This window comes from Marmota marmota, unplaced genomic scaffold (genome assembly GCF_001458135.2).
Source record: "Marmota marmota marmota unplaced genomic scaffold, marMar, whole genome shotgun sequence".
In the NCBI taxonomy this organism is placed as follows: domain Eukaryota; kingdom Metazoa; phylum Chordata; class Mammalia; order Rodentia; family Sciuridae; genus Marmota; species Marmota marmota.
Window position 1 is genome coordinate 1,389,701 of NW_026000140.1, and position 59,648 is coordinate 1,449,348.

Genomic DNA, 59,648 nt, shown 5'->3' on the forward strand with positions numbered 1-59,648 from the left:
AGAGAGAGAGAGAGAGAGAAAAAAAAAAAAAAAAAGTGGGAGGGGGAGGGGGGAGGATGGGAAAGGCAGCGGAGCACAACAGACACTAGTATGGCAATTTGTAAATCAATGGATGTGTAACTGCTGTGATTCTGCAATCTATGTGTGGGGTGAAGGTGGGAGTTCATAACCCACTTGAATCAAAGTGTCGAATATGATATGTCAAGAAATTTGTAATGTTTTGAACAACCCACAATAAAAAATTAAAAAATAAAAAAAAAATTAAAAAAAATTAAAAAAAAATAAACAAATAATCATGGATATAAAAGAGAAGAAGGTATGGAATTCTATAGCAGGGGATCCTAATGTCATCTAGAGGTCAGAGAAGGTCTCTCTGGGACAAATATGTGGACTAAGACCTGAAGGGTGAGTAGATGTTTTCTGGAAAGTATGGAAATATTCCATGCAGACAGGAAAATGCATAAGGAGTTGTGCCATTGAGAGAGATTTTGGCATATTTTGCAACTGGAGAGTAAAGTGGGGGGGAGGAGAGAGAGAGAGAGAGAGGTAGGTTTGGGTGAGTGCAGAGACTTAAATAAATTTTGGCAAGATAAAATACTTCATTGGAAGTGAGAAGTATTTCTCTGAAATTGCATCACAGGAACAGGAATTGACTGATGCACAAAAGTAGAGGGTTGGGGTCTGAGGGTTAAGTTCTCCTTCTAGTGTGGTTGGAGGGTAAAGTGAAGAGGAAGCAATTTGGAAACCAATAGAATATAGAAGCAAGTGAGATAACCCAGGTGGGATGTGTAAATAAAGGAGAGAAGTCCTAAAACAGAACTTGGAAAAACTGATATTCAGTTGACCAACACTGAAAGAGGTGCCAAGAAGACTGAGGAGAATCTAGGAAGTGAGAAGAAAAACCAGTAAATTATGGTATCACAAAAATGAAAGGAAGAGAATCTTTCAGGTCTTTTTGCTTTGACACAAAATTTAAGGTAGTGCTGAAAACTCGGTAATAAATAGCACTTACTGCAATATTTTAAAAAGCCAAAGTTAATGCCCAAAACCCATGAAGAACAAAGTATCAAAATTTTAAGTGAAGATGGGATTGGAATTCTTGAAATTTTTTTTGCCTAAACCTCCAATACGGCCAACAAGACATTATCACACTGTATATTTAGAAGTTTGATAATAATGTTCATATAGAAAACAAACAAATAATAGTGTTAAATGTGGCTGAGAGGTTTGGGGATATAGCTAAGCTGGAAGAGTGTTTGGCTTGCATATGCAAAGCCCTGGGTTTAATCCCAAGCATCACAAAAACAAAAAAATAATGTGGCCGAGAAGTCAACTCAAGATGAGGGCTGAAATGAGTCCACTGGATTTAGGAATAAGCAACTCTCTTTGGGTCTTTTCTTTACTTGATTGTAATAAATCAATAGTTATCTTATTGATTCTGCAAACATAATTATTACTTCCAAAAAAACAAGTCTTTTTCTTACTTAGAAGATTGAATAAAAACAAATAATTTAAATGTTCTGAATAAAAACATTTTTATTTTTTCAAAATTTTAATTGTGACAAAATACACATAACATAAAATTTGCCATATTTACCTTTTTTAACTCTACAGTTCAATTATATTAAATATATTTTGCATTATTTTTAATTTGTTCTGTTTAGATATATATGACAGTACAAAATATTTTGACATGTTATACATACATAAAGTATGATTTTTTTCTAATTAGGATCCCATTCTTGCAGTTGTACATGATGTGGAGTTTCACTGGTCTTGAATTCATGTATGAACTTAGGAAAGTTTGTCCGATTAGATTTTGTATTATTGTGCAGGGATCACCACCATCCATCTCAGAATTCTTTTCATCTTAGAAAATAGAAAGTCTATTTAAGAGTCATTTTTGATATGAAATCTATTTTGTTTTATAATACTATAGCCACTCTGCTGTCTTTTGGTTACTGTTTGCATGGAAAATTCTTTTTTATCCTTTAACTTTGCTCACCGGATCTGAAGTGAGTGTTTGGTAGAGAGCACGTGGCTGGATCATATGTTTTTATCCATTCAGTCATATTTAAAGGACTTACTAATAATTTTGCTATTTGTTTTCTACATATACTATGGCTTTTTTGTTCTTAATTTCTGTTTACTGCCATTTTGGAGTAAAACGTTTAGTTCTCTTCTCATTTCCTTTTGTGTATATTGTATAGCTACTTTCTTTATGGTTATCACAGGAATTACTTTTAACATATAAAAACTATAACACTTGAATTTATAGTGCCTTAAATTTAATAGCATACAAATACTATTTCTTATAGCTCATTTCTACCCTTTCTACTTACTGATGTCACAAAAATTATATATTTTAAACTATGTGTCCAAAAACACAAACTGATGACTGTTTTTAAAAGATGATTTTTTTTCTTTCTTAAATTATGTAGAACACAAAATGTATTGTAATTAAAGTTACAATAATACTAGCTTTTACAGCAGCCAAGCATTTAACCTTTATGGTGATCTCTATTTCTTCATGTGGCTTTGAGTTACTGTCAAATGTCTTTTTCAACCTGAATGTCTCCCTTAAACATTTCTCGCAGGGAAGTTCTAGTGGTAACAAATACCTTAGTTTTAATTTCAAAATGTTTTAATTTCTCCCTCATTTTTGGAAGACAGTTTTATCACATGTAGGATTCTTGGTTAACAGTTTTTTTCTTTAAGTACTTAAAATATATTGTTCCACTGCCTTCTAGTCTTCAAAATATCTGATGAGAAATATGATGCTAATCTTATTGAGGATTCCTTATATGTGATGAGTCGCTTCTCTCTTTTGTTGCTCTCAAGAGACTTTGTTTCTTTTTCTTTTGATTATAATGTGTCTCAGTGTGAGTCTCTTGGAAGTTCATTGTACTTGAAATTTGTTGAGCTATTTGAATGTTTATATTCAATTATTTCATCAGATTTGGGAATTTTCAGCCATTATTTCTTCACATGTTATGTCTGTTCCCTTTTCTCTCTTCCCCTTTTGGAACTCCTATAATGTAGATGTTGGTCAGCTTGATGATGTTCTACAGGATCATTAGGTTCTGTTCACTTTTCTTTAGTCATCCTTATTTCTGCTTAGACTTGATCATTTCAATTGTCCTATTTTCATCTTTATTGATTTTTTTCTTCCTGCTCAAATCTGTCTTTAAATCCCTTGTGTAAATTTTTCATTTTAGTTATTTTACTTTCAGTTCCAAGATTTCCTTTGGGTATCTTAAGTTTTCTATCTCTTTATTGATATTTCCATTTTGTTCATACATTATTTTCTTGACTTTATCCATGTCTTCCTTTAAGCATCATTAAGTTGGTTTTGTGCCTCAGTAGGGATCTGTTCAGGGCCTGGTAACTGCTACACCAGTGTTTTCTCACTGAGATATATCCATATTTTCCAACACAGTTTAAAAAATATCTTTGTCTAATAGACCTACCATCAGATTTTTCTTGGGGCCAACTTTTCTTGGTTTACCTTTTTTCTTTTAGTGGACGATACTTTTCTATTTCTTTGTATGCCTTGAATTTATATGGTCAAGATCTGGATATCTTAATTAATAATGATTCTCCCTGTGTTCAGAGTGGCCTGTTCTTTGCTTGATTTTGTTTTGGATTGCTGTAGGCTGTTAAGAATCAGCCCGAGGTGTAAACTTGAGGTTTTTCAAGATCTTTTCTAAACCTACATTTTCTCCAGGAATGCATGATGACATTCTAATTTTCTCTATCAATACAGTTCTAGTCTAATGTCTGGCTCCCAAAAAATGAAAAAGAGAAAAAAATGAATGGGGAAAAATGCATCAGTCCTTTATATTCCTTGGGAATCTCTCTAGCCAGAAGGGGAGAGGCTTAAAACAAGGGGAGGAGATACAACAACAATGGCTACTGTCTCTTAGTTGCACCCCTGAGACCCGAAGCAGAAATCAGTAATCAGAGTACAGAGCCCTGATATTTTGAGGACAGGGCACTTTGCCTACCCTGGTTCCCACAAGCTGTGCATAAGCTGCTCCAGAAATACACTGTACAGCTCTCTGCTCCAGGATAGTGGTAGGAGGAGAATAGGAGGAGTTGAAATTGACCAGAATAAATTGTAATTTATTATCCACGCCTTCCCTTGGATATTGTGACCTTCAGTAGACTAGAGTTCCAAAATAATTACATCAGACACATTATTCTAGTGTAATCAACCATTTTCCCAGAATCCTCTCCCACCAAATATATATTTTTAACCTCATGTCACCTTTCATATTAATGTTAAGGCAAATTGAAATAATTTCTTAATTTTAAGAATTTATTTTTAGAGGTTCTCTGGGTGGATCTTTGTTCTTACTTAAGTTCATGGGTCAGTCATATATGAGGGTCAGAAATATAGGCTACAAAGTCAGGTAACTAGGTATGATTGCTAAGCAAATCCATGAAAGAAGTCAGTTGGTGTTTTGATCACAGGTCTTTGTATGTATTTAGGGAGGCACTAGATTCTTTTTGAATAATTTGCTTCCTGATGGGAAATTTGAAGTACTATATATAATTTAATTCTATGTACAATAAAACCCTCAGGTTCCTCTCTATCTAATAAAAATGTTTATCTACATTTCTCTTTATGTGCTCTATTGCCCTGGATTCAGCTTATACCTGAATTAAAAAGGCCAGATCCTTTTCCTCTTAGATGGTTGGAAAGTTCAGAAGTTTGGAAGTGACTTGTCATGTCCCAGCCACCTGTCCAAAATCTAGGAATTCCAGCTTTACCTCTTAGTGTCAAAAAGTTAACTATATTTACAGGGTTAAAAAAATCATTTATATTTCACAAACTCAACCTCAGGCCCTAGGATGACCAGACATCCTAGATTTACTCAGACTGTCCAGGATTTAGCTCTAAAAATCCTCTGTCCTGGAAAATTCATCAGTACTGAGAAAACCTTGATAACTAGTCACCCTATTTGGCCTAGAAACATTTCCTGCTCTCCTTTATTAAAGCCACCTGATTCTTCGAGGTATGAAGATAGCAGGCAACTTTGCTAATTTTGCATGTTCATTACTGCTACATTTCTTAACATTTATGGACTGCTGGGGTTTTGAGCAAGAAGGAAGTTGAAAGATCTTGCACTACAACATCTCATTTTACAGATGAATAAAATCTCAATTGCATTGGCAAGATTAAGCCATCTTCGTTCCACTCTGGCTGCTGTGGTCCCAGATTTCTGTAATGTCTTCAAATATCTCCTTTCCCACTAATTAAAAACAAACCATTATGTTGGAACATCAGCTACAGTAACAGGAAAAAGTAGCAGTCAGTTAGTTTTAAATTGTCCAATAATCTTTTTCTAACGCCTCTATTTGTGTCATAGGCATTTTTACTTCCCTGGTGTCTAAAGTTCAATGTCTCTCATGGATTACTCATATTATCTGAGTGTGAAAATAAATATGGTCAGGTTAATTAGCATCAATTTTAATAAGATCCCAAAGTAATTTTACACCATGCTTCCTGGGGAAAAAAAGAAATTAAACTTAATAACTGGGATGATGGCATCTAAAACAGAAACTCTGCATGAAAGAAAGAAAATAAACATAGTAAAGGAAGGAAGATATTGGGTGTATTATATATGATTTATAGATAAGGCTTTCTTTTCAGAATTGTTGCAATAGGGCTTTGTAATTTTGCTTGCAGAGGAAGTCAGAGTCTTGGTTCCCCAAACCAGACCAACTTTGAGGGCTTGTTGAAACATCAAATACCTGGCTCCTATACTTGCTCATTTCTGATTCAGTAGATCAGGGCTAGAACCTGGGGAATATGTATTTTTAATAAGTTTCAAAGACTATTTAGATGCATTTGGCCAATGAAATTATGTCTAGGAACCATTTAACTAGGCTATTTGAAAGCCTTCCATATTTTTCATTAAGGAAAAAATATATAGTGATCATTTCTCAGACTTTTTTGAGACGGCAGGTATCATGGATCATCCTTCAAAAAGGGGAAAATTGAAAGCAGAGTCATATTTTAATGTAAAAATGTAAGAAGTGAGAATCTTAAAAAATTTTTTTAGTAATATAAATATATCAAAATGGCTTCTACTGTAATTTATAAGTTTGGAGCATATGTTATTATAATTAGGATTCCAGTCTTGTGGATATACATGATGGGGAGATTCACTATGGTGTTTTCATATACATACATAGGAAAATTATGTCAGATTCATTTCACTGTCTTTTCTACTCCTATGCCCCCTCACTTCCCTCCTTTCCCTTTTGTCTACTCCACTGAACTTCTATTCTTTCCCTTCCCACCCCCTTGTAGTAGGTTAGCATTCACATTTCAGAGAGAATATTTTACCTTTGGTTTTTTGAGATTGGCTTATTTCTCTTAGTATGATAATCTCCAGTTTTATCCATTTACCACTGAATGTCATAAAGTCATTCTTATTTATGGCTGAGTAATATTCCATTGTGTATATATACATCATAATTTCTTTATCCATTCATCTGTTGATGGACATCTGGGTTGATTCCATAGCTTAGCTATTGTGAATTTTGCTGCTATAAACATTGATGTGGTTGTGTCACTGTAATATGCTGATTTTAATTCCGTTGGGTATAGACTGAGGAGTGGAATAGCTGGGTCAATGGTGGTTCCATTCCTATTTTTTTGAGGAATCTTCATACTGGTTTCCAGAGTGGTTGCACTAATTTGCAGAACCACCAACAATGTACGAATATACCCTTTTCCCCACATCCTCACTAACATTTATTGTTACTTGTATTTTTGATAATTGCCATTCTGGTTGGAGTGAGGTGAAATCTCAGTGTAGTTTTAATTTGCATTTCTTTAATTGCTAGAGATGTTGAATATTTTTTCATATATTCATTGATAATTTATATTTCTTCTTCTGTGAAGTGCCTGCTCTGTTCCTTTGCCCCTTTATTTGTTTTTTGTTATTTGTTTTTTTGGTTGTTAAGCTAGCTTATCTGAGATGCGGGAAGCAAAGATTTCTCCCATTCTGTAGGTTTTTTCATCACATTCTTGATTGTTTTCTTTGCTGTGAATCTTTTTAGTTTGATATTACCCCGTTTATTGATTTTTGATTTTACTTATTGAGCTTTAGGAGTCTTGTTAAGGAAGTTGATTCCTAAACTGACATGTTGGAGTGTTGGGGCCTACACTTTCTTCTGGGAGCTGCAGGGTTTCTGATCTTCTTGGAGTTGAGTTTTGTGCAGGGTGGGAAATAGAGATTAAATTTCATTTTAGTACATATGGATTTCCAGTTTTCCCAGAACCATTTGTTGAAGAAATGATCTTTTTGTCCAATGTATGTTTTTGGTGCCTTTGTCTAGTATGAGATAACTGTATTTGTTTGGATTAGTCTCTGTATCTTCTATTCTATTCCTTTGGTGAGAAGTGAGAATCTTTACACTGCACTTATTTATTTATTTATTTATTTATTTTTTGTAGTTTTAGATGGACACAATGCCTTTATTTTATTTGTTTATTTTTATGTGGTACTGAGGATCAAACCCAGTGCCTCATGCATGCTAGGCAAGTGCTCTGCTGCTGAGTCCCGGCCCTACCCACCCTGCATTTTTACCTCTAAGAATACTTTAAGATCCTGAAACTAGACCTGCTATAAAGTATGAGGATGTAATCCATCAGAGGGCATATATTCGGCACTGTGTACAACGATTTGTACATTTTGCGCTTGACCATAATAAAGAGAGAGTAGAGATAACTCCTACAAACTTCCCAGAGTCCAGCATTTTTCAGCCTTGTCTGTCTTGTGCTATAGAGATTGTCCCATCAAAGTCATGTGGAGAAATAATGGCTGGAATCTTTAATTCACTCTCTGTTATGGAAGTACTTCTTCTTAAGTGTATGTTTACATGGCCAGGTGCATATACCCACATACCCTGAAAAGTCCTCTGGGAAACTAACACCGGGCCCAAAGTTCTTAATTAGCAGAGTAGATTCCCCAGCTCTGTCAGCTAATGATGGAGCAGAAGATGTGCTTGGTAATTAATTGGGTGAACTGTAAAACTGGAATCCTGACCACTTGTGGTCACTAATGATCCCAGGGTACATTCCTTATGGCAGGTGGAGTTCTGGACAAATTCCAACTCTAATAATTAAATTACATTCTGCCCAGCTTCCTTGTACACATTCAATTGGACTCTGTTCCCTTTCTGTCCTTAATTGTAGTGGACTTGTATATTAGTAGAGAAACCCTGAATGCCTGCAGAATACTAACAGACTAGTATTACAGGTTAGCGATCAAGAAGCACATTTTTGGGGGCTGGGATTGTGGCTCAGCGGTAGAGCGCTTGCCTAGCACGGGCGGGACCTGGGTTGGATCCTCAGCACCACATAAAAATAAAGGCATTGTGTTGTGTCCATCTCCACCTAAAAAATAAATATTTTTTTAAAAAAAGAAGCACATTTTTGTCTAAAGGGGGGAATTGTTGAATTGGTATCTAAAGACATGGTACCACTCCTGAAAAATTAAACCTATTAAACATTTCAGGATATAATAGGTCATAACCTATTAGCTTTTAGAGGCCATTTTTTGCCTGTTCCTTTTACAGAAGATGTTGTTCTATAAATCAAATAATTAATAGACATATTTTATTAACAGACCAAGTCCGCATGTTTAACAACAACAAAAAAATCACAAAACTAAAATGATACCAGTCACTAGAAGTAGAGATAAGAACACTGAGATAAACTGAGAATCAATTGATGATTTGAAATTTGTTGATGCTGAATTTGTCCTCATGTGTTTCATTAAAAATAATTAGTCTGCTTCTAATCTATTATGTTTTTCCAAAGTGAGGAAGTTTGGAAGGCAATGTGTTTTCTTTTGACAGTCATGTTTTGTTGTTGTTGCCAGTTGATTTTACAAATAAAAATGCTTTTTTCTTTTTTAAGTAAATTTTATTATATATATAACATATATAATATAATAAATATAAAAATAATATATATCTCCATCATAAGGTACACATATAGTGAAATGATTACTGTACTGGAATAAATTAACAATCTCATATAGTTATCCACCCCCGCCATAAGAAGAGCAGCTATAATCTCCTCATTTCATAAAAATCCAGAATAAACCAGACTATTTTTAAAAAAATAATTTTTTAGTTGTAGATAGATGCATTACCTTTATTTTATTTATTTATTTTTATGTGATGCTGAGGATCAAACCCAGTGCCCCACATATGCTAGGCAAGTACTCTACCACCAAGCCACAACCCCAGCCCTGAACTACACTATTTTTAAAGATATCTTTTTTATCTTTTATTTGTTCTTTTTAGATATACATGACAGAAGAGGGTATTTTGACATATATACATGGAGTGTAACTTATTGTAATTAGGATCCCACTTTTGCCTTGTATGTGATGTGGAGTTTCACTGGTGATATATTCATATTTGAACATAAAAAATATGAAATGCTTCATGAATTTGTGTGTCATTCTTGTGCAGGGGCCATGCTAATCTTCTCTGTATCATTCCAATTATAGTATATGTGCTGCTGAAGCAAGCTCCAGAATGAACCACACTATTAATTATAGTCCCATATTTACACATTAGACTTTTTGACTTATTTTGATCTACTTTGTTCCTTTTGATCTAAATCTCCCCTAACCCTCTCCCTAACACTAATTCTGTTAACTAGTGTTTTATTATCTATCTCCATATATTCAACTTTAAAAAAAGATTTCATTTATAAGTGTGATAACTTTCTTTCTATGTCTGGCTTCGTTCACTTAGCATAATGTCCTCCAGATCCATCCAATGTCATGGAAATGGCAGGATTTCTTCCTTTAAAAAAAAAAGATGAATAATAATCTCTCTCTCTCTCTCTCTCTCACACACACACACACACACACACACACACACACACATTCTCCCCCCCACCCTCCAATTTCTTTACCCATTTATCCATTGTGAATAATACTGCAATGAATTTGGAAGTACAGATGTCTTCAGTAAGTGGCGATTTCATTTCAATTGGATATGTACCTAGAAAGGGGATTGCTATTGTATGGTAATTCTCTTTCTAATTTCTTCAGGAGTCTCCATACGGTTTTCCACAATGGCTGTACCAATCCATATTACCACCAACACTGTACAAGGATTCCCTTTTCTCTACATCCTCACTAACATTTGTTATCTCTTGTCTTTTTGATAGTAGCCACTCTAACAGGTATGAGGTGGTAACTCATTGTGGTTTTGATTTGTGTCTCTCTGATGATAGGTACTGGTGAAGACCTTTTCATGTACCATAGGTCCATTTTTATGACATTTTTGGAGAAATGTCTGTTTAGTTCCTTTGCCTATTTTTAAATCAGGTTATATGTTTTCTTGCTCTTGAGTTGCATGAGTTCTTTATAAATCTTGGGCATTAATCTCTGATATGTAATGTGGAAATACTTTTTCCCAGTGTGCAGGTTGCCTTTTCATTTTGTCTATAGTTTCCTTTGCTGTGCAAAAGCTTTTGAGTTTGGAGTAGTCTCATTTATTTTTATTTTCTTTTGTAGTTTGAGCTTTTGGTTTTATAGAAAAGAAATCATTGCCAAAGTCAATGTCAAGGAAAAGCAATAAATTTAGCCAACAAGGTGAAAGATCTCTACACTGAAAACTGTAGAACATTGATGAAAGAAATTAAATAAGAAAAAAGACATAAATGGAAAAAGTATTCATATTTATGGATCAGAAGAATTAATATTATTTAGATGTTCATGCCACTTTAAATAATATATAAATTCAATGCAATCCCTATCAAAATCCCAATGGAAATTTTCACAGAAATAGATTAGCAATCTTAATTTGTATGGAGCCACAAAAGATCCCAACAGCCAAAGAAATTCTGATGAGAAAAACAAAAACAAATTTTGTCACTTCTTGACTTAAAATTATATTACAAACCTATAGCAATCGAAACAGTATCGTACTAGCATAAAAACAGGCACACAGACCAGTGGAACAGAACAGAGAGCCAGATGTAAATCCAAATATATATGGTTAACAAATTTTCCACAAGGGTGCCAAAACAGTGGGAACAATTCCTTCAATAAATTATAATGGGAAACTGGATTTCCTCATAGGAAAAAAACACTATACACAAAAAATTAACTTAAAATGGATTTAAACCCTAAATATAAAACTTGAAACCCATAAAACTCTAACAGAAAAAAATCTTTTTAAACAAACAAGAAAGCAGTGACTTGTATATTTACTGAAAAGAGTACTATTATGTGATGAACAACCTCCCTTATTATTTAGCAGGTTGTCCATTTCAGGGAATCAAAATTCTCTCAAAAATATTTTAAACATATGAATGAAATATTATATTCTCATTGCTGATTCCATTTAATATGTACTTAATGTACACTCTGTTATTGGGCCAAAAAAGCCCTTTATTTGGAATACTGAGTAACTCATACATATTCAGAAAAGCAAAATGTACTTCCCAGTTTACGTGGTTTGTCAACATGTTTGAGAATAAATCCAGTTGGAGATGGTTTTTGTTTGCTTTTGTTTGCTTTTGTTTCTGTTGTTAAACTAATTTTTGTTTTAGATAATATACCTAGCTCAAAATTTTCCAACCTTTAAAACAAAAATAAATCAACACACACTCACTACCTCCCCATGCTTAAATTTGAGAATTTTGTAATCATTTTCTGTGCATCTTCTCTCTGAACCACAGTAAATATTGCTTTATTATACTAGATTAATGAAGGAAAAAAGAGATCGGAATCAGAAAGTAGACAACAGCTGGTTTTCATTGTAAGGAAAGTGGTTTTATTACCTGGGTTAATGTGAAAAAATTTTTTGAAACTAAATTAAGAATGCTTATGAAAATGTTCTAAGTATAAATGTATTCCTGTAATGGAAAGAGATAAATTTTTAGCCTTAGAAGGTCTTTAAATAGGGAAGTTCTCAGAAATATGACTTGTAAATGATTTCCTGTGCTTGAAACAAAATATCTGTAGTAGGGATTATTTGTTTGTTTTAATGGAACTTAAAAATGCATACAGAAAGGGGGGAAAAAGGAAGAAATAATATATCAGATTATGCTATTTCTGTTAGCTTTTGTGGAACTGGGAAATTGAAACGAGGGATACTCTACCCCTGAGACAGGGTTTCCAAATAGCTGAGGCTATCTTTAAACTTTCGATCCTCCTGCCTCTGCTTTCCTAGTAGCTAAGATTACAGGAGTTCTGTGCTGTTTCTTTTAAAGGTTTAAAATGGCTTAATGGAACTCTGTGTGTGTGTGTGTGTGTGTGTGTAATTCTGTAGTTTAAAATGTTTTCTAATTTTCATTATTATTTCTTCTTTGACTCATGTGAAATTCAGAAGTTTATTTCTTAATTTTAAAATATATTTTCTAGTTATCTTTTTATTATTAATTCCAGCCTAAATTGTGTTTGGATATCATATACTGTATTTCTTTTCCTTTAGTGGTTTCCCTAGAAATTGCAACATGAATAATTTATCAAGGTCTAAAGTAAGTTGGTACCTTTATCTCTTTCTTGGACAACATAAGGTCCTTAGGTACCTTAACCTTGTTACTTCGCTCCTGTCTTACATCATATTGTTGTCATGAATTAATTAATTACAGAATATTACCATTATTGTTATTATAAAGATAATGTTTATTTCGTTTTATCTGCATACTTAACCCTTAATTTTACTCTGCATTTGTTTCCACTTTAGCATTTTATCTGGGAATACTTTCCTTTTGACCAAAACATATCTTTTAGAATGTTTTTTACTGAAAATCTATTTGTGATGAAGTATATTTATTATTGCTCATGTGAAAAGATCTTTATTTGTCTTTGTGAAACATTACTGAAACATTACATCTTTATTTGTCTTTGTGAAACATTGTACCATTCTAATTGTCAAATATTTTCTTTGGCATACTAAAGATATTATTTCATGAGGCTGTGGATGTAGCTCAGTGGTAGAGCATCTTGCCTGGCATGCATGAAGCCCTGGGTTTGATCCCCAGCACTACAAGAAGAAAATATTATTCCATAAATTCCGATTTCTTTTCATTTAAAAAGTGCTGATCACTTTTTAATCACACTGTAACTACACAGGACTTCAGAGGAAGGAGATAGGAGAAGGCTTTACAGACCAATTAGGATTTGATTTTGTTACAAAAGGATAGGCAAGGTATGTTTGGAAGAGCAGACAAAGAGTGAATTTCAGAGAAGTGGAATGATGTGTCAAAAATAATTGTAGAGCACAGAGGATTTTGAGGTTAGTGAAACCATTCTGTATGATACAATAATGGTAGATACATATCATTATACATTCATCTAAACCCATGGAAAGTACACCACCAAGAGTGAACCCTAATGTAAGCTTTGGGTGACAAGTGGTGTGCGAGTGTGGTTTGATTGAAACAAAGGTATCACTCTGACATGAAATGTTGGTAGTGAGGAAGACCATGTATATGTAGTGGCAGGAGGTATATAAGAGCTTCTATACTTTCTGCTCTAAAAATAGTCTATCAAAGAAAAAGTATGCACAAACTTTTATATATCACAGTGTTACTATTATAGAAGTTAGCTATTATCCTATTATTCATTTGTAGTTAATTTCCTTTTTTTCTATACAGCGGGTTGAACCCAGGATCTCATGTATGCTAGGTAAGTGCTCTACCACTGAGCTACATTCCCAATCCTTTTAATTTTATTTTGAGATAGGGTCTCTTTTTTTTTTTTTGTGGGGTGGGGGGTACCAGGGATTGAACTCAGGGGCACTCGACCACTGAGCCACATCCCCAGCCCTATTTTGTATTTTATTTAGAGACAGGGTCTCACTGAGTTACTTAGCACCTCTCTTTTGCTGAGGCTGGCTTTGAACTTATGATCCTCCTGTCTCAGCCTCCTGAGCCACTGGGATTACAGGTGTGTGCCACCGCACCCAGCCAAATTACCTAGGTTGGCCTTGAATTTGGATCCTCATATCTCAGCCTCTGAATAGCTGGGATGAGAGATGTGTGCCACTGCTCTGGACATAATTTCCCTTTTATCTCTGCATGCTTTTACAATATTTTGTTGTGGTTGTAGTTGGGAGTTCTGCAGTTTCATCAGGATGAATATCAGTTTGAATTTCATATTATTCTGTTCGAGACTTGTTTGGCTTTAATCTGAGGATTAATATCTTTCATCAATTCTAGGAAGTATTGCTTCTTTAATATTGTGAAACATTCTCACTTCATTTTCCGTTTCTTAAACTTAATAGCAGGTTTAGTATTTTCATCTTTACATTCCTCAATAATTTCTTATAATTTTACTGTCAGCTTTATCTAATCTGCTTTTAAATGGATCCATTGAGTTTTAAAAATATATTTTTAGAAGTTCTGCTTGTTTCTTTTAAAACATTGTACCACTTGCTTTTTATGTTTTCCTCTTCTGCTGATGTTTGCAAGCTGTTTTTCTGTGTCTTTAAGCATAGTAAGCCAATTTTTAAAATCGTGTCTGATTATATTGGAAATTTTTGAACTCTTCTCATGCTTATTGTCTTTACTATTTTCCTTTCATGAAGTTTTTCTTTTATTATTTCTTTTTGTTATAGATTGTTGATATCTTAAAATTTTATTTATGGAGATATAAATTAAGACATAAGATTAAAGTGCCGCCCCAAAAGAAGTTTTGCATAGCTTCTGTCAGGCAGCAGCAAATTCTAGGCTGGGATCACCTTAACCATGTTATGGATATTTTCGCTCAAGGTTTCCTTCTTCCACCTGGGTGATCACATTTCACTCTGGTCTGAAGTTGTAGTCCTTTGGACTTCAGGTTACTGAGAAGTATTTTTCCTATTAGAATCTCCACAGTGCGTGGACTGTTGGATTTGACATTATTTTTTATCAAATGCCATCAGAGCAATACTGCTCCAGAGTTGGCTTGCTTTCAGGTCTGTTTGCTTTTGATTTTGTTCTGGTAATTGCTTAATATCTTGTGATTTGGGTGTGTGTGTGCGGGGGGTGGGGGTGGGGATGGGGTGGGGTGGGGTGGGGGGTACTGGGATTAAACCCAGAGGTACTCTATCACTGATCTAATCTGAAAGAACGATCAAGGCTTGCCTTTGGAGAAAATGCCCATTTATTGAGGAACAGCTCTGCATATTTATAGAGCTGGGGGTGGCTTGACAGTTATGACAGTTTAATGGTTGAACGGTTTGACAGTTGGCTGGGGTGCTTTCTGATTGGTGGGTAAGGATCATGGGAGCCAGCAGGGCTCACCATTGGACGGCTCTTCTTGGGGGATGGGGAAGTTAGTCTTTGGAGCCCAGGTGACTCCCAACATAATCCCCATCCCTTTTATTTGTTTTTTGAGATAGGGTCTTGCTAAATTGCTGAGGCTGGCCTTGAATTTGTGATCCTCTTGCCTCAGCCTCCCAAGTCACTGGGATTACAAGCATGAGCCACAATACCTGCCTCTTGTGATCTTTGTGATATTGGTTTAAAGAAAATTGAATCAAAAATTGATCTTGAAATTTCAGTTATTTCCAGACAGGATGGTCTGAAAAACTTTGTGGTGTGTGTGTGTGTGTGTGTGTGTGTGTGTGCGCGCGCGCGCATGTGTGCCATTGTTGGGTACTAGAAAGATTTCAACAAAATTCTGGAATCAGAAATTAGATAGAATGGTGATAACTGGTAGAACTATATGATCAAATTCTAACACTGACAATTTCAGTTCTAACAATTTCAGAATTGTGGAATTTTGATTTGCTTCCACAGAACTTCATAAAAGCTTCATGTTCAGAGATGTAAAAAGACAAAACAAAATAAAACAAACAAACAAAGAAAGAAACAAAAAAAAAAAAAAAAAAGAAGAGGTGGAAGTGAGATATTGGGACTAAAAGAGACTGATGGTTTCATCACACTTTGCCCCAAGTGCCTACCCCCAGGTGGCAGATAGGTTTCTTCTCTGAAGAAACTAAACTGTTCAAGATGTCCATATGCTGGCCTTGAAGTTTCCCCAGGTGATTTCTCTGGTCATCTTCTTGTCTGCCTACCACAAAGTAAAATTCATTGATTAAAACACTGTTCCTGAACACAGGGCTTTCAATCATTTTTTACACGTGTGTGCCTCATACTACTTTGAACAAGTAACTAAAGAGCAGGAAAGAAGCTGGATGTAGTAGTGCATGCCTATAATCCCAGCCACTTGGGAGGATGAGGCAGGAGGATGGCAAGTTCGAGGCCAGCCTCAGCAACTTAGAGAGGCTCTAAGCAGCACAGGGAGACTCTGTCCACAAAAGAAAAAAAGAAGAAAAAAAAAAAAAAGAACTGGGGATGTAACTCAGTGGTAAAGCACCCTTGGGTTCAATTTCCAGTATTCACCCCTGTACACCCCTCAGAAAACAGAGACAAGAGAATAAGCTTAAGAAAGAAGATTGGGATACAAAAAAACTAAAGAAGAATCATTAGTGCCATCGTCTAGAATGAAATTAATCAAAATTTCAGTAAGATGCCTGAGGAGTCTGGGAAGGAGTTATTTTTTTCCATATCTTATAAAACATTCTATAGTATTTCTGATACAATGGAGCTTTTAGAAATGAAATGAGAATTAGCTGGTGCCGTGGCATACACATGTAATCTCAGCTACTCAGCAGCCTGAAGCAGACAGGAGAATTGCAAATTTAAGACCAGACTGGGCAACTCAGACTCTGTCTCAAAAAATAAAAAGGCATGTAGCTTAATAGTAAAGCACCCCTGGGTTCAATCACCTAGTCCCACAACAACAACAAAGGAGAATTATTATGGCAAAGATTCTGCAGAAGAAAAGAAAGAAAGAAACCCTAAGAAGAGCAAACATTTATCCAAGAAAAATTGTTATTAGGCTCCTCAGTGGACAACATTTATACGTTCATGTCATGCAAATATTGCTTATTAACTTAATAAAAATAATTATATAACCAGTGTTGTACTGATAAATGTTAATAGCTCTCAAAGTGCACATATTTACATACATACATTTATTATAAATTTTACTTCTGTGAAGGTATATAACCCACAATTTAGAGATAATAATAATAAAATACACAAAAATTTTTATTGTAAATTCCATATAGTAATCAATTCTCACATAATACTTTTACTGATTTTTCCTGAATTCTTGAACTCCAAGACAAGCAAGAGCTGTAATTGACAAATGATAATACATCTGATGTGAATGTTAGTTGAATTTGCATTTACCTCAACAAATAATAAAAAGTGAAACAATGAAGACGTGTCAAACCTTCATTCATTCACCAATGATGTGAACAAATTCTTTGTTGAAATGAATATTTTTTGAATAAGTGGAAAAATATTCCCTCACTTTTTATCTTATTCATAATTGAATGGGCACAGACATGACACACTTTCAAGTTTGATGTATCTAAATTATTAATATTTTTTCTATTTTTCTGATTTGAATGCCTTTACATCCACAGAACCATAAATCAAGCTCCGATTTGTGGTATTTGCTGATTTCTGTGGTGAAATAGTACTCTTGTTGATATTGAGCTACCAATCTGATGTCACTGAACACAGAATTGGGAAGATATGAATGAGAATACCATACCGCATTTCTGCCATGCAGGTAGAATAAACTTAAAGAACCTCAGGAGCCTGGATAATAGTACAATTCAGTAATATAATTAGGAAATGTAAATTTTGAATATCTATTGCCCTTCCTCTATACAGTCTATTGTGTTGTAAGTTTGTGCAAATTTTTATAATGACCATGTTTAACAACTGATAACTTGCAAAATTCCTGAAACCATTGACTCTTGCAATCTGGCAGGAGCTGACTCTATCCTAGAGTCTGGTAGAGCTCTGTCTGATAGGTTGGAGGAAACTAGGTTGGCAGTGATATGAAACAGATGAATCTTCATTTCTCATAGCATAATGTGAAGATATAATGATTAAAGATGTTAAATGAAAAAAGTAACAGCTTTTCTAAAGATTTTTGTGTAATCACTAAATTACTTAATGATTATAGGGAGAAAAATGGGAGGCTGAGTAGTTGTAGGGAGCAGGACAGAGCTTAAATGTTAAAAAAGTTGTTTAATAATATATGAATTTTAAATTCTGTGAGATGGTTTTATTTCTCATATTTTCCTGTTTTATTCACTGCTCAGGTGTTTTGAGGAGTATGATCTAGTTCACCAAAGACTCTGCATGAAATCACTCTATGCATCTAAGTTTTTAAATAACCTTTTGGATATTAAAGAATTTAGTATTTTTTGATTGAAAGCATCACTTGGTATAAATGTAAGATGTTTCTACTTTGAGCATTTAGTTTGCTGCTGCCTTCTGGCGGTCACTGAACTCTTACAGTTTAAGCTATTGGTGGCTCACTAGGATTTTAATTAGGCAGATGAATCCCATATGTTTATGTGCACTGCTTTAATTTTTCTAGAATGTTTATTTGGGTAGTTATGGCACTTTAGCACCCTGTTTACCCAGGGGACACACAAACAGTCTGGTAATTTGTTATGTGATGTTATCGAAGGACACATACCATATCAAATATTCTAGTCCTACACTTTTAAAACCTAAGTGATAAATGAATGCTTTGCAAATTACATACATTCTTCTTCATCAGATCAGTTGCTCTTTTTCCTTTGTTTCATTCTCATTTCTATGATACTAATTTTTATTGATAACACCTCATTTTTGCCTTATTGCACTGGTCTCCTAGCTAATTTTTCCATCTTGCAACTATAGCATTCAACCCATCTTGAAAAGCAGTGCTAAACTCAATTTTCCAAAATAGTGCTTTAATGTCTCTCCCCTACTCAAAAATCTTTAATGATTCCTCCTCCTTCTCCTCCTTCTGCTTTTCTCTCTCTTTTTTTAAATTTTTATTGTTGGTTGTTCAGAACATTACATAGTTCTTGACATATCATATTTCACACTTTGATTCAAGTGGGTTATGAACTCCCATTGTTACCCCGTATACAGATTGCAGAATCACATCGGTTACACATCTAGTGATTTACATATTGCCATACTAGTGTCTGTTGTATTCTGCTACCTTTCCTATCCTCTACTATCCCTGCTCCCCTCCCCTCCCCTCCCCTCTTCTCTCTCTACCCCATCTACTGTAATTCATTTCTCCCCCTTGTTTTTTTCCCTTTCCCCTCACTTCCTCTTGTATGTAATTTTGTATAACCATGAGGGTCTCCTTCCATTTCCATGCAATTTCCCTTCTCTCTCCCTTTCCCTCCCACCTCTCGTCCCTGTTTAATGTTAATCTTCTTCTCATGCTCTTCCTCCCTACTCTGTTCTTAGTTACTCTCCTTATATCGAAGAAGACATTTGGCATTTGTTTTTTAGGGATTGGCTAGCTTCACTTAGCATAATCTGCTCTAATGCCATCCCTTCTGCTTTTCTCTAAATTAAGTTCCGTAAGCTAGTAATCTCCAAAGTGAGGTGGGTAGACTCAGGGGCAAGCCTCTGGAATAGGAAGACTACAGCAGAACATTTTTTTAAATTTCTGCACTGTGTGTGTGTGTGTGTGTGTGTGTGTGTAAAATAACCATAAAGGAAAAGAAATTAAACTTTGCTAATGTTTCACACAGATTAATACAGGATCTATCTTTCAGCTTGTGTCAGATGATCATGTGTTACTTATGGTACCTGAAATACCTTGAAGTAATTGTTGGAGTTCCAAAGTACTGAGGGGTAGCAGTAGTACCCTCATTTGTTTCTGGTTAACTTCCAGCTTGTTGTGATGTTTTTCTATTTATGTTAATCTGCTTATGGATTTATTAATTATGTGTTTCCAGTATGGACATATAGTTTAAAAAATACATGAAAGAAATCAGATTGTGTTTATGTTCTTATTTCTGTAGCACTGAGGATTGAACCCAGGGCCTCACACATGTTAGATAAATATTCTACCTCTGATTTACATCCCTAACCTTAAGAAATTGGATTGAAAAGAATAGTAACTCAGGTATAAGAGAATAGCAATAAAATCAAGCTGTTACTTTTATTCATAGTACCAAAATGGCTTTTTTTTCTCTTGTTTGTTAGTGCTAGGGTTTGAACCCAGTACCTTTCATATACTAGGCAAGTACTGTACCACTGAGCTGCATCTCTAGTCCAGTATAAATACTTTTTAAGCCACATTAGGTACTAAAAATAATGCAACTAATCTGGTCTGACAAGAATTTGTCCAAAAGGATTCAAAATTATTGAAATGACAATTTGAAATTGCAAATGCATTCTATTTAACAACTTTTACTTTAGGTGTATATTATGTTTGATTCTTCAGTTAGTGATAGTATCAAGGCATTCAATTAACAATCACCTGAGAAAGACAGGTGGAGCATGAAAACTGAGCTGATTTTAGGGGTGGGTTTTCTTTAAGAGAAAAAAAAATATACAAATTTGCAAATGCAAGATCAGATGAGCATTTATTTAAAATGAGAAAAGAAGTCACAACAGATTTTTTAAAAAGAAAAGATTCAGAAAAATAGCACAACAATTTTATAAGTCAATTGCTTTCATCCCTTAGAAATAATTTTTTCCTGTATTTTTTTAATTGTATCTTCTTTGATCACCTTTTCACATGATAATTACTTTGTAATATTTTCTAAAGATAGAAAGATAACTCATACTTCCTTTAGCATTGCTGATCAATACTTGTTTTTATTTAAAAAATAATTTGCTATTAGTAATGTTATGCAAACTTGGGGAACCTCTATCACATTTATATATAAGCTATAAAGTTTTTGACATACATATTTTGTCATGAATACTGACTTTAAATGCTTGTTGAACTAACAATACTAATTAGAGCAAATTTAAGTTTTTAAAAATGGTTGACATTATAATCTTCATAATTGTATAATCAAATTAATAAATTACACATTTTGACTTGATAAATACATGTAGCTATTCTGTAATAGGAACATAGATTCTTTATATTATGTTGGTGGCAATTTGGTGTGTCATTTTATCTAGAACTACCCAATTTCATCAGGGTAAGATACTGAGAAATGCTAAAATGTTGTCTGATAAACTGGGATACATAAAACATATGAGTTCACATGTAGATATGTTCACTGATCATAGTGTCATTAGAGATTTATGTCTTACAAACACAGGGATTATGATAAATTTTGTTTCATCTGGTTACAATTAAAAATGACTAAAATTTATGATTTATTAAAAATTGAATATGTTGATAGGAGAGAATTTCCAATCAGAACGAGATCCCGTGCTTGTAATTTTATATATCTGATGACTACAAGAATTTTCCACAGACTATCTTCTATTCTATAATTTCAAACCTTGTTTCTCTTTCACTTCCTGCATACTATTGAATATATCCATATATGATATGACCTATGATTCTTCACCTTTTGTCACTACCACAGTTGAAACAGATCCCGAAGGATCCCATCTCTTCGGCTAGCCTGAATTATTCTCAACCCCTCATACAAGTGTTGGTATTCCTATGTTCATGTGTTTGTCCAAGTAAATCCTCCATCCTCTAGCTTAGAAGTACTCTCTTCTTCTGGTTTACTCAAATCTTATCTATTTTTAAGTACCTGCTCCTCCACCTGACTTGTTCAGGCTTCCAGGTCCTCCTATTTTGTTAAGTGAAAGCGTATTTTCAGTGTGTTCTTAGTTCTTTAAGGCATCTCTTATGTTGTGTTTGTTCTAATGCACACATATCCTATTTTTGCAGTTTAAAAACCCTTTCATTTTTGCATCCCGATATCACACTCAAGTCTATGCAAATATTAAATCCTCTGTGAATATGTGGGAAATCAAGACCTTTTTTGGAAAAATTAAATTGAGGGGAGATATCTTTGGAGTTCACAGAACCCTCTGTGGGAGAAGGGTGTGTGAAAGAAGTCACGATGACAGCCTTTTCTTCCCAGTGACACAGTGGAGGACATTTCTCCCCTGCATATGCTCTCCCATGCTGAGAATGTAATTTCTATGATGAATATCAAGGGAGTGGTGTACACTAGTTCTCAAACTGTGACACTAAATGGAAGGGATGACATTATGTAGAGTCACAATTGCAATTAGTATGTTCTCTTTCCCAAACTAGATAATTCTGTCTTCTCAACAGCTTACTTTTCTGTAGTATTCATCATAAGATCATATTTGTTAGCAATGGCAGATGGGAGAGTGGGGATGTGTCTGTCCATCTCATGCTAATTTGGCATCTCTGTAGAGAGAAAACATTGATAAAAAATAAATCCTGTTTTCTTTTTAAGTATCATTCTGGTAGCTCTTTTTGATTTTGCCTTTTTTTAAAGTGCACTTTTGCTATCCTTCCAAAGATGTTGGTTCTTTTTTAACAGCAGAGGTCCTCCTTGCTCAGCAGTCCTCCAGGATCAAGAAGCAACTCATCCTAAAAGCACGAGATAGTTGGGAACTGCGTGACTTAAACAGATGATTAAAAAGCCATTGTCTGTGCTGTAGCTGGGTTTATGATGTCTTTTCATCTCGACACCTGCCAACATCTCAAGTTCTAATTAGCTGCCAATCAGGGGGAAAAGCTCAGAATAAGCTGCATTGTGCCTGGAATTACTATGTGGAAGTATATGCAAATAACTTGGGTTAAAGATAAGAAAGAATCTGTACTTCAGAGAATGAAAAGCTATATTAATCTAGGATTATCAAACACTGTAATGGATTCCTGACCATGTCGTGATGTCAGACAGAATAATACTGTGATCCAGAGACAGTCCAGCTCTCCTGGGCACAGGTGAAACATGCTGTCTCTGATCTGGCTCATCCCATTGGAATAGCATCGAGTGGAAAGAACCAAAGCCTCTACAAATCTGAGCGTGGCTGGGGTCCTAAACCCATGCGATCAGGACGAGCTCTACCCTGTGCCACCCACCTTTTCCTATCTGTATCCATCTCCCACTGTGTTATCAGACGCTCCAGATGGAGCTTCCTGTGCACTTGTTAATTATTATTATTATTTTTATCTCTTCACCCATAATGTCTCTAAATCTTCTGGCACTGCAACTGTTGTCTTTGTTGGAAAGAGATGATAGCCTCCTGAATGGTGATGGTGGCATCTCTTTGTGAGCTCCCAGGAGCAATGTGGATACTATTTAAGTTTTTAAAAAAATAATAATTACGTCCTGACACTTTAAAAAAGTGAATTTCTTTGTAATCAGTTCTAGTGTTTAGGATTGCTTTGAAATTCAGTAGGGTTCTTCCTTTAAACAGGGAGAAAAGATACAGCTTGTTTCCCTTGTTTGGGATCCTTTGGGATGAAAAGCACTATAGAAATGTAAGCTATTATTAATCCACCCCTTCTCCAGACACATGTCGACAGGGGCTTTAAAATGCGTATCAGCTGACGGTGAGACTTGGCTCAAAGTAAGCTGCAAATTTTTAAAAAATTTGCCCAAAGTCTGTCTGTTTCTGTGGAAATAGAAATGGCAACCTGTGGCTGAAGCTCTTCTTGGTTTTAGTAGTTACCACAGATTCAGCTGGATGGGTGCTACCTCCTGGACAATACTTAAAAGCCTTTGGATGTAGAAGGATAGACAGATCTTTGCAGATTTCCTCCAAAGCCTATTCCATAATAGAACCTTGAAAACTGTGGTTTCATCTGCAACTGCAACTCCATATGGACATTTTATAGTAAGAAGGGAAAATCATTGGGTCTTGCCCATGTACCTGTACCACTGTGTCCATTTGAAAGTTTCTGCATAGTACTTTTTCCAATGTTATCAGTGCTGAGGTTGACTTAATCCAAGCAATCTGAAAATCATGGTCTCTGCTATTGGGATAAGTACCTGCATGTGTGCCCACTGTGTCGGCTACTGCATACCCCCAAACAGATAAATATATGGGGAATGTGATGGGACCTAGCAAGCTCTGAATATCAAAGGAATAGAGGCTACATATTGCATTGCATACCAGTTAATGTACATAGATTTGGTGGATTTCTGTTTTTACTAAGGTAAGGTTTGTAAAAATCTGGAATTTAAAAAAAAATTTTAGGTTATAGGTGGACACATGTCTTTATTTTACTTTATGTGGTGCTGAGGATCAAACCCAGTGCCTCACATATACTAGGTGAGTGCTCTACCCCTGAGTCACAACACCAGCCCAGGGTGTTTCATTACAATTTGGAAATGGGTGGTAGCATTAAGCCTGTTTAGTTTATGTTCCTGAACCCTTCAGGGAGATTTAGGAGCCTTAAGTTAGTAACATGGGAAGCATCAAGACATCTTCTTAAGGTCCCACTTCCACCCTAGTTCGTAAACAGCTCTGTGAAGCCCAAGCTTTATCACAGGTTTGTTATCTATTCTCCTCAAAACTCAGTGGCTCAAGCAATAATCATTCTATTTGTTCATGATTCTTTAATTTGGCTGTGACTTACAAGAATAGTGTGAGTCTGTCCCATGTGGTGCCAACTTCCAAGATGGCTCAAGAACATGGCTGTCAAATTGATACTCAGTTGGGATAGTAAGCCAAGAGTACTTCTGCTGGCAGGATTCCTAGGTTCTTCTCCATGTGGCCTTTGCATGTGACCAGTTTGGGTTTCCTTCTCTGGTTCACAGAAGTCTTCCTACATTGTGGTTAACTCTAACTAGCGTGCAAAAGCAGAAACTGCCAGACCTTGCTTAGGCCTCCTCTTGAAACTAGGACAGCACCATTTCTGCCAGTTTACAGGGGCAGCTCAGATTCAAGGGGAAGGGCTACAGAGGATGTGAGTAGCAGGAAATGTGATACATTGGGGGCTATATATACAGTAGTCTCCCAGTTTGGTTCCTTGGTTCTCATGGCTCTTTCTTCCCTGATATCTCACTTGGCACCCTATCATTCGAAATTTGAGGGACTTGCCTTCCTCTTTCTAGAACTCTCAGACTGAAATTCTTCTTTTCAAACTTTATCTTCTTGGTAGCTATCCCATGCCTTCTGGCACAACCATTGCTTTTCCCCATGAAGTTTTCTGGAGCCTTCCTACTAGACTTCCTGGCCCTTCACTATACTTCTGAGTCTCAAACAGAGGCCTGAATATGCCTACATACAGGGACATGGGCCAAGGAGTGGGGAATTGTGAGACATATATATGAATCATCTTCCCTGAAAGATGACTTTACTTGAAAATATAGACTTAAAAATTCTCTTTGCAATCATTATTTTTATATAAAACCTTTTATATATATGTAAGAGCTAATGTGAACATGCTATTGAATAAAACATGGAATTGTATTGAATGTTTTTTAGATGGAAAAAAGGGTTCCAGGACATTTGAAGCTCATTGTGTTTGCTTCAAACTATACCCCAGACTCCTGGGGTATGAGTGTGTTCTTCCATGTCACTGTAGCTCTGTTCACTTTTTGTTACCAGAAATTCTCCTACTGGTCTTGCTTTTCCTGCCATAATCCAGGTCCAGATGGGGTTACATTATTACATGGGCCTTGACTGTGGCAAGTAAAGTGCTTGTTGCTTACTTCAACTTTCCTGTGAAGGGGTTTAGAACGCCATTTGGTGAAAGAGGAGGAAATGTACGTGATTTCTGTTTCCTCTTTCTGGGGTCTAAAACTTGTTCTAAACTTTGCTTCACTGAAACCAAACTCCGCTAGGTAGCTCTGTGACCTCTCTCACTGCTTGATGTCTTGCCTCTTAGTACCACGGATCTAAAGAGTATTGTTTGAATGGAAGCTACAGCACCTGTGGATCCCCTCTTCTGCTGCTGTCCTTAGTATGGCGAAGTATTCTTGTGGTGCTGCAAGGAACTTTAGTAATTCCTCACTTCTGATTCCTTGGTCTTTTGTGTTGTCTCAGAGGCTGTGCTATCACATAGGCTGAGTTGGTTACTATGGGCCCCAAGTCCTTTCTCACCAACAGGGCAAGATGGTGCCTGGAGAGTTTGCTGGTGAATTTAAGCTGGGCCTCAGGAATCTAGCAAGCTTCATCTCTATTGAGTACAGTGGAGACTGGGGCCTTCAGCTGCATAGGATAGGATGATGAAGCCTCCTTCTAAAGGGGAACAGTGTGGCAATGGACCATGGTCAAGACTTGCTGGGAATTACAGTTGCTTGAGTCCATTGCTGAGCTCCAATAAGTCTTTAAATCACTACAAAGTAATAAGGTTGTTCTTTAATATGCCTCAAATCTTAGTATAATTAAGCCCATGATATATATTTATTCTCTAGTTTACTATTTCTTTTTTTGCTTGGTTGTTCTGCTCTCAAGCTTAAAGGCAAAGGACTACTTTAATAGAAAGTTTCATTCACAAAGCAATTTCATTAAATATGTCCTGATGAAAGTGGCTCCTGACACACAGACAAAATGCACTGGAGATTTGTTATTTTGTAGATATTGGGCCCTAATAGAAAAAAAAAAAAACCTTGTTAGATATTTCATAGAATGTTCCATGGATATATTTTCCAAATTCATTTTTATATTTAACAGTGTCATAGCAGGGCTCTAAAAGATAGACTTCAAGCATTATATTAATGTGCCCTTGGAATGACAAACCAGGTAGTTAAGATGATTAATGGAAGCTATGTTTATTCACCACTATGACTAAAATGAAGCCAGAGGGGTCAATAAATGAACTCTTTGTGAAGGCCAGTGTTATCACTCCTATTAAAATATTAACATTGTCCCCATTCCGTGGCTGCTTCACTGATCAATTTTTTTTAATATATATTAATTTAGTTTTCAGGCTAAGTGCTTTCCTAAATCTTGTGAAGGCAAATAAGATAAAACACAGGTAACATAATAATGGTCTTGGTTAGTGTCAACTTTTTTGCAACACTGTAAGCAAGGACTATGGGAAAGGACGGTTCTTAGCAGGAAAAGAGGGCTGCAACCCAGGGCACACCAAGACTTTGCATCTTTCCAGCTTGAGAAATCACTGCATAATTAAATCTCATTCAATTCATATTATCTCTAAAGATCTGTACAGTCAGTGAGCAAAGTTCTCTTGAACAAGCTAATCTCAAGGTTCACAGATTATCCAAACATCATTTCTTTTCTGGACTGACTGTATCTTTCATTTTTGCCACAGTGATTCACATTTCCCCGTCAGTAAAACTGGATTTTCTATTTTGTAGGAGAGAAGGAGGCTGGTGAATTTGTTGGGGAGCCAGAGCAGAGGATACAGTTAGAATCAATGAGTCAATAATGGGTTCATCTTTCTTTACCTACCAGTGATCATTCAGTTGGGAGAGCAGTGGTGATTAATCTAAATCATAAATCTAAGCTGCCTTGTGTGTGTATTTCTGTTTTTTATTGACGAGAAAAGAAAAACTGCTTGTTACCCACACCTGGCACTGGCACTTTATATCCATTAACGACACCTGCCTTGCCCCACCCTTGGTGCCTGAGGTTGGGTGACACTAGTTTTTCATACTAAAACCATAGTTAATATCTGTCAGGGAAACTTGCAATTCCTAGGATCCAAAATGCTCAGGTTGGAGAGGCTTCAACCCTATGGGCCTCTTAGTAGACCTTATAGGTGAGCTAAGTCCGTATGCCTTTGACCTTTCAGGATGCCCCAGCCTACTTCTGACCTTGGGTGTCTCCATGTCTGTAAATGAGGATATTTTTTTTTCCAAAGCCATGCAGATCACTCTGGCCTTGAACATGCTGATTCTTTTTGGGATAATCAAATTTCTGCTTTTCTGAGTTTTCATTGTCTCCCTTTTCTTTGATTATCTAGTGAGGCTATTTTTAAATGGGTTGTTTGAGTACAACATAGCATCTAATGGCATTAAAAACATCACCTTGATTGACTGTGAAATTTATATCTCAAATTTGACTTCTCTGGGATCTCTATACTTCTAAATTTAATTGCTTTGGATTTCCAATTTAATTTGTCATAGGTATCACAAACACATTGTTTTGATTTTTTCCCTCCAAAGTCGTTCCCCGCCAAGGCCCCAGCATGCTCATATCAGCTTCATTAAGTTGCTCAGAACCCCAAACATAGGACTAATTTTTGATTTCTCTCTTTACTTTCTCATGACCATCTTATGGTTTATTTTCAAAATATGTATCAAATATGGATAATTTTCATCATCTCCATTCCTAGTACTGTAGTTCAAGACACGTCTCCTCTGTACTACTGCAAAAGACTCCTAAACTCCCACTCTTGTCCTCCTTTAGTATAATTCCAAGACCAAAGTGATCATACTGCTTCCTTGCTCAGATCCCTCGAAGGACTCCCATTGCCAACACGACCATGTCTACAATGCGGTTATGATATTTTTTTCTTTTTCTGTTTTGGTACTGGAGATTGAAGCCAAGGGTGCTTTACCACTGAGCTACATCCTTAATAATTTTTATTTATTTTTATTTTGAGACAGAGTCTTGCTTAAGTTGCTGAGGGTCTCTCAGTTGCTGAGGCTAGCTTTGATCTTGGGCTTCTCCTCCCTCAGCCTCAGGTTGCTGGGATTACAGGAGTGTACCACCATGCCTGGCCCTTAAGATCTTTTAAAGCTCATTTTATACTACTTTACCTCGATCATGATTCTCAGTTATATGACCACAAACATTTCAAGACTTGTCCCATTTCAGAGATTGGGTTTTTGCTCTTTTCTTCTCTTAAGATGTCTTTCCCTTAGACAATTGCCTGGCTTGATCTCTCACTTAGAGTCATTGTCAGCTCTAGTGTCTTCACCCCTTCAGAAGTATCTTCTTAATCACCATGCCATAATGTTACATAAATTTTAAAACTTTTTATATTTTGTGTTCCACAATGGGAATAAATTCCAAGAATTTATTCAGGAACCTGTTTACCTTGCTCATTAGTGTCCCCAGCAATAGAACAACCTGGAACATATATTGCTTACTAAGTACTTAGTGAACAAAATAATCCATTTGTATGTATACTGTTATACTGTACTGGGGACTCAACTAGAGAGAATTAAATGAATTAAATGAATGATCAGCAAAGTTCTCAAGCTAGGGTTTGGAGACTAATAGGAGTGTAATAAAGAAGACAATACTGGTAGCTAAGGTAGCTACTTTCTAACTTTTCTCATCCTTAGCTAGGGCTGGGGATTTGGCTCAGTGGTAGAATGCTAGATTAATATGAGTGAAACCCTGGGTTCAATCCCAAGTACCACAAGGAAAAAATAAAATATAAAAGCTTAAACCATAAAGTAGCATTTATGGATAGTTTTTATTTTTTATTTATCTTTTTTGTCTATTGCATGGACGAGGTGAATATAAAATTGCATAATACACAATCCCATACATGTGTATGCATGTGTGCCTCTGTGTGTGTGTGTGATATAATAGGGTTAGGTCTTAGTAAAAAAGGAGTAAAAAACTTCTATAAACTATAGGTACTCATTGTTTTACAACCAGACCCAATTCATAAAAATGCTGTAATATACTTTTCAGTAAGCAATATAAGCTGTAGGAAAGAACTCAGTAAGTTGGCCAGTTATTTGTGGGCCTCATGAGTAACTTCCTTCTTTTACTAAAACCAAACAACATCAAAACTAAACACTGTGCCTAAAAGGAATGGGGAGCAATCAAACTCAGAATCTGAGAAAGAGAACTGTAATGTAACTAGGACCTTGTAAAGGCCATTTCCAGGTACCTGTGGCATTAGAACTCAAGTCAGGAGGTTCTTGCTGCATCCTGTTTGGAGAAAATAATACCTCAGTGATGCCATCAATGTCAGTCATCCCCCAGGACACCACAGAGGCCATATCTTGTCATAGGGAATTCACCAACCTGAGTCTCAGCCCCTTTGTGGCACCTTCCTGTTGTTCTCCTTGGAGATGATATTTAGCAATTGGAAATATGGTAGCATGCACTCAGCTCTCTCCAATCATTCCAAAGGAGTATTTTATTTTTTCTGGAGAGAATTATGGGGTTGAGGGCGGATGGATTGGGAATTTTGTGGATTCTGTTTTAAGAAGCCTTTCTCTTCCTCTCCTTTCATATTTTTCTTCTTTAATTTCTTTGTTCTTCTTGCTCCTCCTCTATGTGTTCTCCTTCTCTTCCCCTGTCTTTTTGTGTTCTTTTTTTTGTTCTCCTCACCTCTGTCTGCCTTTCCTAACTCTCCCCAGAGGTGGTGGTTAATGACAGTCACTGAGTAAGAAGCAGCCAGAGAGATGGATGCCAAGGTCAATGCTGGGGAACCAAACCACTTACCACAGTGATGCTTTTCCTTCCTTTTTCCTTGTTCTTCTCCCCTGGATGGACCAAGGTCGTGGGCTTTTCTGCCACTGTGCTATGATGGAGTGGAGTCAGAGAAAGAGGAACTAGGAAACAAATGGGGCTTGACTTAATCACATCAGGAGTTCAGTTGTCGGAATACCAAGTTAATTTATGGTATCATGGCATGGAAAATTATATTTCAGGATGCAGAATTAAATCAAGTCATATCTCATGGTTTTTCAGATACAGTCTTCTGAGGAGGGGACTAAAAGAGACATTGCAACCCTCTGTCTTCCCCATAGCCAGAAAAATAGTTGTTTTCCAAATTTCCAAGGCCTGGTTTGTTTTGGCTGAACCCCATGTGCCTGGTAATGGACTGGTCTGGCCTGGTTGTCCTAAGGGAGGATCAAGTACTTCCCACAGCAGTGACTCTAGAGGGAACGGAGCTGGTCTCAAATAAACCTCTGAGCTTGCCAATAAGAAACTCAGTTCTTTCTTCCACGCCCCTCCTTGCCAGTGGTACAGTAGTGCAAGCAGGTGACTAGATTCAGAAGCTTATTTCCTGATGCTGGGAGGCGACTAGCGGAATCACAGAACCTTAAAAAGGGAAAGGATTTTAGGGGTCATCAGCACTACCACTGACTGGTGTTCTTCCTTGTTCTCAGCTTTGCCCTCTACTAAACAGCGGCAGGGATGTGTGAGGTAGCACATGAGTATCTACAATTTCAGAAGCAGCTCTGAGGACTGGAAAACTCTTCTTCCTATTGCATCAGCATCTCTCTTTGTTGTAGGGTTTTTCCCATTGGTCACTCTTGGGGCTCTTTTAGGACCCCATGAAACAAATCTTAGATCTAAGAAAGAAAGCTGGGTTTCCAAACCCTCTAAAGGAATTAATTCCTTGAGGAGCTCAGGAGAAATAGCCTCAGATCCTTGAAGCTGATGTGAAAGAAAGTGGGTAAAGCAAAATGTGTCATGAAATCAGTGAGTTTTATCAGAAGGCTTATTTCTCTTTATTGAATGTTCTTATTGATTCTTTAGAAGATGGCATGAAGCCACTCATTGTTATTATTATTATCTGAAGACCAAGGGTCTAAAATAGATTCAACATTAAGAAAAAATTATAAGGAAATCCCTTAAATTAAACAAGAAGTATTGGAAAAATGATAGTCTTCCTGAACTCCTTTCTGATGTGATTTTAGAGCATTGGTTCACAGAGGTCATAGAAATCACCTCTTCTAGCAGGAACAGGAGGTCATACATTTTGTATGTTAAAAGCTCTAAGTGTTAGAGCATTAAAATCCTTCATCAACTGGATCTAGCTAGAGAGGAGTCCTCTAAAATCCTATCAGGTGTGAATAAAATTCTATAACTACTCTTGGGTATGAAGGAAAATTCTACTAAATTTCTCATCATTTATTTGTTCAACAAATGTTTGCTAAGCACTAATTGCATATTGGGCACTGTGTTCCATATGGATGGAAGTTGAAGGGAAGCCTCTTTTACTCTCTGAGGCTTAGCCTGGAACTGGTTTTGTCAATTCTGCTGATAGGTTTGGATGAGATTCACTATTCCCTAATGGCTTTTCTTTTTCTAGCGGTATGAAAATGCAGGTGGGGTCAGAGTTTTACTGGCCTACTTTCAATAATAGCATTATTTTTTGATTCATCAAATGAAACCCCCAAATCCAATTAGCCATCTGGCTTAACTCAATTGTTTATCGATTAAGTGTGAATTCCTATTTATATTAATATATGTACTTATAAATGCTTACCTATAGTATGTGTTCATAAACCATTTCAATGTCTCAATGCTCCTTGCATTTTATGGCTGAAAAAGAGAATTTATTGTTAACCTTAGGTGTTGTTATGAAAATAAATGTTAAGCCCTGAGAATCCTTGGTGTGTAAGAGCAGTGAGTTTTTGTACACAGTGATGTTGCCTAGGGAAACACATATCTGGAAACAGAAGAACTGAACTTGAGTTTGGGGAGTAAGTAGGTAGCAACTAGGTTCTGGGGAGAACCAAGAGCCATCTGGTAATATGTGTGGGGAAATGGATGTCCTTCTCAAAAATGGAGATGGTCTGCGAGTCCTGTTCCTTTGGGACCTAAGGTTTAGGTTCAGCCAGAAATAGTGGTATGTAAACACCCTGATTCCCTCATGTGCAAGCAGAGAACTGAGCCAGTAAATACAAAGAGCCTTTTTTGGTCAGCAGAAGGCAAACGAAAACTCAGTTAACTGAGTTTCTTTCTTTCTTTCTTTTTCTTTTTTTACCTAAATGGAAAGGTAAATTCAATTTGCAAAATGTTATAAAGGTCCTGCCATTCAGCGTGACAAGCAGAAAAGATGATTTAGAAAATGAAATCCTTTGCCTTATCCCATCAATGACATCTGACTAGCAAATTCTTCAAATAAGTACACAGAGATCAAAACGAGAGAGGCGTAGGTGAGAGTGCTTTGGGCCTTCTGACCCAAATTCTCCTTTGACAGCTTTGTCTTTCAGGTTGCTAAGTGCCTTGGGACCACCCTCTGGCTGGCTTTGCCCTCCTATTCCTTTTCAGACATTCACTTCAGTTTGCTTCTCTGTGTTTTTCTTCTATTTTTTCATAAGTCTGAAGAAATCTGGGGATGATGAGGAAGAATTATAGTGTGATAAGAAGTGTTGAGGGGGGATATTCTTCTGTTTGATAATTCATGCCTCAAATTGTTCTTGGTTGATTTTGTTTCATTCCTGATTGGAAGGAGTTGAAGATATCCTACATCGTCCAATACAGAAGCCACTAGACACATGTGGCTGTTTATATTCAAACTTAAAGTAATTCAAATTTTGTTAAAATTTTAGTTCTTTAGTGCACATTATCCACATTTGAAATGTTTAATAGCCACATGGATGGTGAGTAGATAGAATACATCCAACATCACAGAGTCTTCTGTTGGACAGCACTGGTAGTCTAGGTCTACTGTAGTCTGGTTTACTGCTGATCTCTTCCATCTCCCAGTATATCCTCTGAAATAACTATTGGTCAATCCTGGCTTCTAGTGTTTTTGTATTTTAATGCCACTTCTATAATTCCTTCCTTCTCTTCCCTCAAACACACACCACATACACACACGCACACACACACACACACACACACACACACCAGGCACACATATAACAACAGGCACACACTTTGAGAATCAAGAAGAGCAAATAAATTCAGCCTGAATTGAGTTTGTTAGGGTCTACCTAGTTTGGTATGTGGGATAAAAATATTGCCTCCCTAATGCATTTAAATTGAATCTATGTAAAAATAAGGTTGCTTGAAAAAATTTGAGGATTCAAACAGAAATACACTCTTACCACATATGACTAACATTTTCTGGGTGTTTGACTTACCCATGCATTCCTAATAACAAACTTCTTACTCATTTTAACAATAAATGCACTCTCTATCAAGGGGCAAGTTGTGTGGTTACTAATCTCACTTTAGCTGTAGAGTCTATCTCTGGCAGCTAGATTGGTGAAGTCCTCCTGTCCTGCCAAGCTAATCCTCTTCTGGATGTCCAGGGTGATCTCTGATGAAATCTTTATGTATTCTCTCTGACAGCCTTTGTTATCTGTGCATTTATGACTTACCCTTTTTTTAAATATCACCTTCTCTTTCCTCTGTTTATTCCTTTCCTCCTATTTTTTAGTCCTCTATTCCTACTCTGTGTGTTCTTATTTATATTTTTATGCTTAAGAAATATTTCTTTCAAAGAAGTTGAAAAACTTTAAAACTATGTATATAAGGGTATATATAATGTGTATATATACAGTTTAAGAAAATAATATAATATATGCACAATTTCCTATCAAGTAGCTAAAGATATGAACTAGATGTTTGCTGTTATGTTCTTGCCCTGCTGCATTCCCTACTCCCCAGGGATAACCATTATTCTAAGTTTTGTGTTAATATCTTCATATTTTCTTTTATTTTTAATACCTTTACTCCACACACATACACACACACTTGTAAATACTATAGCATATAATTTTCCCTACTTCTTGAACTTTGTATATGCCATAATGTTGTATACATTTTTCTATTACTTGCTGTTTTTCCCCCTCTCAACATTACATTTGGGAAATTCTTCGGTGGTAGTGTGAGAGTTGGTTCTTTTACTCAGAATTAGGTTTTTGAGTAACATTCATATTAGTGTGTACATCTGTAGTTCATTATTGTTATGTATGTGCCAGAATCCATTGTATGAGAATGCCACAATATAGTTACCTATTTTATTCTTGATGGACATTTAGAGTCTTTCCATTATTTATTTTGCTGTTATAATGTAAGGTACTGTGGCAATCATTTATTTCTTGCTGCACTTATGAATGACCTCTCTGATATATTTATCTAAGGGTAGACCTGCTTCACACTTTTTTTGAACTTTTTTCTATGCTCATTTCATTTTCTTCCTCCTCCTGATCTCATGTCTATACTCAAAGCATTCTCCATTGACTCCTTCACTAAATAAAGAGGATAATTATTTTCTCCCCAGAACAGTGTCATTTTGGAGGAAAACAATGGGTTTTCTGGAAGTACTAGGAAGTGGTGAACAGACACATCTGGCTTTAAAACCCAGTTTCTCTATTTATAAAATGTGTGACCTTGGGCTAGTTATTTTCCTCATTAAGTTTTAGTTCTTTCACCAGTAAAATAAAGGATAACGCTTTTTGTAGAAAATAAAGGACAATGCTTTTTGTAGAGAGTGGTGTCAGAATTAAACGAGATAACACAAGGAAAACCTTTAACCCCTGGATGGAAGAAAATAGGCAGTCAATGTGTCTTGGCTTTTTTTTTCTTCATCCATGTTGGAAATAAAACCTTCCATTGTCTATACCATGCCTTTCAAGGAAAAGGCTAGAGTCCCCATCCATTCCATTGATCATTAGTCAGTAAAGACACAGATGTGTTATCACAGCTACTCATTCACTCCCAGTGTCTCTCATTGGCTCTCTAGTTCCTGCTCTTGCTCTGACTAACAGTAGGCTGGAGGCATATAATAAGGATGGGCAGTATGCAATGTGGGAGCATCAGTGGACACCTGTGTAATCTAGTACAAATGAAAGGTGATGAGCAGCCAAGTGAATGAAACAATGGCGTACTCTTGGTTATCTATTCAGACCTACCACAACCCAGCACAAATACAGATTCAGAATAGGTATGACTCAGGCATTTTTTTGGGGAAAGATAAATCCTATTGGGTCCATGTTAATCTCAAGTAAGGGGCTAGAAATGGCCAAAGTGAGGGATACTTGTGAGGGTCTGATTGGTTCAAGGACCTTTGCCTCTATGGATTTGATAATAACCTTTTTATATCCCTGGAAATGATCTTATGCCTGTAGTTCTTCAAAGGCTTGATAGATATCTCTGGTTGGAAAAGTTATGGTTTTGCACTGAGAAGCATGCCTGTAGGCATGCTGTGAGGAGGGAGTGGATGTTGGTTACAGGAATAGTGTAGAATCTTTCATTTGCAAGAAATATGAAAATTAGGACAAACAAAATGAGCTATGTGGCATACATTGCATAAGAAATCACTAGTCAAATTCATGATATGTTTTAGAAAAAGGAGGGGAGAAAATGCTTGTACAAGGAAAGGTATAGTTAGGAATTATTACAGGAGTACCTGGCCTGTCAGTGCACGATCAACAAAGAATTCTGGGTAAGTTAGTTAACAATTGGGGTTGACAGAATTGGGAAATCATTATGAAAATGTGTATTGGACTTGGCTAGAAGGAAAACAGGAAGAAAATAATAAATAATCTATTGACACTCCAATGTAAAGTAGAAACACTAGAATACATTAGTGGCAGTCAGGAAGATAAAGGTCATAATGGTATATAATAAAGAAAGAAACTGGGGAAAATGTAAATTTATGCTAATTAAAGAAAGTGGTTGTAAATAATTGATCATTTCTTAGTCATACATTTGTGAAGAAAAATTTGATGATCCAAATTATGAAAAAGATTAACATATAATATGAGCCTATTTTGTGTATCATTTTGAAAATGAAAAAAACCCCTGAGTTTCATCCATAAATCATTTCATTTGTTTAAATTGCCGATGGCTATAATAAAACCTAAAATTTCAAACTGTGGATTATAAGTCCTGTAATGGATCAGGTAATCCATTTAGTGGACCATATGGGGCATTTGAAAATAGAGTAGCATAGAAATTATCAGAGTGTCTTTCATAAAATAAGGGGAATTACTGTTTTGTTACATTATTGTGTGTGTGTATGTGTGTACACAGTGGGTTTGTGTTTGTGTGTGTGTACACAGTGGGTTTCAAAAGTTCAAAGCCACCAACACAGATGACTTCTCATGTACCCTTGCAATGATTCTGTATGTTAAGCAATTTGAGTTCTGTAGATGGAAATAATTTTGTTGGGTTTCCCATAATTCTTCCATCTAGGAATATTATTCCTTCTGTGTTGCATAGAGTTTTAATTGAACATCTCCCTTTTAGATTGCAAAAAGTTGTTAAATTGTTAAAAACAAACCAAACAAAATAAAACAACAACAACAAAAACAAAGAAGAAACACCATGGATCTCCTTTTAAAGTTGTTCCAAAGCTGTGGAGCTTGTAGTCACGATTAAGGGAAGCTCCATGATATGCGAACATTTTTTCCATGCTTCTCCTCTTTTGTTTCATAGCATCAGTTCATCGAATGATCTGTTTAATTAGGGGGCACTCTAAGTGCATCAATTAGAATTAAATACCTGTATGTGTTTTTTTAAAGTCCATTTGGTCTTGCAGGTATTGGAAGGTTTTCTTTGCATTTTTTTGGTGATAAATGTATGCATAAACCTTGCACATCATGATTCTTTATAGAGCAGTTAGTACAGAATTTACAAGAATACACATGATCTTTGCTGGCTTTTTGCACACTGATTTAATAAGCAGGAGCCCAGTCTACCCTTCCTTATTATGTTCTTTTGCTATTATCCATAAAAGCCCAGTTTTGGACTTGTGGGAATGATGAGAACTGTCTCAACAGGCCAACTCTGTAGCTTGTAATTCCATAGAGTGCTGCCAACGAATTGCTGTGGTGGGAAGTGAGGTAGGTTTCCATATAGCCTATTCTCTGCATTGATTGGAGATTTTGGTAAACTTCATGAAGGTTTTTGACATCTGATCACTGTTTGATGAGATGAATGAGGTTGTTTTGATCTATAGCCCTAACAAAAACTTCATTACTGTGTGTGTGTGTTTTTTTTCCCACTCTGTGCACAGTTAGGTGTACACCTCCTGTATACCTGACATGTTTTTGGTCTTTGTCCCATTCCATGGTCATGAATTTTACAAGTAAAAAATTTTAGGGATTTAATCACAATTGACTGATATTTATCATTGGTATAAAAACAGTAAAATTATACGTTGAGAGCTGCTAGCAATGACCAAAAAAGCACACACATTGTATTCTTAGGCAACTGATATTAAAAAAAAAAAAAACCTTATCAGAAGAGACATAACATCCTTGAACAATTTGAGGCTTAGAGTGAAGCCATCTTTGCTACTACTAATTTTCTTCTACGGATTTCTTGCATTTCACCAGCAGTAGTTTTGGGCCTCATTTTAGCAATGCTGAGATGACATTTCCTTTCTGCTCTAAACACTTAATGGTTTTAATTAATGGTATTTATTCAGCTCATGCTTAGCAGTTTTATTTTTTGCAAAGTGATTTATAATAATCTTTATTAGTTATTCTAAATTGAGATTTAGCATGTCATAAAGGAAATACTTTATGTTTAAGAAAGGAAGCTATTCCTACCCAGCATTTGTCTAAATAGCATAATTATAACTGCATTACTTATGGATTGTTTAATTCCTTAATCCATAGAATGTAAATATATTACTCCAACCTGCAATTATGAAAGGTCTGCAAAGCTGGAATTGTGAAGTTCAACTGATTTCTATAAGAATTCTTGAAATCAAGATGAGGATATGTCTATGGCTAAAACACTATTAGAGAAAAAAGAAGTTGGAGTGATCATATAAATTATTAGACAGTAATGATAATCGACATTTAGTAGTGCATTTAATTAAGCCATACCATTTAGAAATCAAGAGTATCAGAATAATAGTATCACTTTTACTCCTGAAAACATATAATAAATATAATATGTATTAATATGTTTGTAACTAGACCAAGCTGGTAATTGGAAAATACCTTTGGCATGAAATGAAGCAAAATTCTCATGGGCATGTTCATTTTTGAATTAAATATTCTAGGTTTTGTATATCCGGATCTTTTGTATACCCAAAGGACAAAAATTTAGCATAAATAGTACATTATTGACTTTGCATTTATTACTTTTGTATACATTGTAGAATGTAATGCGCAAATGTAAAGCTTGGAAATTAGAAAATTTGGAATGAAATGTGATATTCTAAAGACATTAACTCAGTACATGATTTTCAACTGATTTTTCATTATTGGAAGACAATCCAATCTTTAGATTATGTGTTCTTTAGTTTGCCTTTTGTCCCTGCTTTTTGGCTGTTGCACTACGTGTGTAAGGATCTCCCCTAGAGAAGGCTTTGCCAAGGGAGAAGGGACAAAATGCTGACAGCTTCCCTGCTTACCCGTGTTTCTGAGGAAGGCAATGGCAGGAAGAGGGAAATAAAGCCAACTAAAAATGCCAGGGAAACTGCCACTCACTTTATTTAAAGCCATATTTTTCAGGATTTAAATGCAAATTTTAGGCTACCAAACAATGAAAAATGAATTTTATGAAAAATTTATTTTCCTGGTTACTATGGTATTCATAAGAGAAAGAAACCATAAACAACCATCTAGGTTTATGGGAAAAGACCCAATTAAAAAATTAGAATGTCAGGCAAGCACATCCTGACTCAGTGTCTCTTTCTCCTCTCTCTCTCTCTCTTTTTTTTTTAAAGGAACATGTAATATAAACATGTAGCCACACAGCATCTGCATAGATATTAAATATGATAAAAAGATTTACGAATGTACAACTGTGACCTGAATGAAAGGGCATGTCTAAACACAATGAATCCAATTTTCTGCTTACACTGGCAAAGAAACCAACTACTGTGCCTAAAAAAACAGTTTAGTTTTATTAGCTAAATAAACAGACTAATCAACACCACTGATCCCCTGTTCCCACTTACTCAAAGCTTTTTGAAAAGCTGGGATGTTTCTCAAAGGCAAGCTACGGATTTCTAATGCCAAAATGAGGTTTTAAATACTCCAAAATTCAAGTGATGGTTTCCATGGTGACTCCCCCCAGCCACTTACTTGGAACGGAAGAGTGCTTCCCCTTCAAACATCAGATCCCCAAGTCCCTTCAGTCCTGTAGCAAAGGGCTGAAAAAGGAATGGCTGACTTTGAGAAGGGTATTTGGTGTTGGCAAGCTCTTCTTATGTCAATACAGATTTCATTTCCTCATCAGACCAGTTTCTGGACGTTCTATTGGATCTCGTTCTTTCTTTGCCACCCATGATGTTTGTGTTCTGGTCAGGGCAGAGGGAGAGTATGTATAAAGTGTGGGTGGGCCAGCAAGGGATGAATTAGCTTGTGTGTGCTTTTCAGATTCACCCAAAGGTGAATCTGATGTGAATTGGAGAGGAGAGTGCTGAAGTGGCAGGTTTCATTATTTTTTACCTGTGACACCTTAAAGGGCCAGCCTTTTTAATCTATGAAATACCTGGGTGGATTTCATGGTGTTTCATATGTAGTTTATCAAATATATGTGGTTTATTAATAAAAAGCAAAAAAGATTTTTTTTTAAAGTAGAAAAACATGGAGATAAAATGTGTGTGAATATATATATATGTATGTACATGTATAACTTTATATAAATTTATATAATGAAAATGGAATCATGCCTGAACTTACCCCTCTGCAGCTTCCTGATTTTTCTTAATATTGCATTGTGAATAGCTGAAAGGATGGACCATATCATGTTTAACTGATTCCCAGGTGGTTTTCAATTTTCTTATTTTATACCTTTGAAGAATGATATGGAGTATATCTTTGTGTGATATTCTCTTTCTGTTGACTTGGGGTCAACATTCTCCTGGGGAAATTCCCAGAAATACCTTTTAAAGTTTTTAAAAGGTTTACTTTTATTATTAGTCTTTTAAAAAAAGGTTTACTTTTATTATTACTCTTTTCATTAACTATAAAGACACAATACTTTCTGTAGAGTCCTTTGTGTCTAAATGGTGATCAATAAGACTACGTGAAAATGTGGATACAGCTTTCCCAGGCATATGCTTTGATCTTTCTACAGAATTAGAATTCAGAAAAGAAGGATTTGGATGTCTGCAATATGGAATCTGTTATAATAACTAATATTTATTGAATGTTTATATATCAGACTTCCTGAGCACTTTGCATCTACTTATTCACATACTTTATACAACAAACTGATGAAGTTGATACCTTTTACTTCTGACTAATTGTGACTTAGGTCAAAACAACTAGTAAATGAATAAGGTCATACAACTAGTAAATGGAACCTGTCATGGTTCAAAACAATGTAATTTGAGTCTAATGTGGACAGTTAATCACAACCCAATGTTTTCTTTCATGTTGACTATCTCTAGTTGTAAGAAATTAAACTCACTTGCTTTGGTTTTACCTTATACGTGCGTACTTGGGTAAACGATAACTCAACCTGTATTCCCCAGGATCACAGGGGCATCCAATTGCAAATACCAATTTCTTTTCATTGCCATTTTTTGAGGCTTGATAAAATTGTAATTCTTCTACTGTACACTGATTTGTTCTCATGTGGAGCATTTTATTTCTACATTTGATCTTAGCTAACAGGCTGAGAAGCAATTCTATTTTATTTCTCTAGCAATTCAATGAAACATGAAATGGTGGGGGAAAGGACAATAATGTCATAATTGAGGGAGGCATCATGAGACAGAAGGTAGAAGGATCAGGGCAAGGGTGGTAGCTGAGAAAAAAGAAGAGAACTATATAAAAAAGCAAAATCAAAAGCCCTGGTCACAGATGGTGCATAAATCAAGAGTATTTATCAAAAATACCCACATTGGTGGTGTCTAGGAATACATATATTTGCCACTCTTGAAGTGTCAAAACCAACCAGTAAGCAAACCCTGATAATTTTGAAAGGGTGTTACACTAATTTTCCTACTGGCACCCACTCTTTCATATACTGGCTAGTTGATTAAAATGAGGATTTTTTTAAAAAAATTATTTATTCTAATTAGGTATATATGACAGCAGAATGCATTTTGGTACATTGTACACAAATGGAGCACAACTATCATTTCTCTGTACATGACATAGTGTCGCACCACATATGCAGTCACACACGTACCTAGGATAATGATGTCCATCTCATTCCACCATCTTTCCTGCCCTCATGACCTCCCCAACTTCCCCTTTGCCCAATCAAAGTTCCTCTATTCTTCTCATGCCCCCCTCATCCATTATGGATTAGCATCCACTTATCAGAGAGAACATTCAGCCTTTTGAGTTTTTGGAATTGGCTTACTTCACTTAGCATCATATTCTCCAACTCCATCCATTTACCTGAAAATGCCTCCTCGGTCTATACGCAAAGGACTTAAAATCAGCCACATCAATTTTTATAGCAGCTCAATTCACAAATAGCTAACCTGTGGAACCAACCTAGATGCCCTTCAATAGATGAATGGATAAAGAACTGTGGTATATATACACAATGGACTATTACTCAGCATTAAAAGAGAATAAAATGAGATTTTTGATGAACTCTGAAGGAGGATCTATATTTTGGAAAAGTAGAGTACCTTTGATGATAAATTTACCCTCCAGATCAATATTAGAGTCTTAAGAATGCACAAAATTGCAAAACTCACACATTTCTCCAATACTGATTAAGGCTCTGTGTTTGAGCAGGGATATGTCCATCAGGGGCCAGGAGGAGGGGAGACTTCTGGTATTTCCATCTCAATTTTTTTTCCCTTATGAAGATGAAAAGGGAGTGAGCCAGGGGGTTCTGATATAGACATCAACCTGAGCTCTTCTCCACAAGCAAATATGCTTTTCACTGTGCATTAAATAAACAATTTGTGCCATTTCCCTAAAGGCAAGTACAGTATTATAGAGTGGGAAAAGTTGTCATGTGGCAATCTGATTATTTCATTAACTTACTCTACAAGAACATTTATTGCCCCACCCAAGCAGCATCATCCACATCCCATTGTTATGTTTTACTGAGGGGATGATGTCAGTGGCAGGGAATGTGGAGATAGTAAAGTCGTCTGCAGCTGCCCATTCCTTTACGTATAGAGGTGATGGCTCACCAGACTTCCTCAGGGCAGATTTCTAGCTTGTCTCCTTCAATGATGACTGTTGTTTAATCTTACCGTAGCTGGTGTATTGACTTTTTGTGTAATCGTTTAATATTGATCTTCCATAGGAACTCTTCAGTAAGCTTCATGAGGGCAAAGACTGTACCATGTCTTGTTAACTGGGGTTTATCCCCACTGCTGAGCATAGTGTTCAATACATACTACATTCTATGAATTGTTGAATGAATGAATGCTGTAAAACAGGCTAGGAACATGGCAAGTGGTAAAAGAAAAACTATAGGCTCTGAGTCCTGCACTCCATGCTAGGATAAATTTGTTAAGACATTTTAAGATATGAAGAAAGACAAACCATGAGAGGGAATAATGGATACCCATGTGGGTTATAAACTCTGTTCTTGGAGTTTAAGAAAGGCATAAGAACGGAAATTAAAAAACAGATCTGTTCCTCTTCTCTGTAATTCTGATCATTCTCCCACCCTGACTCTACTAATTGGGTATTGGGTTACAGTGAGATTTGCAATTTCCTAGGAAATAAGGAAATGAATTAATAATGAAAATTATTACAGTATTTATTTTCATGTCAAGCAATGTCCTTAATCAACATCACTGACGAGCTAATAGTCTTGGCTTACACAGTTGAAGATAGAATATAGATAGAGGCATTCAATATATTGGTGGACTGAGAGGTTATTTAACATTATTTTGGTACTGTAAATTGTGTCCTCATGAGGTAACTGAACTACACAGCAATACCCCACCTCTACAACCAGCACCAATATTGCTACCACTACCACCACAATAATAGAAGTTACCCAGAGAATAAATAGTAGAACCAAGCTTTGAACCTAGGATTGTCTGACTCGAAAGCTTATGCTCTTTCTTTTATATTCTTGTTATGAAGTGTAGTCTTCACAGGCAGGTCATCCTATAAGGAATAGGATAGTTTTATCCATTTTTGATACCACTACTGACAGTTAGGTATGTACACAATTTTTAATCAGACATTTCCCATATTTTAGTGGTCTCAGTTCATGGCTAAGCAGCAGAATACCAGAGTTCAAATTCTGTTGCTCTTGCCCTGATCTCTTAACTTTCTTTCCTTATCTTTTAAGTGGAGCCATAGTCACAAGAGTGAGGTGTGAATCACTAACAATGCAGAGGATAGGGGAAAGTGGACTCAGTGGGGTAGCTCAGAAGGAACTAAAGATTATCTCCATGAAAGGACATTTTATCTTTATGCTTGATTTTGCACCTAGATGAGTTCAAACTTGGAGAGGCTATGAAAAGGAAAAGTAATTCTTAATGGATACCGTATATGTTCAAGATTTGATCATGTAAAGTTAGGAAAACAAGACACTCAAGGACCCATCAAATACACATATTTGAAATTTCAGTTCCACTTATTTTTTACTGACTTTATTACTCATTTTGTTATATATACGATTTTTGATAATATTATTTTTCACTAAAATGATATTCCTAAAATACTATGGTCCTTTATAAGGAATAAATTAATATTTGGCAATAACTAAAAGACCAGAGAGCTAAAAATCAGAATCATACAAGTAGAAGGAAGATGATGTTTTAAAAAAATATTAAAAAAATAGCAAAAGGTTTATTATATTGCCATTTCTTGGCCCATAGAGGAAAACTATTTTTAATTAGTTTATTTGTTCCTTTTGGTACTTAACTTCTGAATTGTATATCTATATGATATAGTTGTTAATTTATTTCTAGGTATTTCAGTTTAGTCATTATCTACTGACTTTCTAATATGGAATGGAAAGGAGATAACTTTTTAGAAAGTGATTGGTACATAAGCTGGGAAAAAACCAAAAACTTTAGGCCAGGTAAATAACAGATGCATCACTTGGCCATAGGAGTACATTATACACTTCTCTGAGTGTATAAAGAGGAGGCCATTAAGTGCTTTTTAAAATAACATTTTCTATTATTTTTCTTCACTTTTACTTCATAATGAGCATGTTTAAGGTGTGGGCTTTTCTCTTGTCACTCCAGTTTTATTAGGGCTGTCCAATTAAGTGAACTGGGATTATCTGCTACACTGTGTGATAGGAGTGTCTTTGAGGAGTGTACTTCATATCAGCCATGGTTTAATTTAGATACATCAGTACAAGATAATAGACTGCTAAACATCCTGAACTAGTGTTTTTTACATCTCCCTCCCACTCCAAAATACCAGATACAGTCTTTTGAGCTGTTTCTTTCTTCGGTGGTGACCCAGAGTCGTTTTGTAGCATTCCAATCATTAATGTAATACAATAATTGACTTATCTCAGTCTGCTGCAACATGGGAGGATGGGTGGAGTGAGGAGGCTTGGTATAGTCTGAAATAAAATGAAACAATATATATAAAGGCACACCAAGAAGATTTGAATGGTAGATATTGTTACATGTAAACCTGATTATGTTCCAATAGGTTTAATTAACATAGTCGCCTTTAGTTTAAACCAGGAGTTGGCAAAGTGTGGTCTTCTGGCCAAATCTGGCCACACCCATCATTTGCATATTGCCTACAGCTGCTTTCTCACAGACAGAATATCCTGTTGGCCAAGCCAACATTTACTATCTGGCTCTTTGCAGGAAAAGTTTCTTGACCCCATGGTTTAAAGCAATATCTTATCCCATCTATTATTGTGTCTACTTTCCTGAAAAATAAGCCTCCAAATCCAAACTCTTTGCAAAACAAAACAACAAAACACATTTGTTTTGTATCTCTTCTTGTTATAGTACATCATTTAAAAAATGAAATGACCCTAGTAAGTTCCAAAATAAAAATTTCCCTTTGGCAGTTTGAATAGTCTAAGTCTTTAAATACTAAACATGTTAGTTAGTTTCATTGGAAGGAAGTAAAAAAATATTTAAACATATGTAATTACTATTTTGGGAGAGCTTCCAGAATCTTAACACTCTAAATAGAACATAGTAATATTGGTATTATCTATAGGGCATAGTAGTGAAAGCAGAAGTAGAGCCAAGAGCTTTGAGTTCAGTTTATTTTGTCCATAATGGACAAAAAGTTTCATATTGATTATGCATTTCTGCAAGGGTTTTAAATCTTATTGGTTTACTAGCAAGTAAAATAGTATTAAATAGCCACTCTGTCAGAGCCAGGAGTCAGTAGCTAAAATAACTGCTCTCTTGGGGGATATTGTTTATTGTTAACAATTGCTCAAATGGAGTGCTCAGTATCTATTTTTAATTGCTGTAGAGGCAAAATAAATGGACATTATTCACTTATGGAATAAAAAGTCCTAATTACTAGGAAAATAATTTACTTTCAAAATTTAATATAATTACATTAAAATAGTTCTCAAGTCAACATATTTCTGGAAAAAAAAACATTCTAATTAGCCAAGGCCAAATTCTTCTATTTTACACTTCTTGTAAGAATGATGAGGAGAAAATATAAGGTGTTAAAAAGAAAAAAAATATAGAGAATTGTTTTTGAAAACAAACAACTTTGTGTTCCAATTCCCTAACCATCTGTCATGCATATGAATTTTATCCATAAGCAGTCTAATTCTATTTGTAGCTCCACTTATGTGAACTTAGAGATATGTGCAGGAAAACTACTTATGGAATGTAAGGGGAATCAAGAGATTTGAAATATGCGTCAGAGTTTTAAAATATGCCTTCCTTTTACTCTAGCTTTTATCAAACTTGAATGTACTTTACTATCAAACATAATTTAGAAGAATTAAGTGCCAAATTTATGTCTGAACTTCAGATTCCTTGTCTTTCTCATAGTTACTACTAATACAGTTATTCAACCTTCATTTGAGTAAGTGAAATAACATTTGGTTTGAACATCTTGCTAAGGATATCATTGCTGCTATCAAAAAATGTAGGAGGTTACAATAATAATCACTTTAGTATCCTCATGGGTTCTGTGGGTTAAGATAGGGCACAACAAGATGGCTTGTCTCTGCTCTCCAGTGTTTAGGATTCCAAGCTGAGAAGATTTGAGGGCTGGTGTGATTTGATGGCTAGGGGTCAGAATCATCTGGAGGCCCCTTCACTCACATGTCTGTTGGGAAGACCTGAAGAATTAGAACTGCCAACCAGTCTGCCTGTATGTGGTGGTTTCTCCCTGTGGACACACTCCAAGTGATTCAGGACCAGGCATGGCAGCTTTAGTGTATTTGGATTTTACAAGGCAGCCAAGGCTCCAAGCATGACTGTTCCAGCAAACACACAGCCTTACTTTTGCTGCTCTGTTGGTCAAAGAAGTTTCAAGCTCACTCATATTCAAGGAGAGGAGAATTAGACTCTGCCTCTTCACACAGTTGACTGGCAAGGTCAATTGGAGAAGAGGATGTGGAAATGGGACACGTTGCTGACATTGTCTTTGAGAATATAGTCTGCCATGCTGGCCAAAGAAAAAGTGAGTATATAATTGGGAGAATGTGTAACTAGTAAAATGGCAACTTTTTTTTTGTGATGTTAGTTGTTGATTAGAATCCAATGTCTAAAAGGCATCTCATACTTACTATGTTCAAAATAGTGTTGTCTTTCCCCAAAATCAAAATAGTGATTTTTGTTTTCTCCTAATTTTCTCTTCATCAGGTGCTTCCATCTTAGACTATGTCACCATTTCCTAGTCAAAATTTAAGTCATTCTTATATTTTTGTTCTTTGAACTTTTACATCTAATCAATTAAGTCCACTTAGTTCTACCTCCAAAATGTCTCTCAGATTTATCCATTTCTGTCCATCTTCAGCACTCACCTCCTGTCTTGTCCGTTTTGTGCTACTGTAATAGAATTCTTGAGACTGACTAATTTATAATGAACAGATAATTATTGGCTCACAGTTCTGGAGGCTGGCAAGTCTAAGATCAAGGTGCCAGCATCTTGGTGAGGGCCTTCTTGCTGCATCATTGCATGGTAAGAGGCAATGAGAGGGGGAGCAAGAGTGACCTGAACTTGCTCTTTTATGATATTATCAATTCCACCCTGGAAGGTGAAGCCCTCATGGCCTAATCACCTCCTAAAGGTCCTACTTCTTAATGCTGATTGTTACAATGACAAATTTTAGTTTGAGTTTTAGAGGGACAGACATTCAAATCATAGCATTCCCTAACCCAACTCTCATTCATCTCCAATCTGTTCTCCATTCACTTTTTTTTGGGGGGGGCGGGTACCAGGGATTGAACTCAGGGACACTAAACCACTGAGCCACATCCCCAGCCCTATTTTCTATTTTATTTTGAGACAGGATCTAACTGAGTTACTTAGCACCTCTCTTTTGTTGAGGCTGGTTTTGAACTTGTGATCCTCCTGCTTCAGTCTCCTGAGATGCTGGGAATTCAGGCTTGTGCCACCACACCCAGCCTCTCCATTCACTTCTTTTAAAAAAAAAATTATAACTTTTTATTTTATTTATTTGTTTTTATGTGGTGCTAAGGATCAAACTTAGGGCCTTGCATGTGCGAGGTAAGTGTTCTACCCCTGAGCCATTACCTCAGCCCCTCCATTCACTTCTAAGAATGAAATTCCCAAACCCTAAATTTGATCATGTGACAACTTTATTTAAAATTGCTCAGTAACTTCTGATTGCTCTTAGAATAAGATCTGAATTCATTCTACAAAGCCCTACAAAATCTGGCTCTTGCTTCCTTCTCCAAACCTCATGTCATACTACCTTAGTCCTTCCCTAACCAGCAAATCTCAAGCGTTGAACCTCATTACTTTCATGTGAACTACACTATTAATTTCTACGGTAGAGTTTATCTTATTATTTTATGTTTACTTGTTTATTGCCTCTCTTTTAAACTAGAATTCAAGCTCCATGTAGCCAGTAGCCTTGGCTGTCTTGCTTTACTCTGTTTCTAGTACTTTGCTGGATCTTATGCATAATAGGCATTCCACAACTATCTTTTGAATGAATGGTTTAAAACAAGGAGCAAATTGTATGTATAAGTCTAATTTCTCATGAAAACTTATCCCTATTTTACTCAAGCTCATGACTGGACATAAGAGATGACTTTTACATTAATAGCCACAGAAAAATAAAACGTCCAAGTGCTTTGGGGTTCAAACTGACTTTTCAAGGGGGTTCTCTCTCTATTTGAACTAATTTATACAATAACTTATAGTTGTTAACTAACTAAATCTAACCTTAACTTATTCATTTTTTTTTTTTTTTTTGCTCCTAACATACTTTATTTGGTAGAAAACGTGGCCTTCTTCATCTGGTCCTCCAAGAACCAGAGAGACCTTAAAAGCAGCCAGACCATAAGTCAGTGCACATGCAGGTACCCACCTGCAAGGGAGGCAGTTAGAGCCCTGCAGTGTGAATGCAAGGGCACTCTGTGGTGCTATCTCCCCACCTAGGCGCCTTTGTTCACATTATGTCAGGGCCTCTGCCTGACCATGTCAATGTGGGTTTCACATCTGTCTGCATGTATGTTTTCCATTGCCACTGCCTCAAATGGACCTAGCACTGGGACCTGCCAGTGGGCAGCAAGAAGAGAAAGGGGCCCACTTCACCCAAACATGTCCCTACAGAGAGGGGGTTAGAGCAACATGCCTGTCACCAATCACACCTGCCTGCAGCTGCCCCCTGGGTTCTCTAAGGGCAACCCAAGGGATACAGTTCTTTGTCTCTCCTTAGAAGATCATTGTACATCTGGTCATATGTAGTTTTGAAATCATAGACATTGGGCTTGTCAGGTGCTGGTCCTGGGAGCTTCATGTGAGTTCCTGTTCCGAAGGACAGGACGCTGCTGAATCCCCTGCTTGCTGAGGATGTTGTGTGCCTCCATGCTCTGATTCTGGTTACTCAGCACACCACTGCCACCCTCAGTGGCGATGAAGGCATGGCAAAGGCCACACCATCCACTGAACCCGCTCAGGGGCTCCCACCCAGCCGCAGGCTTCTTAACTTATTCATTATTCCATTTATTTATTCGGTTTTAAACAAGTGCCCATTGTATGCAAGGGACTGTACTAAAGGAGATTAAACAATGTAAAAATGTTTAAGACACATTTCCTACTTTTATAGAGATTACAGTTTAGTGAGAGAAAAAAGGAAAATATACCAAAAGCCTCAATACATGGTGATGGTATAAGTGACATGGAAGTGGCCCAGCCTAAGGTTACCAGCAGGGAAGAGATAGAGGCCTTTAGGGCTGAACTCAGCAGAGAAGATAATCAGGATTAGGTTGCAATCTGAAGTGGATGTTTAAAAACAAGGCTTTCAATAGTTGGAGATGGAGAAAATAATCCTGGTACAATAAATAGCATGAGCAAGGGACCGGGACCCAGAATATAAAATATGTGATTAAGAAATGGTGAGAAGTCCTGCGCATGGGATCAGTGGCAAATACAGCCAGTTGAAACCAGGTCATGAAAGGTGACTAACTTCAAGCAAAATATGGACTCCTTTCAATGATTGAGGAAGAACTATTGAACTTTTCTTGTTTGTTTGTTTTGTTGTTTGAGGGAGGGAAGGAAGGTAATGAAAATAGCGTTTTAGGGAAATTAACCTGGCTTTGAGTGCAGGCTAGACCCACTGATGACGGGTGTGTGGGGAGGAAGGAGTGTGGAGGGAAGCAGTGCAGACACTATCCAAGGACCAGGGACCAAGTATTCTCACCTTCCTCCATGTGTCTCCAAGGTGTATAATGAAGACAATGAATTTCTTGTTCCAGGCTCCTAGTGGATAGAGCATGGACTTAGACCATTCAGAATCCTGGTTCTATAACACTGGGACTTGGATGACCTGAAGTCAGTCACTTGATATTTCTGTTTTTTCAACTGCAGCATAGAGATAATTTTTGTACTATCACGCAAGGTTTCTATGAAAATTAGGAAGTTCTTGGTAAAAGTAGCTATTATTAATTATTGAGTGCAGCATTGAGTTTACTGGATTAACTTTTTTTTTTTTTTAGTATGAAACTGGACTGTTTCTATTTTCCTTGCCTGATGTTCTATGCTATAGGAAGATTATTAAAGCAATTTGTTAGCACAGCACCACTTCACCTAGTATGTAATGTTTTCTTTGGTATTCTCTGAAAAATCACCTCCATCTACTTGATTACTCTGTACTTTATTCCAAATAGTAACTGCAGTGTCAGCAGAAGCTTTCGAATAGTTGTTTCCCTAAGTGAAATGTCTTTTACTCTTGCCAGAATAGACAAAGTGTTAAGTAAAGAGTCAATACTTTTTGTATATTAATTTAATTAAAAAAAAAAACCACTAATAGAGTTTGAGGGCCACTGACTGGACAGAGAGAGCTGTCCAGCATTCTTAGACTTTGCTTCATTTGCATCTTATTCTTTTTTCCTCTTTTGAGTTTATTTTAACACTTTCCCTGGACTAGGATGCTAGGCTGTTGGTTCCAAGACATTGCTAAACCAAATTGAACAAATGTCAGTTCCATGAAGTGATTTGGGGGTTCCTTTCCTTGGATCAAAGTTACTAAAATACTCAGATGGAAACTTGAGAGAAAAGGAATTTATGTATCAATAATTTTAGAATAATCTCCTTCTTTGAGTTTCTGACTTACCATGATATATGCTAGAACATATATGTTCTGACAAAATTTTACTAAATTCTAAGCTTTTTTGAGTTTAAATAAGAATTACTGAATGAAAGGAGATATGTTGGCATTTTTAGCTAATTTCCCTATAACTCTAAGTGAAATGTTATTTTTTTTTATAAACAAAGATAAAAGCCTCAACATTTAATTTAGGGATGAAGACTTCTTGTTCCAGGTCCACTAATTAGATACCAAAACAAGATCTTCAGTACTGGGTGTGGTGGTGCACACCTGTAATCCAAAGAGCTTGGGAGGCTGAGTCAGGAGGATTGTGAGTTCAAAGCCAGTCTCAGCACCTTGGTGAGGCCCTGAGCAACTTAGCTAGACCATGTCTCATAATAAAAAATAAAAAGGGCTGGGGATGTGGCTCAGTAGTTAAGTGCCTCTGTGTTCAATCTCTAGTACCAAAAACCAAATCAAAACAAACCAAAAAACCCAAAGCAAGAAAACAAAACCCTCCAGAACACCAAGAAGATTTCCTTTCCCTACTTCTTTTAGAATGAAAATCAAAAGTTGGAGAGTTATAGTATAAGCAAATATTGTAGTGTTATTGGTTCATGAGACAGTATTAATTTCCTTCAAATCTATATGTTGTACATCTACTATGTGCCCCATGGATCATGGATAGAAAGCACATAAAGGTAATTTTAGTTTGAAGAAAACACCACCAAAATCTCATTTCAAATAGCCATAATAAAATGTAGCCATGAAAATAAATAAATAAATATTGTTTCCAAGCATAGTATCTCCAAAGTCCAACATTCTGTGTCTGGACAGCCAAGATCTTAGATGTTGATGTAGTTATATATGTACTCTTAGGTTCTGTTGAAATTTAAGAGGTAGATATAGTTTAGGTCTGATATTGTGTGGATTTCCCCAACAATTGGCTCACTCTTCTGGATCAGATGTTTGTGTTCCCAGACAAAGGCCAACTGCAACTCCAAACTTCTTCAAACTCAATCTGAAACAGAGTTGACCATGTATGAAACGTAGGGAATTTTGAAAGCCATGTAGCTTCTTCTGAAGGTGAGAGTGATAGCCACTACCAACAATAGGTATTGTCAATATTGGATGAGTTAATTCATTAGAATAGACCCTGGAACATGGCAAAAGTACTGTAGGTGCTGGTTATTGTTATTGTTAGTGGGGCTATCAATATTTTCATTGCTAGATAGTGGAAAATGCTATCAGAGAGCCTATTCCTCTGAATTTTCATAAGTTAAGGGAAATTCTGGAATTGTGCTAAGAGTGCAGTAGTCTTTAACTAGATCTGAAAAGATGAAACCAATTCAGATTAACTACCTTTTTTTCTAGACATATTTCTTTCTTTCTTTCTTTTTTTTTTTTTTGTGGATGGGGGGAGAGTTCCAGAGATTGAACCCAGGGACATTTAACCACTGAGCCACATTTTCAGCCCTTTTTATGTTTTATTTTGAAACAAAATTTCACTAAGTTCCTTAGGGCCTCACTAAGTTGCTGAGGCTGACTTTGAACTCATAATCCTCCTGCCTCAGCCTCCCAAATCACTGAGATTACAGATGTATGCCACCAAGCCCAGCTCTAGCCATATTACTTAAAGCTTATGTTTTAGACCAAGAGAGATTGTTCTTACTCAAAATTACTCTCAACAACCACACCAACTTTTTTTATATATAATACAATCAATCAACCGAAAACCAGAAATGTAAATCATGCAAAGAAATGTGTCAAAATAGAAATGGTCTTCTCTGAAAAGGATAGTTTTCACTACTATTCCATCTATTTCTACTTTATAACTTTTAAAAATAATGAGACTACATTGCTTTAATAATGGAAAAAAATAAATTTTGATTTTTTTGAAAACTAACCTGCTCAATCAAGTTGCTTGATAAAATGTTATTTTAAAATTGTGTACAGATTTTATTTGTGCAAGAAAATTGTAATATGTTTTTGTTTGCACACTCAAATTTGAGTGGAAGCCAGACAGGCACTGAGGGAATAGTGTCGGCACTCAACCACATCCAATAACCATGAAAGGGCGAGACATTCCAGTATTGTCACTGGCATCTCTCTTTTTTTTTTTTTTTTTTTAAGTTTTATATTAAATAAAATAAATGCTTTATTTTAATCCCTCTGCATTTTGTTTTTTTTTAAATTTTTATTGTTGGTTGTTCAAAACATTACATAGTTCTTGACATATCATATTTCACACTTTGATTCAAGTGGGTTACGAACTCCCATTTTTACCCCGTATACAGATTGCAGAATCACATTGGTTACACATCCACTTATTTACATATTGCCATACTAGTGTCTGTTGTATTCTGTTGCCTTTCCTATCCTCTACTATCCCCCCTCCCCTCCCCTCCCCTCTTCTCTCTCTACCCCATCTACTGTAATTCATTTCTCCCCCTTGTTTTTTTTTTCCCTTTCCCCTCACTTCCTCTTGTATGTAATTTTGTATAACCATGAGGGTCTCCTTCCATTTCCATGCAATTTCCCTTCTCTCTCCCTTTCCCTCCCACCTCCCGTCCCTGTTTAATGTTAATCTTCTTCTCATGCTCTTCCTCCCTACTCTGTTCTTAGTTGCTCTCCTTATATCAAAGAAGACATTTGGCATTTGTTTTTTAGGGATTGGCTAGCTTCACTTAGCATAATCTGCTCTAATGCCATCCATTTCCCTGCAAATTCCATGATTTTGTCATTTTTTAATGCAGAGTAATACTCCATTGTGTATAAATGCCACATTTTTTATCCGTTCATCTATTGAAGGGCATCTAGGTTGGTTCCACAGTCTTGCTATTGTGAATTGTGCTGCTATGAACATCAATGTAGCAGTGTCCCTGTAGCATGCTCTTTTTAGGTCTTTAGGGAATAGACCAAGAAGGGGAATAGCTGGGTCAAAAGGTGGTTCCATTCCCAGCTTTGTGTATAAATGCCACATTTTTTAATCCATTCATCTATTGAAGGGCATCTAGGTTGGTTCCACAGTCTAGCTATTGTGTCACTGGCATTTCACCAGCCATAGTTTCAAACTGTGTCACAGTTTGTAAAGATATTAATCTCACTGTCTATCATATGGATTACTGTTTAAATGACTTATTCACACATTAAAAAATGTCTTTAGGCATGTAACTGGGGTTATTTATATATTTTAATTTCAAATTTAAATTAAAAAATAAGCAATCTATCCATATGGTTAAATTTTTTTTAAAAAGTACAAAAATTCAATGAAAAGTCTTCCTTCCTGTGTGAACTCCACAGTCATCTATTTTCCCTCCCTGGAGGCAAATAGTGCTTTTATTTGCTTGTGTATCCTCTAACAGATATTTTATGCACATGCAAATAAATATGTAGTTATAGTTTTAAAAGTTATCAGGTAAGAAGAATGATGTCTTAATTTGTGGTATCTGAAATTTGTCTTAATAAAATATATATTCTGGTTAAGAAGCCTTTCTTCTTAGTTAACATTAAAATGTTCCAAAAAAGAATAAATGTGATCAATCATCTTACAAGTAATGAGGTACTTACTAAGTTCCTACTATGTGTAAGGCACTTTCAGGTGCTGTTTGTTCTGCCAAGTTGCTGTCAAACATTTTCATATTTATGTATCTGGTCATCCGGATTTGTGTGCAGCCATTGTCCCAGAGATGGCTTCCTTAACAACACTTGAAAGCAGCTCTCTCTTTCCCCATCAGCCTCCTTCACATCACTGTGGTTTATTTCTCCTAGAACTGGGGTGATCTAAAATTTCTCCTCAATATTTCACTTTTGATCACGAGGGGAATTATCATTATCATTTGAGAACAACAAGAGGAATAAACTAGGGCTGGAAGCTGGGATGGCTGGTCATGCTATTTGCAGTACGTATGCCACTTCTTGGCATTTAGCATTTGAAGGTAGTGGAAATGATCTTGTCCATTTGTTTACTTGTCAGCTCAACAAAGCAGGAACTTGGCTTGTTCTAGGAACCCATCAACTGGAAGAGTCCTTGACACAAAGGAAATAGGTTCTTAATAAATACCTGTTGATTGTGTGGATGACCCAAACCTGTTCCATGTTCTGTGTGGAACTGAACAGTCCTTGAGCAGCAGTATGAAACTGGAAAACCATAAGAGAAAATTGGTCCAGAATGTTTTTTCCCTAAAGAGAGGGAGAAAAAGGAGGCAACTTTTTAACATTCAGATTTCCATCCTTCAGCATTTTCCATAAGCTCATCAGTTTGGCAGATGTGTACTTGGAGAGTCATTTGTTTTGTTACTTGCAAGGAGAACCAGGTGTTGTGGTTTCCAGAATAGGTCAGGTCTGAGGAGCAGATCAGTGGGATGTGAATGGTTACAGTCCAGTTTGATCCAGTGGTGGGTCAGCCCGCAGGGAAACCTGTTTCTAAGCAATGGAACAGTTGGATCCACATGACTCAGTCCACAGGCAGAAAAGGAAGAGCGGCTTTAGAACAGCCTGCCATCTGGGTTTATTCATCTCCCAAGGAGGTGGGAGGCCAGCAGGATACAAAGGAACAAGCACCTGTCTGTGTCTGGGAAGCTGCTGGTGTGAAAACACACACACACACACACACACACGTCCATCCTGGCAGAGAAGTCTGACATAATTCTCCACTATCTTACCTAAAACCAGACAATCTTTTTAACTAGGAACACATGTATGTTTTAGTGGCTTAGTAGCTTGTTTTATGTGTTCCTTTCCCATTTCAAACAGAGAGACCTGTGTCCTGTGTTATTGTGATCCATGGGAGAATTCCTGTAGGAGGAAGAGGCTGAAACACTGGCCTAAGGTTACTAAACAGAATATTCAATGACAAATGCATCAGTAACACTTCTGAAATATTTGCATGTTTCTCTATTACTGTATTGTTCAGATTTTATTAGAGGAAATTATTCTGATCCTACTAGAGTTACTGAATTTTGGGGTAATTGAAGTCCCCTGATTTTACTTCTGAAGAAACTGAGGCCCAGAAAGGTTGAATAAATTGCTTGACATTAACAGAGATAGGCTCCCGTTTTTTAGAAGAGTCTCTTCTAATATTTGATTTTAGGCATGTGTTTTTAAAATAATAGTTGGATATGGCTGAGAGCTTAGTTGTTAAAACTGTGAAGCAACTTATGACACATGTTTAGCCAAATAAAATTATTTCTCCAGCTCATGCCATGCTGACAGCTTGCAAAAGTGTTTTCACCTTCCTTCTTGTCTCATAAAAAGGGGTTGCAGCTATTTTTAAATCTTGGGTTTGTATAAAGAAATGTAGATTATAAATTTAGGTTAGTTGAACCTAAATTTCAGGAATTTATTCAGGAATTTGGCAGGTTGATATGAACTTTCTGGAGTATAAGTGAAACAATAATGAGGCCTTTAGTGATCTATCTACCTATTTATCTATCCTCTATCTATCTTCAGTATCATCCCAAGTTATTTAAAGAATGAGAAAAAAAGTTATTTTTTTTCTTACTCTTAGGTAATGAAGTGGTTGACTAAACTGATATAGGATGACAACTTCAATGATCATTGTTATAATATTGCTTAATAACAAAACATGTACAAGTCAAAATAAATATGGGCACAAAGAAAACCTCTATTTTGTATAGCAAATATGTGTCAGAGTTCTACCAATGAGTCACATATTTAAAAAGTACTTGATATTGAGAAACATTTCGGATCATTCTTTCAAATCTATAGTAACAAGATATAACATACCTAGTACCACCTTTCTATTTAGTTTCCAGTATGAAATGTGTATGAATGTTATAATTTTTATAACTCCAGGATAAACATGCAATGATGTTTTTACTTTTTGTCTTCATAAAACAGAATAATGAAAAAACCATTCAAATATAATAGGTGTGTTTCTGGGTTTTGCTATATGTTGAACAAAGTGCTTTACACATAATTATTTAGTTACAAACCATTGCTCTTCTTATTTTATGTAATGAGGAAACTTAAATGCAAAAGTTTTTAAGGACCTATTTAAAAACCACACAAATATTGAGAAATTTTTGTAATAATAATCCTATCTGCAGTTCAGAGCTACACCCTACATTTGTTAAATAATCAATACAGAGTTTATGAGTTGTGTTATTTTACTACATACAACATTCTTCTTTTAGAGTCATAGAATACCATGCTTATATGAGACCAAGAATGCTTTTGATACCTATGAAAAAACTTCAGTCAGTCTAGTTGGAGCTCTGTTGTCAAGAGGCTTCATCACCGGCTACCACTAGATGGTGCTTGTTACTGAACCAAAGGTTCTTTCTGTTTTCCTTAGGTGCCTATTAGGACTTTGGAAGATAGGAAAGAAACTTGATTAATAAGCTAAATAGTGGGTGGGTACTGCAGAAAGTCATTAAGCACAGAGAGTTATTGATTAAAAAGTAAACAAACCATTGTTAGTAAAGGTTACTTATAAGCTGTTTTTTTCTACTGCCATCAATATTTTCTGTTCATTCTTTTTGTCATCAACCGGTGTGAATTCCTAAACAAAAAGAACAAATAAGCCTTTCTTTGGACTTATGAGACTCAAAGTCCATAACACAGGTTTTAGGGTTGGTGGGGGAAAAAAAAAAAAGGAATCTCGGGATTCATTGTTCTCACCCGGAAAAGCAAAAGGAAAGGTGGCCACATGCAGAGTTAATAGGAAAAGTTAACCAATTACCTTTCAAAGGAAAAAACACATGTATCTCAATTACTGAGCAATAATCAATAGGAAAGGAAATGGAACATGCTCTTTTAATTGTGGGATAGCAAACATCACGTAGTGAGACCGATAACAGAGGTTTCTGGATCTTTGCCAAAGACAACTCTTTTCCTTATTAATTTAAGACCCATTGCAAATCTCCTTCCAGAACGCTCTCATTCTCTTTTTTCCCCATCCTACTTCACCAACTATGTACCCCTTTCAGGGTAAAATCTTGCCAATCTTGATAGTGAAATGCCTCCCAAGTGTTACCTATCCAGTTTGTTTGAAGACATTTTGACAGATTTTGCAGCAGAATGCATGGAAAATGTGTTTCTTGGACTTTTCCTTTCTCAAACAGTCACCAAAGCTTACTATTCATGGCTGGTTCAGGATTATAATGAGAAATTGCCAGCTATGTTGAAATACATAATCCACAGTGTGAAAAACTTCTTAATAGCAGTGGCAAAATCTTAATACAAAAGTGATTTCTTTTTGCCTGTGAACTTACTTTGGGGTTGCTGATTCTTACTGTGTCCAGGAAATTACAGTTAATTTTAACAGTAGTCTGGAAAGTAAAGAAAATGACTTAAGGGAAAGTTTTAAAGCTCAATTTTGTTTTATCTTGCGTTTTGAATTTCCCATGTCACTGCAGTGGGAAATGTAGAATGTGTGAACATACATGTGATCCAGATGTGACAACAGCTCAACATATGACATAAGTGCATTTTAATTTCAGACATCAGGCAGCTTAGTGTTTCCTAGTATTTTTGAAGCATTGATTAGGGATTTTAAACATATAGGTTTTTGAAAACTAAGAACTCTATATCTGCTTCCGCAGCCCTTTTGAGGCATCATGGATCTCTTCCAGTTTGATATATTGAAAAAAAATCTCTTCCTTAAATTTATTTCTCTTCTATCCCAAATATTTCCCTCTGCGCATCTTACTATCTATAGCTTTGTATTGAAGAAAATTTTGGAACCTGGAGCAGCCAGTCAGTATAGAAAATTATTTTCTTGGGCTTTATATGTTTTGGTGGCTACAATTGAAAGTGCGATTTGATCAGTGACTTCCAAACATATATAATGTGCATTAATAGAAAATTCATATGCACTTGAATCATACATTGTGGCTAAAATCCATTAAGTGGCTACTTTGTAGCAGTTTTCAGAACATTAGATTGTGTCTGTGTTGCCAGTCTGTTCATCTCTTTTGAAATACCTTTTATTTATTTATTTTTATGTGGTGCTGAGGATCGAATCCAGTGCCTCACACGTGCTAGGCAAGTGCTCTACCACGGAGCCACAACCCAAGCCCAATCGTCATATCTTAATGGCTTACTTAACTGATCATAATGGTGCTGGGTCACTGATATGATATTATTATTATTTGCTTGGCAAAGGGCACTTAAATCTCATTAATTGGACTTAAGAACAGAGTAAATAGTCATGATCATTTTGAAATTTCAAGAACCCCCCTTGGATGACTAAGAGTGTTAGGAATTCTAACTCCAGAAGAAGACAGAAGCAATTAGTGACATAAACGAAGGTCAAGCCTGAGAACCGCGATGTGCCCAGACATCCTTTGCTGAAGATTTAATGTTGCCTATACTGGGTGCTGGCAGTACTCTACCTTTCAATACACTTCAAGTTTTATAAAGTAGCTTCAAGAATGATCTGGGGCTGGGAAATGCTTGCAACTTCAGGCTTTCCCCAGCAGGGAACTCTTTGGAGTAGGGCTCAAAAGTACGACGGACCTAGCAGCCCGCTAAGGTCGCGGGAGAAGGAACCCCGGGAGGCGAGGGCGGCCGGTCGCGACCCCAGTGCTCGGTCCTTTGCAGGCGGGTGCGGCGCGCAGAGCCGGAGCCCCCAGCGGAGGCGGCGCGGCGCGAGGCCCCTCCCAGCCGCCGCAGATGCCCA

General features: G+C 36.3%; 1 long non-coding RNA gene and 2 other non-coding genes across 6 annotated transcripts; 1 reads left to right on the forward strand and 2 right to left on the reverse strand.

Moving 5' to 3' along the window:
• Positions 1–9,459: 9,459 nt before the first annotated feature.
• On the reverse strand, positions 9,460–9,562 carry LOC125611322. The gene has a single exon (XR_007341481.1). It is a non-coding gene; the product is annotated as a U6 spliceosomal RNA (small nuclear RNA).
• A 3,411-nt stretch (positions 9,563–12,973) lies between these two features.
• On the forward strand, positions 12,974–13,047 carry Trnaa-ggc. Its single transcript has one exon. It is a non-coding gene; the product is annotated as a tRNA-Ala (tRNA).
• Positions 13,048–20,672: 7,625 nt separating this feature from the next.
• LOC107158801 lies at positions 20,673–39,932 on the reverse strand. Of its 4 annotated transcripts, none has more exons than XR_001505666.2 (5): positions 39,457–39,932; positions 31,938–31,993; positions 29,738–30,763; positions 29,577–29,641; positions 20,673–26,369 (listed from the first exon to the last, which is right to left on the reverse strand). It is a non-coding gene; the product is annotated as an uncharacterized LOC107158801 (long non-coding RNA). The 4 variants fall into 4 exon arrangements; XR_007341457.1 differs by having other exon boundaries at positions 29,601–29,641; positions 39,457–39,888; XR_001505667.2 differs by lacking the exon at positions 29,738–30,763 and having other exon boundaries at positions 39,457–39,878.
• Positions 39,933–59,648: the final 19,716 nt, after the last annotated feature.